This window comes from Papaver somniferum, chromosome 9 (genome assembly GCF_003573695.1).
Source record: "Papaver somniferum cultivar HN1 chromosome 9, ASM357369v1, whole genome shotgun sequence".
Lineage (NCBI taxonomy): Eukaryota > Viridiplantae > Streptophyta > Magnoliopsida > Ranunculales > Papaveraceae > Papaver > Papaver somniferum.
The window spans coordinates 144,556,119-144,628,207 of record NC_039366.1 but is presented as its reverse complement, the minus strand read 5'-3'; the positions used below and the strand labels follow the sequence as shown (position 1 = coordinate 144,628,207).

At 37.1% G+C, this 72,089-nt stretch overlaps 3 protein-coding genes and 1 long non-coding RNA gene across 8 annotated transcripts; 2 read left to right on the top strand and 2 right to left on the bottom strand.

The window, feature by feature from the left end:
* Positions 1-27,972: 27,972 nt before the first annotated feature.
* On the bottom strand, positions 27,973-40,684 carry LOC113309933. The gene is made up of 2 exons (XM_026558450.1): positions 40,293-40,684; positions 27,973-28,089 (listed from the first exon to the last, which is right to left on the bottom strand). Exons 1-2 carry the CDS (start codon positions 40,679-40,681, stop codon positions 28,086-28,088), a joined length of 393 nt encoding a protein of 130 aa, XP_026414235.1. The 5' UTR covers positions 40,682-40,684; the 3' UTR covers positions 27,973-28,085.
* On the top strand, positions 37,471-40,254 carry LOC113309932 (protein HESO1-like). Its single transcript, XM_026558449.1, has 8 exons — positions 37,471-37,738; positions 38,385-38,528; positions 38,673-38,851; positions 38,953-39,048; positions 39,149-39,218; positions 39,315-39,448; positions 39,729-39,830; positions 39,924-40,254. Exons 1-8 carry the CDS (start codon positions 37,564-37,566, stop codon positions 40,104-40,106), a joined length of 1,083 nt encoding a protein of 360 aa, XP_026414234.1. The 5' UTR covers positions 37,471-37,563; the 3' UTR covers positions 40,107-40,254.
* Positions 40,685-40,769: 85 nt separating the features above from the next.
* Positions 40,770-41,603, bottom strand: LOC113309934 (histone H2A). The gene is made up of 2 exons (XM_026558451.1): positions 41,383-41,603; positions 40,770-41,249 (listed from the first exon to the last, which is right to left on the bottom strand). The coding sequence occupies exons 1-2, from the start codon at positions 41,593-41,595 to the stop codon at positions 41,004-41,006; spliced, it is 459 nt and encodes a 152-aa protein (XP_026414236.1). The 5' UTR covers positions 41,596-41,603; the 3' UTR covers positions 40,770-41,003.
* Positions 41,604-62,639: 21,036 nt separating this feature from the next.
* On the top strand, positions 62,640-65,360 carry LOC113307938. Of its 5 annotated transcripts, none has more exons than XR_003339380.1 (6): positions 62,640-62,804; positions 63,438-63,603; positions 63,690-63,813; positions 64,223-64,462; positions 64,542-64,725; positions 64,822-65,360. It is a non-coding gene; the product is annotated as an uncharacterized LOC113307938 (long non-coding RNA). The 5 variants fall into 5 exon arrangements; XR_003339379.1 differs by having other exon boundaries at positions 63,937-64,462; XR_003339377.1 differs by having other exon boundaries at positions 63,690-64,462.
* Positions 65,361-72,089: the final 6,729 nt, after the last annotated feature.

Sequence of the window (72,089 nt, the reverse complement as noted above, 5' to 3'; positions counted from 1 at the left end):
GCTTCAATAAAAACTTAGACTTGAAGAAATTCTGGACATGATCAACAACCTGATCAGAAACAGTAGTCCAGTTATCAAGGAAAAACCCCGTCGGAAAACCATCCGGGGCCGGAGAATTCCAGGGCTCCATAATTTTGACAGTATTAAAAATTTCATCAATGGTAGGGATCGCCACCAGAGAAATATTCAAATCATCAGAGATTATAGGCTGAACATCTTTTAAAACATCTTGAATATCAACAAAATTTGGATTAGAAGAACAAAAAACCTTTTTAAAGTGACTTTCAAAGAGGGAGACAACTTGTTCTCTAGATTCCTGCCAGTTACCTTGATCATCTCTAATCGTATGAATGGTGTTATACATGTTTCTAAGCTTAACAGTGTTATGAAAAAATTGAGTGTTCTTGTCATAATGGATAAAGTAATTTATTCTAGCTTTTTGCTTATAGAATGAGTTCTCAATTTCATACCAATAGTCAAGCTGCTTAGAGTAGTTTAAAATAAAATTACCTAGAGCAGGGGAATATGGCATGGATTGCAGCTTTTCAATCTCAGAGTTCAGTCTAAGAATGATGGTTTTGATATGACCAAAGGAGTTAATATTCCAAAGACAAAGATCATTTTTAACATTTCTGAGTTTACCAGCAACAATAAAGCTTGGAGAACCCTTCACTTGCTTAGACCAAGAGTTAGCCAAAATATTCTTGAAATCAGGACTCAATTGCCAGCATTTGAAAAACTTATACGAAATGTGAAGCTTTTTTTCGAGATAAAAACAATTCAGAAGAATAGGACTGTGATCCGAATAAACTCTACCTAATTTTGTGACCCTAGTTTGAGGAAGAACATACACCCACTTGTCATTCATAAAACCTCTATCTAACTTTTCAAATATAAGTTCAACAGGATTCCTAAACCTCCTATTGCACCAAGTAAATGGGTTTCCAAAAGAAAAGACTTCATTCAGATTCAGATCAATCATTTTTGCTCTAATAAAATCTGGGACTAAGGAGTTCTCAACATTTCCACCTTATTTTTCAGACTCGTGTAAAATAAAGTTGAAATCTCCTAATAACATCCAAGGTCTGTTAGCATCTTCATTAATATTATTTAATATATTCCATTGGGATCTTCTACCAGAAATATTCAAGGATCCATACACAAAAGAGATTAAACAGTTTTTAATACGAGGATTGATGTCACACACAACATGTATCATATTGAATGAGGAACTGATAACTTCCAAATTAGATTTCTCAAAATATCCAAGAGCGAGACCTCCTGATTTTCTAATAGGAGGGACAACATACCAAGAATCAAATGGCAAATGATGACAATATTTTTTTAACCGATTCATTATCAACCATGGTTTCTATTAAGCATATTGCATCAAATTTGTATTTCCTAAAAAGATTTAAAATATGAAGCCACTTCCTATCAGAACAACAACCATTGATATTCTAGCATAAAAACATCATGATAACTCAGGTGAAAGCAACTCAAAACATTTTAAAAATGAAAGAAATATAGTAAAGTAACGAGAAGAGAAGAAACAGAACAACACAATAATGCTGAAGGAAAGAGACAAGTGAGTTAAGAAGACTTACTAGGTCATGAGCCTCGGAGGGTTCAACATCCATAGAAATGTGCGTAAGTCGTGCAAACGGTTGAAGGAGTTAGCAAAGTAGTGGGTGCACGATCAGTCAAGTCTCCACACGACATGGAACTGACTTTAACGCGATCTCCCACTTTCCCACTCTTTCACTCAAGAAACCGTCACACTTACTAGGATCAATGTATTTACTACTCTGACAATATAAATAATCTCTGAATCCATGATTGAAGGACAAGATTCGAACACTCGAACACTCATCTAACAAGAATTTTACAAGTAATCACACTCAAGAATTCATCAATGTTTCAGAACTTATTCAAAACTTCATAGTTTACCAATTATTGCAGAAATCTTCAACACATCCACAATCCTTGATCATCATTGATTTCACACAATTCTCAGCTTCCCTCCTACAGATCCACCCATCTCCCTCTTTGCGACCGAATTGACTCTGGAACGGCCATTAACTTGGTTTAGGCCGGAGTCCTACAGATTGATCTCTCGAATCTAAACACTCCCTTTGCAGTGCATCTGTGTGAGGTTCAACAGTTTGCTCGGTTGAGGAGTCTCGACCGCATGCTCGACTCTTCACTTCCCTAAAAAACCAGCGAATCGCTTTTCCCCATCCACAGATTGGCGACCACAGTGGGAGATTAATCTCTCGGTTGCAATCTCAACTTCCACAAAATGGTTGATCTTAGGTCAGGTTCAGTTACAAATCCTAACACAAACAACGCTAGCATTAGCAACAACGGTGGTACTCTAGAAACTGACTCCTTCTTCCAACATCGGTGCTGTTGATACTACTCCTCCTCACACTAACATCGAAAATCATCATCTCTTTGGCCGACATCCCGAGGAATTCAGAGAGAATCCGCCTACCATAGCTATCTCATGAAAGCGCAAGAGACTCTTGCCAAAAATCAAACTGACATGGCTGTAACACAGAAGGAGCTATGCAATTATCTCAAAACTCTCACTGACAAGATGTCAGAAAAAACTCAGGAGAAGGAAAAAGGCCAAGAAGAAGCTTCAACCGTCGATCCAGAAGTTGTCCCAGTCCATGTAGTCGACGATGATGAAGTCCACAAAGCTGTGAAGAAGCCGATATCAAAGGAGCTCGTCGGTTTCATCACTCGTGAAGATCTGGAACGCTTCTTGGAAGATCGTGGGAAAGGAACTACACCAATTGTCCACCATCATCAATCTACGTACCCTGCTGTTACACAAAAGATCCCTCTCCCAAATGGCTACACTTATCCAACATTCACGTTGTACAAGGGAACGGGGAACGCTCGAGAACATGTCTCTCGGTTCCTAGAAGCGCTAGGCGAACATGAGCACAACCATGTCGTCTGTTTGAAAGAATTTTCAAAATCTTTCACGGGCCTAGCATACACATGGTACAATAACATTGCACCAGGAAGCATTGCAAGTTGGGGAGAAATGGTCAATGTCTTCTACAGGAAATACTTCTTCGTCTCGGAGCAGATTACTCTTTCTGACTTAGTAAGGATGACTCAGAAGAACACTGAACACCCGAACGAATATATGAAGAGGTTCAGGGTTCAAGCCTTGGATTGCCATGATCCGAATGTCACCGAACAACAACTGGTGGACTTGTGCATCAATGGGATTATACTTGTTTACATAGCCTTACTGGAAAATCTCTGGTTCCCAGACTTTCTTAGAACTCCATGAAGCATCCAAGCGATCAGCAACTACCGCGCATGTTTTACTGAAAGAGAAAGACCTAGACTGAGAACCTCGTGATACTCAGCGTCTCTTGAACAGACAATACAACCTCCAACCTTCCATGAACGTTGTTGCTGAATGAAGCAAAAGGAAATCCGAAGCACCACATCAGAAGCATACTTCTCCAATCTCTCAGGATCCTTCGGAAGCGCAAAGAAAGGATAAACAATCCTGAAATGCACAAACCTCAACCCTACATCAACAAGGAAATGATCAGACAGATTCAAACTTCTCTCTTCTCATTGAAGAAGTGATCGAATTACTGGAAGTCTGGATTCAAGATGGTGCAACCAAATTGAAATTCATCAAAAGGTTTTGCATTCAGGAAAGTCTCGTTCCTCCCATATCCTCACATGTTATTCTAGCAAACGGACTCAATTCTGCTAGCATCTCTGTTATTGCAAGACGCTGTGAGTGGGTAATTTCACCTCCGCAATATTTTACCAAGTGGTTGAATATGACACCTCTTCTAATCGAGCATCTCACCGAGACATTTACTACTGAGAGATCACGGAAGCATGGCAAAGAACGCTTTGAGCATTTCTCCATAGACTTGCAGGAATGTCCACGAGTGCCACAAAATCATAAATATTTGATGTCTGCACAAGTGTTGAATCCCACTATCGCAGCGGAATGCTGAATCAACAGAAGATACACGGGCCAAGACGATCAAGCCTAAGACATTCGATGCTTCAACGCTCAAGCATCCAAGAATTCTTCAAATTGTACTCCCAATCAAAGGGTAGACCCTTTTCATTAGCGCCTATGGCTTCAGCACAAATATCTCGACGATGACACGCTAATTCAACACCAACACAAATATCTTGAGATAGCAAAGCATGCGAGTTCGACCGAGCAATGCTCTAACACCATCCCAGTTCTAAATTAATCTCATTTACTAACTGGCACTGGTTATTCTTATTGTTCTCATGTAAGATCTAATGGTAAGCTCTGATACCAAGTATGTAGCGCCCCATAAGCTAGCAGCTGACTAATCCAAGAGATTAACTATAAAATGAGGCACTAATGATCTAAAACATTTATTTAAACTTTAAGAAAGAAAATATAAACAAAGATTAACCTGAATCTAAACCCCTCTGAAATAAATACAAGAACTCCTCTCAAGTGATACATATTTAATCGTGAGTTGGTTTACAAACATAATATAAACACAGAATAAACATAGCAAAAGCTAACCAACTAACGAAAACAATTCCTCGAAGCTTTAATCACCACGTGCACAACTTGATATGTCTCTGAAACTGAAAGTGGGAATGGGTGAGCACATCATCCCTAAAAGGGGTGCCCAGTAGAAATAACAACTAAACTTCAAGTAATCACTAGAATGATTTAAAAACAATGCAGGTTTTACTGAAAACCATTAAAACGCTGAATACAAATAAAACATACTAGAATATAATAATTGTACTGAAATATAAAGTTTTACCAACCAATAAACCGGAACACATTCACAACATAAATAATAGTTGAGTGACGTCTTCCTTCGGAGTAGCAAGGCATGACTGTTGCGGAAGCTTCAATGATCATTAAAGTACCATGAGGTTTTTCGGCCTCGAAGTCATACACGATATGTACCTTACCAGTACCTCATTCTGCCGCACTCTACATATCAAGCATCCAAAGAAACTAATGGTAACAACTTTATATCCGATAGAAGTGCTTACACAGTGGAGAGCCCGTATCCGCCCGTGGGTAAATCCAACCATCATATATAAGATTCTCATCACCATTATCTCTAAACACCAAAACATAATGTAATAGCTTTTGAAAGTAAATTAAAATAACAGTAAACATTCATGTATGAGACGTGCGTTGCCCGTACAGAAATAGGGAAACTAATATTCGACTTGACCGCCTATTAGTTTATTAGTGGCATCAATTTTCACTCCTTTAACGCATAAATATGGATATAACTTTTGGGAAACCACATCACACACCAATCAAAAGGAAACCTTCTCCCTTTCATGCTAACAATAAATAAAGAATGTAACCACTTTACAGTCAATGGAAAGAATCACTTTTTGAAAATAAATAAGTATTCCCAACACACATATATTAGTTGTTTCTAAAGATCCAAGCCCATCCCAAAATGTAAAACAAAACTAGTTTGTATTACACACACATATACATGCGTATACATATCATATACTAGCAAAGATATGCATGTCTTTCGCAATATAAATAGATTTATAAAAACAAGAGAGTTCGTTATCGATTCCCACCTTTTTTGATGACAAGCCTCACATACCTTGAGATCCAAAATCCACTGGTTCGTATTTTAGATCGATCGTTGTTAATAACGACTAACTATTAATCACACAAGCACTCTAAATATTAGCCAAAAGGCTCATACAAGGATCATAATATAAACTCATACAATTCTCTAGTTATAGGCTAAGTGAACTATCTAATGGTTCTAAGACCATTTATGGTTCTACACCTTTTCATTATCTATCTTTAACACATCTAAAGGTTTACTAATTCAATTGGATTGGTTCTATAGTCCATTAAATAAGTGTTAAGAATATCTACAGCTTTGCAGAAGAAACCAAAGGCTAATTCGTACCATAAGAGTCGAAATCATGTTCAACAGGAAACTGACCATAAGCACAGGCCCAGTAAACAAGCCCATTACACAAGTCCTGGTCCAACTGGGTCAACTAACGGTCACTGACGGTCACAGGGTCAACTAACAGTCAACGTCCAATCAAGGTCAATTCCAGGTCAAAGGAGTCAAAGATTGGTCAACGGTCAAGGTAGTCAAGAGATTCAACTCAGTCAAAAGACTAATTCAAGCAGATAAACTGACTCAGGCGAGACAGACTAGACTATCAACTAGTCAGCTAAAACACAAATCCTGAGCCATTGGCTCATGCGACAAACTAATGCATTACAACACCCACACAAGATAGACTAATCCTACATCTCTTCCTTAAATCAGTTCAAACATTATAATCACCATTTCCAATTCTAATTCCAATACATAATCTTATAACTCAAAAACCATTACAATCCTGTAGTTTCAGTCAACTAACTATTTCTTCTTCATCTCAACAACCTTGTACTCGCAACCTATTCTCCACCAGTTCAACCAAATGCAATTGTAGTTCAATTCTAACCTCCATTGAGTCATTAACGGCTTAGTCGTCTCTTGATCATCTCTTGACTAGTCAAATAGCGTTGACGAGCTTGAGGGTCCTTACAACATATGGAATACAAAATAAATAAACTTTGTACTTCTCATCCAAATGCTTGATCTCCTTGGTTCTTCAACATTACTCGAAATCTTCGTCACTTCCAAGTACTCCAATGATTCCAAAGGTATTCAATTCAGCATCATCGTTGTTGAAGATCCGTAGCCATAACAATGAGAAAACAATAGCTCTCAATCATTGTTATACAATGTCATGTTATTATTACACAGCATCAAAGTTCAATTATATCACAACTTTGACAACAATACTATGGTGATATGTATCACTCCCCCTTAGTCAATACTTCATCTCACATGAAAACCACCACCATCACCACCACCACCACCCCCACACACACATAATGATTCGAAAACCATATGTATTTGTAGTGTGAACTATACATTAATTCGATCTCCCCCTTTTTTTCAATAAAATTGGCAAAGGTACGAAAATTAGTGGGATCCTAATGAAATTTCCATAGAGATACTTTATGACCAAAAGAAAAGCACATATCAACTTTTTAGATGCAATCATATAGCCGAAACTAAATGCATTCATCAACGAGTTTATAAAGATACAAGATAACCCCTATAATGTTCCACAACCGCACTCCCCACAAAGATTTGGCAATGAAGCACAAGTTCAATTAAGAACTCTCCCTCATAAAATTTTATTCCCGAAAGAACAACAAGAGCGACCTTACTTTCACAAGAAAGGAAGGATTTCTTTGGACATTAACAAATCACATAAGAATATGAATTTGTATCCAAAAATATCAATTAAATTAACCACGAGAGAACCCATGATTAATTTAATCAGAAATGCTCACATAAGAAAACTTACGACCCTCACAGTATATACATAAAAATATGGATCAGGGAAGATCAATAATGCGTAATAAACAAAAATTCATTCTATTCTTCATCACTATTTTCACAATGACATTTAATAGACTTTAATCTTTGTAAACAAAAGCTCATCCTATCTTCCATAAATATTTTCGTAATGACATGATAGGTTTATCTTTTGTTTGTCAAAAGTTCATTCAATCTTTTATCAATACTTGCATATCGACATATGAAAGACTTAAATTTTGACCAAGTCATCTGTACTTCTTATGGATCCCCATGTTTAACACTTTAATTGAAAGATAAAAGCATTCAAGGCTAAAGTATCATAAAAGTTATTACAACCATCAGAATAACAGTTTTAACAGGATCAACATAAGAAGTTTAACAGACAACATAAATAACTAAATCACTAGAGAAGAGATCAATCACTCCTCCCATAATGATCTGACACACACATTTAGTGTCTAATTTGTCCTCAATGTTTCGTATTGTTAGTACTCGATTTCGTACTTATTATGGTGTTTTGTGTGTTTGTAGGCATTTTTGGGAAATAAACATTTTTGGAAAATTCGGCTTTAAAAGTTGCCCAGGGCACCCTTGGAGGACACGTGTTATTCGGACTCTCACTGTTGGTTAAGGGGCACCTCAGTTTATAAGGGGCACCCTAACTGGACAACTGTTATTTACACTCCACAGCCAGATAAGGGGCACTTCTTCTTCTTCACGGGAGACAGAAAATTGGCGGGAATTCTTCAGTTCAAATATTTTGTTACGGAAAATTTCTGGCGGAAGATTTTGAGGCGATTAATTGAGACTCAATGCCCGGTTTCGATTGTTACAACCCTGTTTCGATTAAACAGGGGTGGTAATGTGTTTTATCTCGGCAAATTTGGGTTGCGTGGGAATGACGTGAAACATGATTGAGAGACTTACGGGATTCTGTTGGATTCGTTTTGGAAAGTTGGAGCGAGTATACAGCGTTGTCATCTCATTCTGGAATGTGTATCAATCAGTTTGGAGTGTGTAAACAACAGCAAGTTGCGTGAGAAGTTAAAACAGGGAAGAAATTCCCGTATCTTGCATGAAAATAATTTTTATTGATTACCGGGTAATGGAGGATATTTGGGGAGTAATGGCGAGATATTTTGATCATGTTGAGTATATATAAGGTGCTGGGAAATCAGAGAAAGAGGATGGAGAGTTAGGGGAAGAAAATAGAGGAGTTTGATCGAGTTGCAGAGTTGGTTCTGCTGCTGCATAAATCCTAGAAGATGAAGAACATTGACCCACACAAGCAGTTGTTTATGATACAGTGAATACGACAGTCGCAAGACAGTCTTATATGCTATAGTGATAACGACCCACAGCCGAGGGTCGTAGTTCTCTGGTTTGTAACAAATATAATTGTTACAAACCCGGTTTTGAATTATTTCTCCATTTTCATCATTTGTAAACACCCTTTGAGCAATAATAATGATTTTTGAGCGTTTTTCCAACAACATGATGAGCTAGACCCCATCACTGGGACAACGGAGGAAGCAACTTTTCATGATTGTGGTAAATGAATTAATTCTTTTATTAACTCTTTGCATAGATTTAATTGCTTTATGATTTATATTAATTATTTGTTATTTTGTTAGATGCCGCATGCTTAGTTCTAAATACTTTAGATGCGTCATGATTTTAACTTACAAATAATATTTTACGAAATCTATTTTTGGCAAAGAACTAGAGTCACAACTTCTTTTGTTTGAGCTATATTGTCTAGAGTTAATGACTGAACCATAACAATATGAAAAGTAGTGGAATCCCGCGTCTCAGCGTCTCTTCATCTTGTGACATAATTTGTATATTTTTAGTGTTTTTCCCTTATTAATCCTAAAAACAATTTCAACAAATCTGAGTGAACGAATCATCTTACTACAACTCAATTGAAAATCACATCAATTTTTGGCGCCGCCGACGCGGATTTGTTTATAGATTTGTTTTTAGGTTTTATTTTATTGTTCTTTTTTACGCGTTTTGGTACTTTTATTTGCTTTCAGATTTGGAGCTAAGCTAAAGAAAAAGAGAAGTGTTGAAAATAAAGGCGAAGCCCAAAAAGGAAAGAAAAGAGAAATTCAAAAGGAGTGAAGAAGAAGATTTTGTAAGTAATTTTTATTTTATTTTTTTAGAAACTGTAATTAATTTTTTTTATTTTTGTAAAGTTTTATTTTTGGACATTTTTATTTTTGGACATTGGATTTTTTTATTTTTCTATTTTTAAAACCCTACGGAAGGGTAGTTTTAAATATAAATTGTGTCCAAAGAAGGACGACGATTACGATATCGTCTCGGCCCCTCGGATTCTTACACTGACATTGGAGTCGGTGGCCCGAGTCGACTTCAACGGTTCATCCCCCGTCTGAAACGGGAGGTAAGAATTCTAAACACCCGCGAATCCCCTGTCAGCGGGTTTACTGGATGATTTTGTATGCCTATATGTTGAGGACCTGAAATCGAATTTAATTTTCTAGTAAAGGGCAAGGCCTGGCCAAATCAAGATAAGGACTCGGATTTCATCACCGTTTCCTTCTTGCCCTCCTTAGGAACACGTAACCTACGCGAACCTAAGCCTAAAATTTTGACTAGAACGAGACCGATAGGGTAACGAGCTTAATAGGAAAGTCATTCGAGAAATATTGGTTACTCTTTTAAGCATACTTCGACGTTCATGATGGTTTCTGTGAGTTGAATGCGTGACTGCGCCGCCTTGTAATGCGGTGAGGCCTTGGGTATCAAAGCTCCACGCAGCTTCCATCGCCTCTATTCAACTTACTTTGACTCGGATTGATTTCAGAGGGGTTTGCTCAAATTGTAACAAATTCCCTTTCGAAGGATTAGAAGCTGGTCTAGAAACAATCTAAGTGGAGCCATCGTGCTTTTTGTTTGCTAGATAAAATAGGCTTGTTGTGGTCGAGTCATCCTTCTTTGTGTTTGTTTAGAATTCCCTTGCAGTTAGGATGTCGAACTGGTATTATAATAGCCAATACAATGAGTATCCGACTGAGCAGCTTAGACATTATCCTTTTTATGACCATAGTGTGAATAGTGATTGGGAACGCGAAACCTTTGAAGGTTATGGTCCATATCATTTTGAGCCCAATTACTATCCACATACCCATAGGTCATACGAGCAAAACAATCCTTCTATTTCTCTAGAAGAGTCTCTCAGGAGTTTCAATGAGTCAGCGCGGAAGTTATTTATGAAAGATACTTATAATATTCTTCTCCCAGAAGAGTCTGTAGAGCGGTCAACTAAGATATCTCTAGAAGAGACCCTCAAGAAATTTACTGAGAATACAAATAGGATTGTGAAAAAACTTGCTCAGGATAGTCTTAATTTCCAGTGTAGTTTTCCCAATACCACCCTCGAAAATAAGGATAGTTTTTATTCACATAATCAAGATGACGAGGTTAGAATTGGTAACACTACTTGTTTTGATAAGGTTCGATCATTTTCATGTTATTATAGTGATGATTATGATGAGGATAGTATTGATGAAGAACATGAAATATGTAGGCATAGTGATCAGGAATTTGTTACTCCGCTTGAGCTTTATAATGATAGTGTTGTTTCTAGTACAAATCCAAATAATTTTAATAATTATTCACCTATTCAAAAGGATGTGGATTTGACTAGAGATACCACCGTTTTAGACGATGCAGTTCATGATCCTTTAGCCTGCAGTATGTTGGATAATCCATTATTTGATGTGCCTATCAGTGAATCGAAGGAGGTAACTATGATTAAAACCTTAGTTGATGAGCCTTTATATGAAACTTTCTCTGATAATCCTTTATATGATTGTGATGATGGTTTAGAGGAAAGAGTTTACCCTGAGAATACTGTTTTAGAATCTAGCGATTTAGAAACACTAGTCTTAGAAGATGATAAACTCATAGAAATGAGTGAGGATGAACCTAACTTAGAAGAATCTATTGACCATTTCCAGGAATCTGATGACCTAGAAATTAGGGAAGTTATGACTAGTCTTTCTAGAGACACAAAAAACTCTAAGTTTGGGGGTGATTATCATTCTCCTTGTGCTTTAACTCTTAGAAAGTACCCTCCTGTAGGACTTGACATTTGTGCCTCAACCATCTTACAAGATTATCTTCATACACGTTTTCCCGAACCTAATGATGTCCAGAAAGAAGCTCAGTTGTTAGAAACCCATCCTCTGGTTGATGTGGTTAACCCAGGTTATGATACCAAGATTGACTTTGTTTTCCCACCAAAAACTTTTCTTCCAATTGTGGGAACTTTTGATTTTAATATGTGTCAGTTATTAAGTTTTGAGACTAAACCTAATCACTTTAGGATATTAGGGTCGACACATTTTCTTAAGGAAGACCACCTCTTTTATTGTGGTCAGCTGTGTGAGTCAAATCTAATTGACTTAGAGGATCCCCAATTATTCAGGTTGTTGTTATGTGCTTCTAAGTTCTTAGTTGAGTTTTTCCAGACTCTAATACCTAAACCGGATCTTAGCTTTGAGGAAATCCAAACGATGAAAACCTGTTATCTAGACCCAGTTATAGAACTTGAACCTGAGCCACAACTAGATGTAGTTGTCTTAAACAAGGGTATGTTCGGTATCTTTTTGGTCTGTTGCAGTTTCCTCTTCTTGTGGGTAATACTTTTTGATCCAGATGACCCATAGTTATTTCGGCTACTTCTATATGATTCTATGAGGTGACTAATTCTTCCAATGTCTGGATGAACACTTTAAACTTAGCACTTCTTGGGAGGTAACCCAATATTCTTGCGACACGGTAATATGTTTCCTTATCTCTTTTGATTCAAGTGGTAACAGTTTCTCCTTGTTCATGCTTTTAATTTTATCTTTAGAACATTGAGGACAATGTTAGATTTAAGTTTGGGGGTATTTTAGTCGCATTTTTGAAACTTCTAGTGTCACATGGTATCCGGTTAGCTAAGTTTACATATTGTTTCTCACCGAAAAGATAAAAATTGGAATGCTAGAGATAACAATCTATTGAGACATTAGAGAAAAAGACATTGAGATCCTTGAAATTCAGGAGAGAACTTGTTCCTTTTAGAGGGCAACTGTGATGGACCTAACCATCCATGATGGAAAGGCAAGTAGGTCAGGAAATGCCAGAAAGACAAAGCAACCTCACAATGTAGTCTTAGTTACTGGATTACGAATCTCTCTCAGTAGAAACTTATCATCATCAACAAGCAGAGCGACATCAAAATTTATGAAGAAAGTTGAAGACGTTTAAGGTTTAGAAGCAACAATAGAAAAGAATAATTCAATAATAGAATAATTATAAGAGAAAATGATATAAGTTGTTGAAGTTCATGATACCAAGACATCACAAGTTGCGAAGATCCAAGTTCTAAAGTCCTTCTATCATGGCCATTTAAATTTTTGTCTTGTTATTTTTGTGTTGAAAAAAAAATCATCGTTACGTTTTGTTCAATAAGGCCAAGTAGAAATTTATAAATCAAGTAAGAAATCGAAGAGAAGAGTTAATTGTCAAGGTTCTATGAGGTTCGATAGTTTATCATCAACAGTTGAAGACCGAAGAAGACGTTGTTTCTACTGAGAACTATGAGAGAGTCGAAGAAAGATACATTTGGTTGCTTTGTTAGTCCGCTTTCAATATGGCACAAGATCTTTATAGCACTGGTTTAACTCATCACACATAATTAGTCCAGCTGCGTAGCAGATGTCCCTCTCATCTTTATCTCTCTCCTAATCTTATCCAGCTGTAAATCAGCGGACGCATCTTACAATGTTTATCTAGTTGTGTAGCGGATATCTCTTTATCTAGCAGTGTTGCGGATGTGTCTCCCCTTTTCTTTAGTCAGCTTTAGAGCTGGCACCTTTAATTTCTCTAGCATTCTAGTTACTTGGAGATAGGTTGATAATATGTATGTCCTCATAGCTCTTTGGATACTTGTGACCAAGTATAAGTCATGGTTTTGTGGGTACACCTCTGGTAAACCCTCCCGAGATTAACTCGGTTTTATTTTTTTTTTTATTTTGCTCGTGGACTAGCAAATAATAAGTTTGGGGGTATATGATAGACGCATTTATGTGTCTAATTTGTCCTCAATGTTTCGTATTGTTAGTACTCGATTTCGTACTTATTATGGTGTTTTGTGTGTTTGTAGGCATTTTTGGGAAATAAACATTTTTGGAAAATCCGGCTCGAAAAGTTGCCCGGGGCACCCTTGGAGGACACGTGTTATTCGGACTCTCACTGTTGGTTAAGGGGCACCTCAGTTTATAAGGGGCACCATAACTGGACAGCTGCTATTTACACTCCACAGCCGGATAAGGGGCACTTCTTCTTCTTCACGGGAGACAGAAAATTGGCGGGAATTCTTCAGTTCAAATATTTTGTTACGGCAAATTTCTAGCGGAAGATTTTGAGGCGATTAATTGAGACTCAATGCCCGGTTTCGATTGTTACAACCTTGTTTCGATTAAACAGGGGTGGTAATGTGTTTTATCTCGGCAAATTTGGGTTGTGTGCGTGGGAATGACGTGAAACATGATTGAGAGACTCACAGGATTCTGTTGGATTCGTTTTGGAAAGTTGGAGCGAGTATACAGCGTTGTCATCTCATTCTGGAACGTGTATCAATCACTTTGGAGTGTGTAAACAACAGCTAGCTGCGTGAGAAGTTAAAACAGGGAAGAAATTCTCGTATCTTGCATGAAAATAATTTTTATTGATTACCGGGTAATGGAGGATATTTGGGGAGTAATGGCGAGATATTTTGATCCTGTTGAATATATATAGGGTGTTGGGAACTCAAAGAAAGAGGATGGAGAGCTAGGGGAAGAAAAGAGAGGAGTTTGATCGAGTTGCAGAGTTGGTTCTGCTGCTGCAGAAACCCTAGAAGATGAAGAACATTGACCCACACAAGCAGTCGTTTATGATACAGTGAATATGACAGTCGCAAGACAGTCTTATATGCTACAGTGGTAACGACCCACAGCCGAGGGTCGTAGTTCTTTGGTTTGTAACAAATATAATTGTTAGAAACCCAGTTTTGAATTATTTGTCCCTTTTCATCATTTGTAAACACCCTTTGAGCAATAATAATGATTTTTGAGCGTGTTTCCAACAACATGATGAGCTAGAACCCATCACTATGACAACGGAGGAAGCAACTTTTCATGATTGTGGTAAATGAATTAATTTTTTTATTGACTTTTTGCATAGATTTAATTGCTTTATGATTTCTATTAATTATTTGTTATTTTGTTAGATGTCGCATGCTTAGTTCTAAATACTTTAGATGCGTCATGCTTTTAACTTACAAATAATATTTTACGAAATCTATTTTTGGCAAAGAACTAGAGTCACAACTTCTTTTGTTTGAGCTATATTGTCTAGAGTTAATGACTGAACCATAACAATATGAAAAGTAGTGGAATCCCGCGTCTCAGCGTCTCTTCATCTTGTGACATAATTTGTATATTTTTAGTGTTTTTCCTTTATTAATCCTAAAAACAATTTCAACAATTCTGAGTGAACGAATCATCTTATTACAACTCAATTGAAAATCACATCATGATCTCTAGCAATTTCATAAAACTTCTCGATTAGATCTGGATGTTCTGCTTCAGCATACTTGGTGGCTCTCTAAAAGAGTCACAAACTAATACCGCAAGTGCACGGCGTCGATGTAGCTTGTGCAAATACGGGTTGAATCCACAGGGACTAGGGTGTGTAAGTTGAAGTTTCCTAAACTAGTTAATCTAAATGCAATGAGTGACAATGACATAATGAAGCAAAGAGAGCAAAACAGGGCCTACACAAGGTGAGTTAAAGGTGACAGTGGCATATACAATGGTATTTACAGGGCAGTGATAGTTGCAAAATAAACAAAACAGATGCAAACCAAGGCTACAAACCAAGGCTACAAACCAAGGCTGCAAAATAAACAAAACAGATGCAAAGCAATATGGCAAAACAGTTAAGAACCAAGGCTGTAAGCCAAGGGCAGGGAGGAGTTTGTGCACTGATTTCAATGCACAACAGCTACAATTTGCAAGAAAAACTGAACAAGATGGCTAAGAAATTTAACTGAGCAGGGAATCAAAACAGGCTTGAAATTATAAGTGACTGTAAAAAGATTTGTGGCTAAGCCAAGGCTTAGAATCCACCTTGTGACCTAATCAAGCAATGCAATTCTAGGTTGAGTTGAAGACCTTGAGCATATATTAGAATGGGAGGAAAATCAGCTTGCTCACTGATATGCCCCTAGTATTGACTGTCTTTTGACAGCACAGTCAATCACAGGCATACCAGAGCACTGATTACTTCCCATTGCTCAAGCAAAACAGGCATCAAGATAACTATCCTAGCAATACATCATTCAACAGTGCACTAGAATGAGACTATCCTAAGAACAAATCATAAGAACATAACATAACATAAACATGAACAGGAGCTTGATATAAATTGTAACAATCACGCACTCAAATTCAATACATGTTGGAGTTCAGAACAGCTAAAATTAACAATGCATTTGAATTGAGAATCATGGAATTGAAAAGATTGATAACCCTCAAAGCTACAGTTCATGGAAATAACAAAACTAAACTATTCTACTGATGCTCTGGCTAATCCAGGCATAACTCTAACACATACCCACAACATCTATTTATACTCAATTACACTTTACAAGCAAAACCCCCAAAACAGTAAATTAGGGTTTCTGAAAATTGAAATTCAGTTTACCTAATCCTTGATAATGGCTTCTGTACGTCGACCCATTCTTCTTCTGACTCTCCTGCTCCTCTCCATGCCTTCCAATTGCGTATCTAACTCGACCTAATTCATTGATTTTCTCATCTAGGGTTTCAGAGAAAAAAGAGGGGAAATCGATGAATTAGGTGGGTAGAGTGGTAGGGAAATGATGGGAAAGGAGATGGGTTGTTGTATAGTGGTGATGGTGGCTATGGCAGGTGGAGAAGGTGGCTGTGGCAGTGGCAGGGCGTGGTGGTGATGGAGTTGCAGACGGAGGTGAGGGGAAAGAGAAGAAGAAGTCGGTGGGAAATTTGGGTAAAGTGTGTTTGGTTCGGGTATAGGGAATTTGGTGTTTGGGTGTTGATCGGGTACAACGAGTTTGATGATTTGAGAAGCTCAGCCGTTGGATGTGGAAATGATAGATCAATCTGACGGCGAGATAGAAGGGAGCTTGTAGCGACCGTTGGATGAATAATACATCAAAATTAACGGCGCAGATTAGAGTTAGGTGTTGTAGTGTGAAGCAGGATCTTCAGATTTTGATGAGCGACGATGAGGCGACCATAGGATGCTGAGATGATCCAATCTGACGGCTACAGGAGAAGTGGGCTATGGATATTGGAAATGGGTTTGGGTGAGGGTTTTGGGCCTTGGGTATGCCAAGCCCATATCTTCTTTAAGAACAATTCTTCCTCTTCAAGCCCAGTTCTAGCCATTTGGTCTTGTGCACAACATTCTTCGCGGCTTCCTTGCGTAATTCCTCCCGACTTTTCACTACTTTTCTGCTCTTTTTTCTCCGCTATTCATCCAAACTTTATTTATTACCTAAAAATGCTAAATTAGTTAATAAAAATATTTATTCTTGAAAACAAAGAAAATACAGAATATGGGATAAAATGTAGAATTAATGCACAAAAGATGAGTTAAATGCCAACAAAAAGATATAGAAATATGCACTTTTTAGCACTCATCAAATACCCCCAAACCTGAATTTTACTTGTCCTCAAGTAAAACAAAACTAAGGAAATCCTACATATACCACTGTCGCTGGTCTCTCAAATGCATTTAGCATATGCACTAAGCCTTTTAAACCACTAAGTGTCCCTAGTGGACGAGTGAAGTCTCGTGAAGGTTTGCTTAGAACGTACCTACAAAGTTCTAGGCCAAAATATAAGCTCAGATTCCATCAAATGTGACATGTGCAAGACAGTAGAAGCTCACAGCAAAATGGAGATGTCAATCTAGCTATCAAAGGCACAATCCTAGCACTGATAACAACTAAAGACACGTGATAAGAGTGTAAAGTGTATCTACACATGTTTCTAGAATGACCTGAAGTTATGAGTACTAGAATGTCCGGCTTTACGAGAATTGTGAATGTTCACCCAATGAGTTGGTGATATTTCAGTTTACCCGCGTTATACATCGATGGCTGCACCCTCCTTGCTTATTACAAAACTATTTACAACAAAAAGATGACTCTTTACATGACTCTTATTTACATTGATTACTCTCTTTTATTTTTGGAACAAGAGAGAACTATTGTCTTTAACATGACAAAACATGGAATAAATAAATACTTGATTTTTTTTTTTTTTTTTTGTAAGAAATAACTTTGATCTTTACAACATAGTGACACTTTTGATACATGAACAAAAAGAAAAACATAATTTCATGACTCTTAGCAGAAGGTGGCCCTTATCGAATGCATCCGGTCAAATTCTATGGTTGCTTTTCTTAACGTATCCTCCAACTTCTATCCCAGCCAACCAAATAACAAGCTAGTCAAGTCTCATTCAGTATTCTAAAGTGATTGGCAATCAAACTTCCTATCAAACACCTTGAAGATCGAGGCTATACATGTATTGGTAGATCGTGCGTGTGCAAGTTTCTTATCACTATGTGAATTGTGCTAGAATCAGGGTGCCTAAATATCTAGACTAAGAATCCTTATGTTTACATACATGCACAAGAGTCAACATTTCAAGGTAAATGAGCTCCATTTTTATGATTTTTTAATTTTTTAATTTTTTTTTTTTTTTTCAATTTTTAATTTTTTCAAAAAGAAGGAGTTCTTGTTTTCAATTATGGCATATTATCGTGGTATCTACTCTATACCCCCAAACCTAAACTAAACATTGTCCTCAATGTTTCAAAAGATGTAAAGAATTATAATACAACATATGGAGAGGATTATGCTGAGTAGAGAAAAAGGAAAGAGAATACCCGATTTCGGCGAAAGCAAGATTAGAACTCCGTTATTCAAGGCAAAAATCCAACATTTTTTAGCCGAGATCATTGGATTAGCACTATATATACAAAAGAAACAAAAGATTTAACTAAGAAACTATCTACTAGATTATACAGAAAATTTGGTTTTTAATGGGATTGGACTTTTTGGGAAAAATTTGGTTTTGTCGGGAGACATTTGGTTTTGATGGGAAAAAGAAAAATTTTGGTTTTTAGGGAAACATTTGGAAAACTTTGGTTTTCATGGGAGAAAAACATTTGGTTTTTAATGGGATATGGAGACCAAGCCCACTGTTGGGTTTTGCGAAGCCCAGCTACGTTTTTGAAAAATAGGCCCACTACTGGTGAGTAAAGCTCACTGTTGGTTTTTGGTGAAATTTTGGCCCAACTGAACTTTGGTTCAGGCCCACAGTTCAGAAACAAGCCCAGGTAAGAATTTGAAATTTGGGCTCTTAAATAGCCAAAGGTCGAGGCCCAACTGGGCTTTGAAAACGTTTTCTGTTTTTGGGTCAAGCCCACAGTGTAAATGTTTAGTTTTCAAATGGATGTTAAGCCCACAGTCCCAGAAATTTAGTTGGGCTTTGGCTAGCTACTAACTAAAATATGAGGCCCAACTGGGCTTTCAAAAGTTCAGTTTTCTTTAATTTAAACAACAGGCCCAAATCAATCTAAAACCACAAGCCCACAAGAAATTAAACAAACAAGCCCACAAGAAATTAATTACAAACCCAACAGAAAAATGGAAAAAATTATTACAAGCCCACAAATTAAAAATGGAAGCCCACAGGTTGGGTTCTCTTAATGGGTTTAGGCTTACCTGTGAAGCACAGCCCAGCTGTTCAGTTTGGTTGCAAAAGCCCAGTTGGGCTTTGGATCATCCTAAGCTTTGGCTTCAACACTCAAGGCCCAGTTGGGCTTTGGTCTTTCTTCTTTGGCTTGTGTAGCCCAGTTGTGTTTTGGTCTAGCTACAGCAGCAGCAGACAACAACACCAGATCAACTCAGCAACAGCAACAGGCTTGGCCTGGCAGGAAACAGCAGCAGCAGCAGCACCACAAGTTCAGCAGCACCACAAGCAGTAGCTGAACAGGGGCAATGTTGCAGGCTTGGCAGCAACAGCTCTACAGGTTCAGCACAGAAGCAAGCTGCACAGGCCAGCAGCACAGGGAAGAGGAAGAAAGTAGCAGCAAGTGGCAGGCCCAGCTGCAACTCAATCAGCAGCAACAGCAAGGGCTCAGCCAAGCAAACCAGAGTCACAACAGCACAGCAACAGGAGCACCTGGAAAGCTCAACAGAAGCTGTCAAGAACAGCAAGAACAGCAAGGGAAAATGATGCAAAGATGAAAAATTATGCAAAGATGAAAATGCAAGTTATGATGCACTAAATGCTTATACTAAGATGCAAAGACTTCACTACACGACACCAAGTCCCCGGCAACGGCGCCAAAAACTTGGTGGCTCTCTAAAAGAGTCACAAACTAATACCGCAAGTGCACGGCGTCGATGTAGCTTGTGCAAATATGGGTCGAATCCACAGGGACTAGGGTGTGTAAGTTGAAGTTTCCTAAACTAGTTAATCTAAATGCAATGAGTGACAATGACACAATGAAGCAAAGAGAGCAAAACAGGGCCTACACAAGGTGAGTTAAAGGTGACAGTGGCATATACAATGGTATTTACAGGGCAGTGATAGTTGCAAAATAAACAAAACAGATGCAAACCAAGGCTACAAACCAAGGCTACAAACCAAGGCTGCAAAATAAACAAAACAGATGCAAAGCAATATGGCAAAACAGTTAAGAACCAAGGCTGTAAGACAAGGGCAGGGAGGAGTTTGTGCACTGATTTCAATGCACAACAGCTACAATTTGCAAGAAAAACTGAACAAGATGGCTAAGAAATTTAACTGAGCAGGGAATCAAAACAGGCTTGAAATTATAAGTGACTGTAAAAAGATTTGTGGCTAAGCCAAGGCTTAGAATCCACCTTGTGACCTAATCAAGCAATGCAATTCTAGGTTGAGTTGAAGACCTTGAGCATATATTAGAATGGGAGGAAAATCATCTTGCTCACTGATATTCCCCTAGTATTGACTATCTTTTGACAGCACAGTCAATCACAGGCATACCAGAGCACTGATTACTTCCCATTGCTCAAGCAAAACAGGCATCAAGATAACTATCCTAGCAATACATCATTCAACAGTGCACTAGAATGAGACTATCCTAAGAACAAATCATAAGAACATAACATAACATGAACATGAACAGGAGCTTGATATAAATTGTAACAATCACACTCAAATCAATACATGTTGGAGTTCAGAACGCTAAAATTAACAATGCATTTGAATGAGAATCATGGAATTGAAAAGATTGATAACCCTCAAGCTACAGTTCATGGAACTAAACCTATTCTACTGATGCTCTGGCTAATCAGGCATAACTCTAACACATACCCACAACATATTTATACTCAATTACACTTTACAAGCAAACCCCCAAAACAGTAAATTAGGGTTTCTGAAAATTGAAATTCAGTTTACCTAATCCTTGATAATGGCTTCTGTACGTCGACCCATTCTTCTTGACTCTCCTGCTCCTCTCCATGCCTTCCAATTGCGTCTAACTCGACCTAATTCATTGATTTTCTCATCTAGGGTTGCAGAGAAAAAAGAGGGGAAATCGATGAATTAGGTGGGTAGAGTGGTAGGGAAATGATGGGAAAGGAGATGGGTTGTTGTATAGTGGTGATGGTGGCTATGGCAGGTGGAGAAGGGGCTGGCTGTGGCAGGGGCGTGGTGGTGATGGAGTTGCAGACGGAGGTGAGGGGAAAGAGAAGAAAGAAATGGGAATTTGGGTAAAGTGTGTTTGGTTCGGGTATGGTATAGGGTTTGGTGTTTGGGTGTTGTCGGTACAACGAGTTTGATGATTGAGAAGCAGCCGTTGGATGTGGAATTGATAGATCAATCTGACGGCGAGATAGAGGGAGCTTGTAGCGACCGTTTGGATGAATAATACATCAAAATTAACGGCGCAAATTAGAGTTAGGTGTTGTAGTGTGAAGCAGGATCTTCAAATTTTGATGAGCGACGATGAGGCGACCATAGGATGCTGAGATGATCCAATCTGACGGCTACAGGAGAGAGAAGTGGGCTATGGATTTGGAAATGGGTTTGGGTGGGGTTTTGGGCCTTGGGTATGCCAAGCCCATATCTTCTTTAAGACACAATTCTTCCTCTTCAAGCCAGTTCTAGCCATTTGGTCTTGTGCACAACATTCTTCGCGGCTTCCTTGCGTAATTCCTCCCGACTTTTCACTACTTTTCTGCTCTTTTTGCTCCGCTATTCATCCAAACTTTATTTATTACCTAAAAATGCAAAATTAGTTAATAAAAATATTTATTCTTGAAAACAAAGAAAATACAGAATATGGGATAAAATGTAGAATTAATGCACAAAAGATGAGTTAAATGCCAACAAAAAGATATAGAAATATGCACTTTTTAGCACTCATCAATACTCCAACTGCTCTTTCATGCAATCAACTTCATCTTGAAGGCGAACAAGTTCAGAGTTTGCAGCTGCAGAAGTACTTGTTGGGGCACTGGTTGAAGATTACTTCATCTTTTTGATGCTTGCCTTACTCAGAACCTTTGGTCCACCAATATCAGATCCAAAAGGAGCGATGTTAAAGTGACTGCAAATCCTCGAGATAAGGCAAGGAAAGCCTGGAGTTTTCTTTGAAGTCTGTTTCACACTTATCATCTGGTTATCAATAAGTCCACATAAATCAATATCTCTCCCTTCAACAATATAACAGACCAATTCAGCAAGAGACCTGGTCCACATATTGTTGTCAATAGTGCTTGGCATCATGTTGGACACAATAAGTTTTGCAGCGACTTTGAGAAACAAGCCAGCGCCACAAACATTTATCTTTCCATCTCTCCGAGAGACATCTCTATCAAAGAGACGATTAGACATCACTTGTGGAGTCAATCTTTCATTCTCAGGAGGAGGAAATCGAGCATTACCAATATGAGATAAATTCAACAGGTAAGCAATAATATGACGAGCCACATCAAAAGTAGTACCTCCTACCATAGTTTGAACATGCAATTTGCAGGGTCTGGATCATGAATATTAACATAAAACTGTGCAGTCATTTCAATATGAGCAGTACCTAATGGTTGTGAATGATGCCCCATGTGTGATTTTTTAAAAAAATCAGTTAAACCCTGTACCACAATTTCTGATTCATCATAGTATCTTTCAAAAGTTGGTTGTTTGTTCATATACTCTAAGTATAGAACACGGGCATCTGGGTTAATAAACCTGGCATAGATGCTGGGTCGTAGAAGGAATTATCCCCAGCTTGACCACTTGAGCTTCCGAGATGACCAGTTCTCCTATGTGCCATTGTGGAAAAATAATTCTCAAAGAAGAGTTGAGAAACTTACTTGGTTCGTGAACATTTGTTAATGGTGGAATTTCAAAATGTTGACAAACGCGAAACAGTTCTTGACCCAACGTACATGAGCTTCTCATGAGTTCAATGGATAAAACTAAACACAAAAAGGTGATGAAATGAGTTAGAGGAGAAGGATTGCTCGTGAACTGGTGATTTTCTTATTCGTACACGAACAGAAGAGATGAAGGAGGGGGATAAGAAAACGAAGAGGTTCTTCCCTCTTTTATTGTGTCAAACGGTGGACCAGAGCCGGTTCAGGTATGTTCTAGAACAAGATTCAAACCATATGGAACCGGTTTCAAAGTGTGTGAAACGTACGTGTGCGAATTAGGACCCGTTTGGTAAGGTACTAAATAAGGAGTTTGGAGTAGTAACTCAACAAAAGTTTCCTTGAGAAATTTTTGTTTGGTCAACATGACCAACCAAAATTACGAACACCATGACACCAAGAAAGAGTTTCTTTCCAACAACTCTTACAACTTCCAGTATCGAGAGACACCCAAGGAACTGTCTTTACGCGATTTACAAAGATTTTAAGATCACAAAAGGATTTGCAATACTGATTTCTATGTTTCCATATTTTAAAAGATAGTTTCTGCAGATAGTTTATAGTACTGCAACGGGAAACTCTTTTGATAAAAAGAGACGTCCTATATTTTCCATAAAAGAAGACAATATTATTATCTTGGCAGGAGGTATCAGGGATAGATCAATGAATCGATTCATGCTTTGAGGTGATATACTCAGACGAATGAGATTTAAACTCCTCTTGTAATTCGTTTGTTAGTTACAATTAATTGAATTACGCAGAGGAGGAGCATTGCTCTCACTGATTAGTAAATAAATGTCGACTTCAACATGAATATTGTTCCTCATAACTTGATTTAGCTTGTCAAGAGATTCTTGTTCTTTCTGGATGTATAACTCAACATCAAGAGATAAGCTTTCAAGTTTCTTTTCAAGCCCAGAAAGCACTTCAAGGTATTTGAAACCTGGTGGAGGTTTAGATAGAATTTCTTATACGGATTTTATTAAATCAATCATGGGAGAGAATTTTGTAATCCCTGGATCTAGTGGTGCATTTATTGAGATAGCACTTCTGTGCATATTCAGATCGCTACATACACATGAGGTCTTGAACGTGTTTGCCTGCTCTGATACCAATTGAAAAAGCAGGGGTCTAACAACCTCACCCAATATTTCCCTTAGCAAAATGTATGGACTAAATCCAATATACTTTTAAGATAATCAACTATACAGTCAAACTCAATCTTAATAAAAAGTATATCAAAGAGTTATATCTCAATTTCTCGATTCAATCCGCAATCAAGCAAATAGGAATTTGCGAGCCTGATTGAATACAAGAGAAATAACTTGAACGGTACCAAAGACCAATGTTCAAGGATCAATCAATTTCAATCAACAACCAAAGGTTGGATTTACCAATTGATCGATTCAACGCACAACCTGTGATATTTCAATTATATAACAAAATATAATGCGGAAAAGAAATAACACAGACACCAGAAGTTTTGTTAACGAGGAAACCACAAATGCAGAAAAACCTCGGGACCTAGTCCATATTGAACACCACATTGTATTAAGCCGCTATAGACACTAGCCTACTACAAACTAACTTCGGTCTGGACTACAGTTGAACCCTAATCAATCTCACACCGATTAAAGGTACAGTTGCGTTCTTTACGTCTCTGATCCTAGAAGGATACTGCGCACTTGATTCCCTTAGATGATCTCACCCACAACTAAGAGTTTCTATGACCCAAAGTCGAAGACTTGATAAACAAATTTGTCTCACACAGAAAAGTCTACAGGAATAGACAAATCTGTCTCCCATAGAAATACCTTCGGGTTTCGTTCCATCTTTTGATAAATCAAGGTGAATAGGAACCAATTGATATACCATACTTATATTCCCGACGAACAGCCTAGAAATATCAATCACCTCACAATAATTTTAATCGACTAGCGAAACAAGATATTATGGAATCACAAATGATGATACGAAGGTGTTTGTGACTACTTTTCTATCTTGCCTATCAGAGATATAAATCTCAAGCCAATCTTACGATTGCACTCAATCACGATAGAAAAAGCAAGATCAGATCACACAACTACAGAGAAAATAGTTGGATCTGGCTTCACAATCCCAATGAAGTCTTCAAGTCGTTAACCTACAGGGTTTCGTGAAAAACCTAAGGTTAAAGGAGAATCGACTCTAGCTTATACAATTAGTATCACACATGAGGTGTGGGTATTAGGCTTCCCAGTTACTAGAGTTCTCCTTTATATAGTCTCCAAATCAGGGTTTGCAATCTAAGTTACCTTGGTAACAAAGAATTCAATATTCACCATTAGATGAAAGCCTGATTAGATTCAAGCTAATATCTTTCAACCGTTAGATCGAACTTAGCTTGTTATACACAAATGAAATGTAACTTCATTTAGTTTTGAGTAACCGTACCTAAACGTGTACAGTTAGTTGGTTCAACAATAGTTAACCAATGGTTAGCCATATGAGCACTTTCATATCAACCTTATTCATCTTCACCATAACTAGTTCAAATGACTCAAATGAACTAGTTAGAGAGTTGTTCAATTGCTTATATCTCATATAAGTATACAAGACACAATTGTAGCAAAATCGGTTTTGATTCACTCGAATCGATTCACGAACATTATAGCCACGATTTGCAAAGATTGCATTCCTTATTATATAAATGTTTTAGTTCATGAACAAACCGATTTTAGAAAGTAACCTACCTAAGTATGCAAACGGGTACGCGTACTTAAGTAACCGGATTGAGTTTGTTTTTACTTTCAAACTCCAGCAGAAATTCACGGACGTGAACTTTCCGCCAGTATGCGTACGGGTACGCATACTTACTCGGATTTCCAACAACCGCCAGTACGTGTACGGGTACGCATACGTTGGGTTCCCGTTTTTGGACTTTTACACAAATGTGAGAACACACTATGTTTATATCCAAAGATGGTTACATATTCTAAACTCTCATTTCAATCATTGAAACTTTCTTAGAGGATGTTATATATTTGTTATTCACAAACTATTTTTCATCAAAGCGGTTTTCAAGTTATTGAAATAATCAACATGACTTTCATCACGAGTAAAGATGAACTTGGCCAAAGCGAAAGGTTACCAACACATATTTCGAGAAATAGATAAGCGAGATAAACTCGACTCGAAATAACCAATGTGTATAATCGAAGTCTATATAGCAATACGACTTTTGTCTCAAGATAGGAGATACAATAGATATACTTTTGAGTGATAAATAAGTTCAAGTCTCCACATACCTTTTTGTCGATGAAGTTCCACAAGTTCCTTGAGTAGTTCTTCGTCTTCACATGATGAACGTCGTGGAGTCTAGAGCTCAACTACACTTACTATCCTAGTCCGAGACTTAGCTATAAGTAGACTAGAAATCAAGACTTATATATATTTTTGGCAACTAAACTTGACAAACAAGCTTGAGATAGCAACGCTTGTGAGTTCGACCGAGCAGTGCTCTAACAAATTTATTTATGAAAGTATCATATTTATTAAACTGAAACTAGATATTTAAATAGTATTTCATATCTGCCAAACTATGCATTGGATTTTTATGAATTTTATAAATTAGGAAAGTCCTTTAAATTATCTACACAATTAGCATATATTAGAATAAACTTTATTTTTTGACGTATATTTATATCTCTCTCAAAAGGTAAATATATTTTGAAGGAAAATTAAAAAAGGTACACTTATATGTTACTCATATGTTATTCAAACATTGTTCAGACTCTTTAACACATGTTTTGTCAATAAAGAAAAGACTCTTTAATTCATAAGTTCGCAATAAAGGAGTCGACAGGGTTTTATGATCAAAATGTATAATAAATGTTGTGCAACACTCTCTCATACTACTTAGAGTAAATAAGAAGACGAAAAAAACGGCCTTGTCAATGTGCAACACAGGTGCACATTACATGTTGGCAAATTTACCAATATGTTATTTTTGAATGTATAATTGGGAAATCTCTCTGGATCTCAAGTTTACCTCTTTCCAACATATGTAGGGATGCGTGTTTCATATTTAGGGATTATATTGGAATATGTACCTACATAAAGTTACTCTTTGATCATTTAGTTGATTATATTACTTTACTTGCTCAATCTTTACGTCTTTCTTTGTTGATCACCTAAATAGGGTTTACCAATTATCTTCTAAGTCAGTACCAAATCATAGTTCAGGGGAATAGAGAAACAAAGAAGAGAGATAACACAAAAAGTTTAATTTTTTATTGATCCAGATTATTCTGAATACAATTTCTTAGTTACAAGATAAGCTTCCATGGATGTATATATAGGCATGCTATCACACTAAAGATGTGTCTAATAAGGGACCACTCGTATCTACATTGATGTGACGTCATGATCAACTCATACTTTACTTTCCCGCGAAAAGACTTCTGCAACCTAAACAAAATATTATCAAACTGCAATTCATTAATGAAGATACGTCAAAGCGGTCGTCGAACATACCTTCGAAATGTATGACCGTAATCCTTAATCTCGGAGTACAATCTTGATTATCACTTTGTTGTCTGATCTCCGATCAGATCTCCGGTGACATGAAGTTAGCGTTTTCTGATTATCTTTTAAGTCGCCTAAGGTTAATGGTGGTTTGAAGAGAATCAGATAGAAAGGAGAATGAATTTTCTGAAGTCTATTTCTATTATAAAAATGAATTTGTTTACGTCATCATCCTTTCTGGATATTTATACATGATATCAACATGATAATTACATGTATGTGAGTAATCACATGACATATTTGACTTAATAATCTCCCGCCTTGAGCTTGTACCGACCTGGGACATCTCGTCATTATAACTTCTCAGCTTTCTAGGCCTTCACTCAGATGACAATATCGAGAATCTCCTTAGCTTCGCATATGGAATCAGGTATTCCGTGTTTATCTTCGTGCATTTGTTGTGTTTGGTCTCCCGTGGCTCGATCGTTGAACATCTGGCCCGGGTCTTCGATATCTGACCTTGAATCTTATTTCACGTCTCAGCTGTATTACTCTTCAGCTGTCAATTCTCGGGTAGATGCTTTATTTTGTCATCTACAATTAAGAACAACATCAGTCTCACTTGGATCATTACAATAACCAAATAAAGGCTTATAAAAATCAACACATTCAACACCAACCTCCTTATCATCCTCCAACTTGTTATTCTTTATATAATATGAAACAAGAATATTATACATTGACCTTCTTTCTCTTACAGAATTATAGAAGAACCTAGTATTTGAATGCCTTGTCTCCATCCAACACGGCCTTACACTTTTCCTTTACAATGGCTTCCTCATATTTTGCTAGTTTATCAAAAGTTTTAACTGCCTCCCTCTCTTTAATAGGCAAATCACTTCTAAAGGGTGAACTTGCAATTGTTGTTGCACATCTTTTATAGCCTCCTTAGCTTCGATAACTTGAACATAAAATCTTCTAAAGATAGAACTTTTTCAATCAATTAAGACCGTATTCAATCTTATTATCTTATTAACAAACACCAACATAGGATTTCCCCTCATAGGCTTCATCCGAGACTGTCTCAGAATACTCAGAAAAGCTGGCTCCTCCACCTAAAAACTGCAAAATCTATAAGGTGGAGGACCATGATATCTCTCTTTAAATATATTCACAATACCAAGGCTATGGTCAGAAATCCTAGGGAGGAGAAACTCAGAACTAGAGTCAGAAAACAAATTGACCAATATAAAAATAGTCAGTGTAACTAATGAAAACGCAGTGGTACCAAGTACACCACCAACTTTTTCGTTCGGAAACCTGTATGGACAAAACCTAATATATTTTCAAGTAGACCAACTGAATGACCCTTGACTATATGTATAGAGAGAGTTTATGTCTCTAACCTCTTCTCAATCAGTATGTATATAGACAAGAGTTTGTGAACCTGATTGTTAAGAAGAGTACTTGGGTGATCTCAAAAATCAAACCAACTTCAATCTAGTAGTATCTACTAATACAATCTTAATTCCCCAAGTAATTAAACTTGTTATCTATTATTCGATATACTAATTATATAAGAAACGAGTCTCTTAATCGATCACAATTATATGGACGTATCTACTAAGATTGAATATTTTCGAAAAAGGAAAAACACAAGACACCAGAAGTTTTGCTAACGAGGAAACTGCAATAGCAGAAAAACCCCAGGACCTCATCAGATTTAAAAACCAAATTGTATTAAGCCGCTACAGACACTAGCCTACTATCAGACTTAGGACTGGAATGTAGTTGAGACCGAATCCACCCTCCAAGCGATTCAGTTATAGTCGCGCTCCTTACGTCTCTTGAACCTCGCAAGTCTCTACGCAATTGATTCCTTAGATGACGTCCTTTAGAGCCTATGAGTTGTTTCAGCCTAAGTGAATACTTCCGATACTAATCTGCCTCTAACAGGTAAGCCTATTTGATTTCCGTTTAGATCAAATATCAAGGTGAGGAAACTGTTTGCAATAGACAAACCTAGCAAACCTCACGAATCTGGAACTTACGACTCCCGATAAGCATCCTAGATTCTTAACCACCTATCACTAACAATCTTCAAAAGATTAATTAAGATCAGTTTTCATATATCTATCTTGGGGAATCACAAAGTCAGAGACTTTGAGATTATTATATATCTTGCCTGAAAGAGATTATGAAAACCTCGATAACAGAAAAACAAGATTAGAATAAACGAACTATCAAGGTAAAGATAATCGGACATGGCTTCATGAATCCCCAAAGCAAAGTCTTTTAGTCATAGATCTAATTGATTTTCTCAGAGTAAACCTACGTCTATAGAGCACGACTCTATAATCAACTATGACACAAAATGTCGGGGATTGATTTTCCCAGTTGAAAGAGCATCTATATTTATAAATTTGAAGGACCATGGGTTGCTTCGAATTCAGGCTAAGATAACTTGAGAGTCAAGCAAATTGAAAAGGCGGGGGTCTAACAACCACACCCAATATTTCGTTCGACAATCTGAATAGACAAACTCCAATATACTTTCAAGAGAATCAACTAGACAGTCAGACTCAATCTAGAGAAAGTATATGAAAGAGTTTATATCTCAATTTCTCAATTCAATCCGCAATCAGAAAATAGGAATTTGCGTGCCCGATTGAATAAGAGAAATAAATTGAACGGTACTAAAGACCAATGTTCAAGTGTCAATCAATTTATATCAACATCCAAAGGTTGGATTATATAATTGATTGATCTTAACGCACAACCTGTGATATTTTTATTATATAAGAAAATATGATGCAGAAAAGAAATAACACAGACACCAGAATTTTGTTAACGAGGAAAACCGCAAATGTAGAAAAACCCCGGGACCTAGTCCAGCTTTGAACACCACACTGTATTAAGCCGCTACAGACACTAGCCTACTACCAATTAACTTCAGACTGGAATGTAGTTGAGCCCTAATCGATTTCACACTAATCAAGGTACAGTTGCACTCCTTACGTCTCTGAACCCCAGCAGGATTCTACGCAATTGGTTCCCTTAGCTGATCTCACCCACAACCAAGAGTTTTTACGACCCAAAGTCGCAGACTCGATAAACAAATCTGTCTCACACAGAAAAATCTATTAGAATAGATAAATCTGTCTCCCACAGAAATACCTACGATTTTTGTTCCGGCTTTTGATAAATCAAGGTGCACATGAACCAATTGATAAACCGGACTTATATTCCCGAAGAACAGCCTTGTATTATCAATCAACTCACAGTAATCTTAATCATATGGTAGCGAAACAAGATATTGCGGAATCACAAACGATGAGACGAAGATGTTTGTGACTACTTTTAATCTTACCTATTGGAGATAAATCTCAAGAAAATCTTAGCAAAGATAATACTCAATCACGATATTAGAAGTAAGATCAGAACAAGCAACTACAAAGAAAATAGTTGGGGTCTGGCTTCACAATCCCAATGAAATCTTCAAGTCGTTAACCTACAGGGTTTTGTGAAAAATCTAAGGTTAAAGGAGAATTGAATCTAGTCGCAACTAGTATCACACATGAGGTGTGGGGATTAGGTTTTCCAGTTGCTAGAGTTCTCCTTTATATAGTTTTCAAATCAAGGTTTGCAATCTAGGTTACCTTGGTAACAAAGCATTCAATATTCACCGTTAGATGAAAACCTGATTAGATTCAAGCTAATATCTTTCAACTGTTAGATCGAACTTAGCTTCTTATACACAAATCAAATGTACCTTGATTTAGGTTTAAGTAACTGTACCTGAACGTGTACACTAGGTTGGCTCAACCGTAATTAACCGAGGTTAGCTATATGAACACTCTCATATCAACCTTATTCATCTTAACCATAACTAGTTCAAATGACTCAAATGAAACTAGTTAAATAGTTTTTCAATTGCTATATTCTCATAGAAGTATACAAGAACACAATTGAAGCAAAATCGGTTTGATTCACTCGAATCAATTCATGAACATTATAGCCACGGTTTGCAAAGAATACGTTCCTTATTATATAAATGTATTAGTTCATGTCACGACCGATTTTAGAACTTTAACCACTCAAGTATGCAAACGGGTACGCATACTTAAGTAACTGAACCAAGTTTGGTTTTCGCCAGTATGCGAACGGGTACGCATACCTCAAAACCCAGCAGAATTTTCCGGACCTGAACCTTACGCCAGTACGCGTACGGGTACGTGTACTTAGGTTTCAAGACTTCTCAAGCCAACAGGTAAGCATAATGGTATGCATACTATGGTTCACGTACATCGATTACATATATGCAAGAGATCATAACATGTTTAAGATCCAATGTTGGTTAAGTGTTCTAAACTCTATTTCAATCATTGAAACTTTCTTAGAGGATGACAATAGCCGTTTTCATACACTATTAGCATCAAAGCAATTTTCAAGTTATTGAAATAATCATAACGAAACTTTCCAAGTCTACACCAAATGATTGTGTCACACAAACCATGTAAGATCTTACTCGGCGATTTTCACATGATCATCTTTTGACTTTCGTCAAGAATATAAGATGAACTTGGTTGAAGCGAAATCTTACCAACACATATTTCGAGAAATATGTAAGCGAGTTAAACTCAACTCGAAATCTCAAATGTGTATAATCGAAAACTATACAGTTATACGACTTTTGTCTCAATATAAGAGATAAAGTAGAAATAGACTTTCCAAGTGATAGATGAGTTTTAGTCTCCACATACCTTTTGTTGATGAAGTTTCACAAGCTCTCCTTAGTAGTTCTTCATCTTCAATTGATGAACACCATGAAGTCTAATGCTCAACTATACAATCTATCCTAGTCCGAGACATCACTATAAGTAGACTAGAAATCAAGACTTATAGTTTTGATCACTAACATTGACAAACAATCTTGAGATAGCAACGCTTGCGAGTTCGACCGAGCAGTGCTCTAACACAAACACTTTTAGGTCTTGAAAATACAATAGAAAAATATACACTGGGAACCAATTCTGGAACCGTGTATAGTGATTGCTCGGTTTGGCAAGTACGCCAAAGAACTAAAGCAATTTGATGTTCATTTAAACACCTAAGAATTTAATCATGATACTCACGCGTAAGTGTTTGAGTGATGAATGAAGTCTTAGATGTGTTTGAGAGAGTTCTAGCAATGCTAAACATATTTAAAAAAAAGGTTTTTAAGCATTTGCTAAAATTTTAAACTGAGACGGTTGATATAACGGTTCGTGAACCGTTAGGCTTGTTCACGATTCATGGTGCAACGGTTCGTGAACCGGGTTCGGCAACTGCTAGCCTAAAATACCAACTTCAAGAATTCAGTTCACAACGGTTCGTGAACTGTTCCCAACTGAACTCACGATTTGCAACTGGTTCGCCAACCTTCCTCTATTTCTGAAACTCAGATATTTATAGCTTGCGAACTGGTTCGCCAACCTAACCTGAGCAGAATTATATCTTTTCAGATGTTTGAAACATTCCCGTGTGATAAAATCATTTGTGTAATTTGCACAATAAATTGTTTAGAACTAATATTATTAAGATTTGTTGAACATATTTGCTTAGATTCATATTTTCGAGATTTTTAACAAGACAAGCTTGACCCGAAACTTCTTTTTTGTGTATATACTAGAAGTCATATGGCATCGCCTCAAAAAGATAGAATGGTAAGATATTAGGTAAGATAGAATGGTTCAGTCTTCACAAACCTGATACGGAAGTTCTCTAAATGTCTTCGTCAATATTCAGTCTTCGAGGGGATGTCTGATACTTAACTATCAAATTCTAACTTAATCTGAGATTTGACTTAGTAAACTATATATCAAGATATGGTTTTGATCATCTAACATTGACAACAATCTTGAGATATCAAAACTTGCGGGTTCAACCGAGCATTGCTCTAATACCTAAGATCAAATAGTTGAGCCTCTTTAGTACACTACCAAAGTTCTTGATAGTGAGAAGAGATCACTTCAGCACCATCAACTCTATCTCCAACAGCTAACAGAGAGTTAAAATCCCTTAGTAACACCCAAGGTCTAACATTATAACTAGTAGAAGCTTTTACTTCATTCCAGAGATGCCTTCTCTGTACTAAATCATTATTTTCATAAACAAAAGTAGCAGCGAAAGATTATTATAACAAGAAAGATTATCTTTAAAAAAAAAGTAGCTTGAGAAGAGCAATGAAGAACCTGAACATTCACAATCTCAGGGTCCCAGCCCACCCAAATCCTTTAATAATTATTCATAGGATAGTTGTCCACAATGCCATATGTTGAATGCTACTTTTATTAACCTCTTGAATATGACTTTTAACAATTTCCACCATGCCAACTTAACGCTTCTAATCAAATTAGTAATCTCTACTGGTTCATAAGGGTCATTCAAACCCCTTGTGTTCCAACAACTAATCTTTATCATATTAAATCTTTGAAGAGGCCTTCCTCCCATTAGCAACCTTCTTATCACCTCCCTTAACTACCAAATTAATTTTTCCTTGGATAAAAGACTTATGAAGAAAACGAACTCTAGCTCCCACCATCTCATTACTCTTTTGCCCCTCATCCAACTTTTTAACCTGAGATTGCAAAAAATCACTGACCTTTGTACTAGCACCAGAATCAGAACACGCATTATAACTTCTTTGATCACCACATCTCGTTGATGAAGTTTCCATATCCACTATCATCTCTTCCACCAGTCTATCACCCCCTGCTCAACTAACCGCTAGAACATATTATTCATAGGAACATGAGATTCGAGTATTTTATCCATTTCAAAACTAGAAGACCCATATAGATTCCCTTCACCATCAGTCTTTTGGGAGTTCCTCCCTTTACCTCTCTTTAGATTCTTCACAACCCAACCTTCGGAGTTGCCAGGATTCTTCCCCTTTTCCATAACAGATTCTATTATAAGCTTTTCAGATGCAGCAATAGAATCAACATAAGATGCATCATGTTTGTATTGAGCATGACCAAACACTTCATAATATATACACCTAGGAGGTCTCCAACTATACTCCACGGGTACCTTGATTCTCACTTTCCTCACAAGAGTATCAATGTGACTAGGAAAGTTGGACTTCACATCCATCCCCACACAAATTCTTGCATAGCCCATTCTAGACCTAGAAGTTGTCTAGCATAATAGGGACATAAACAAAGCTAGCCAACTTACCCAATTTTTTAGCACTCCACAACTGAAGAGGAACATCTCTCAATTTCAACCAAACACGGATAGTCTTAATTCAGCAAACTCCTGCTTAATCAAAAGTGGCCAAGGCCTTACCACAAGCAGGCAACCTGCAATGAAAAACATCCAATCCAAAGCATACAAACGAGCAAACTCAAACACAAAGATCCTATAATCATGATTAGTGATCCTCATCTCACCCTATAACTTCTAATTCGTTGTACACTATTCTTCACTAGCTGAAAAGCCAAGCGATTACCCAAAAAACACCCAACAAGAAAATCCTCGTCGTCTTCAATTTCTTCATCAGAAAACACCATAACTTCACACCTTCAACCATATATGAAACTTCATAAACTAAAGGTTCATGCTAGACTTCCTCCTTATCTGAAACCAATAGGACTGACCACTTAAGATCGGATCCCTTATAACCACCACTAGACGAACTAGAAAAAACTATTCCCTTTTCCAAAGAATAATTAAATCCTAACTAAAAATCCATTAAAAAAATCACAGAAAAGAAACCAGAAGCTTATATAACACCAATCATCGACCTCAAGACAAATCTGAGAATGAAATCCTAAATCGAAACCAAAAGGTAAAAACCTTGGTCAGGGTCAACGTCGCTATAAATCGCCTCTCTCCGCTAGTGAATTTTTTGATGTGAATGGAAATATTCTTACAAGTTGGTCACAAAGCGCTTAAAAAAATAAAAATAGGGACAACCCCAGACGGGGCTTTAGCTTGGTATGACGGAAACTCAGTTTCTGTAAATTAGATTTTTGAATCCACGACCCATAAAAATTAACCCTAAATAGTGGCCTCATATTGTTACTTTTTTACGGAAACTCAATTTTCATCGGTTATTTCTTGGTTAGAGAGCGATCCAAATCTGGAAAACTCAGTAACCAAGGCTTGTTGATTCCCATATTCTAGCCAAACACTACAAGAAACTTAACATATTGTAGCAGCCAATGGTTATGGCATAAACCCTTACTAGTGTCGCGATAACCTATGTAACAAAAAGTCTATTGTCACACCCGCTCTCTATTACCACATCAAGAGGTTATATTTTTTTGCCACACTTTTTTCATATTGTTGCTACAGTTTTATGGCAAAAGCTTCATATTGCGACAGTAAATTATAGCTTTTAGCTGCACTTAAGAACTATTGCGACTAAATTTTTTCTTTTGCAACATATATATTAAAGATGTGACAATATATAGTGCAACAATAGATAGATTTTCTTGTAGTAAAATAACTTACGACGATTGGGTTTGGCTAGATTTTGGGGATAGCCCGGGGAATTTAGCTCCACTAGTGCTTGACCTTAATGACTATGTGACCTGCTCTTTTTTCTAAAGTTATTATTGCTCTAGGTTTTACCGTGAAAAAAGCAGTGTTTTAAGACCTGGACCGGCCGGTTGGACCAGAGAACCGGTGAACCAGTAAGAAAAACGGTCTGATTCAACACCCACCCAGTAACATGTTTAAAAAACCAGTGACCCGTCCGGTTTAACTAGTGAACCACTGACCCAGATGGTTTTCTGATGGTTCAACCGTTTACTTTTTCATCAAAGAAATTTTCTCTTCTGAAGCATCCATCAAATTTTTTAAAACATATCTTCCATAGGTTCACTAAATCCATATATTCTAATTTGTTTTAGCAATTGAAAGATGGGTTTTTCTTCAAAGAATCAGATCTATAATCATCCATCATAAGATCCATTCATGAAGAAAGAAAAAAAAAATCTCTTAAAAAAAGATGAATCCATGAAATAAAACTTATACCTAAGATAATAGGAAGTCTTTGGACAAATTTAGAAAAGAAAAGAAAGAACTTCAAACTTCTCCTTCGGTGATAACACAGAGAAAGAGAGAATCAAGGCAAAAAAAAAAACAGAGATAGAAAGAACGAGGAAGAGTTAGTGTTAGAGAAAAGGAAACAGAACCTGTTTTTGGTTTTGTTTCCCTGTAAAATTGAGTCTTTCCTTATTTCACTTGTTGTTTATGTCAATACTTATAACCCAAGAATTGTATAACTGTATAAATATATGCTTCTCTGTTTTGGTATTCTCAAATTGAGAAACCATACCTAAACCTTATTCTAATTTGGTATCAGAGCATAACCGTTAGGTTGTAGGAGAAAGAAAAACATACGAGGGGTGATTTGGATTTTGAATATGTTAACAATTATTTCACCCCTTGCCTTATCCAGGAACCACCGGCCCACTCCACTACCACCACATTCTAATGTTAATACTACGTTAGATTAGAAATAGATCAAAAATACAATAGATGAGATTAGGGCAACTTTTGAAGTTATTATATATTTGATGACCCACTGGTTGAACCACTGGTTAACCAAATAAACCTTGACCCAGTAGCTTTATTGGTTCGATTTCCGGTCTGGTTATTAAAACATTGGAAAAAAGATTAATCAAAAAGAAATCAACTAGCAACATATTAACGGGCGTGATATTGATGATTTGTTTCCGGCATCTAAATCCAAAGCTGGCCCTGTAAACAGTCTTTCCTAAAAAGGGCAACAGTCGTCGACCAAAAAAAAAGAAAGAAGGGCAGCAGTCTTATCCTCCTCGTCAACATAAATTTCAAGGTGAAGTATATATAAAAAAAGTTACTTCCAAGTCTAGTGCGTGGGGACGAGTCGAAGACCTGAAAAGACTAGAGCCTTATTTGATTTGCTGATAGAAAAGCTCGTCTGTTATATAATATATACTGATCCTTTGGGAGACTGCTTATTCCCTGTTGTCTTTCATCTCTCTCTTTCTCTTGTCTTCTTTACTTTTGAGAATAATTCTTGTGATAACAATGAGTTTCTACAACAGTTTATCATCAACATCAAATAGTGGTGTATTACTTGAAATTTCTCTTAGTGAAATACTCCTTGCGATCAAACCATCAGAAGACGATGTAACAGCACGAACGCAAATCATTAATGAGCTCAAAGCTACTGTGGGAGGTATGCGAAGTAAAAATCTAAGAGGTAATTTATTTATTTTTCCTTTTTTCTAATCGATCTTAACTTGTTTATGGATTTTTGAAATTAAAAAGTTGCATAATTATTTTGATCAGACGTAGATATCGCGTATATTATGTGGATCAGACATAAATTTTCTAAGTGAATCTTACCAATTACCATCTTCATTCTTCATGCTTAGTTGCTTACTTTTAAGGCCGGCAATTTTTTTTTCTATTCTTTATATATGTTGGAGGCTAGTAGGTAGTCAGTGAGCCCCCACCCTCTGTGCTGTTGCATATACTATCTTGGCTACCAGTCTTGCGGATACTGCAGCAATGCAGTCCCTTGAAATTTCGTACTACTTTTATCTTTGTAAAAGAAAATTACTCAACAATGTCACTGTGCCTTTTTTTCTTCATACGGTGCGATATACAAGTATAATTGCCTTGTCATTTCCATTTGGTTTTATCTGCGCATTAGAGGTGAATGAACTAGTCTTAGTCTGAGAGTGTGCAGATTGCAGAGCATCTTAATTGTCACAAAATTTAATTCGGGAGCTCTATCGATATGGTTTACAACCAACTGTATTCAGATAATGGTTTAGACTTCTATAAAAATATGTTGATCTTTCGCAATTTATATGTTCTGTATCCAATGAATTCATTAACAGATGCAAGTGTCGAACTATTCGGGTCATTCGTTTCTAATCTCTATACGAGATGGGGAGATTTGGATATTTCTGTCCAATTACCTGACGATCAAGTTTATCTTTCAACTGCACTTAGAGACATCAAGGGGGCCTTGCAGAGAAGAGGTATAATATTAATCTTTTTAGCTTTTCTCCTTCATGTGTATTTCCTGCATATAAAAATTTTCACATTCGTATCTACCAACTAGTGTGTCATTAGAAAATACGGTGTATTCAGTTAATGTCTCTAAAAGGCGAACCATGTTTCAGGTATTTTTCACATTGTTGACTTTATTCCGGGAGCAAGAGTTCCTATTCTTGCAGTTGCAAGTAACCGCAACAATATTCATTGTGACATATCAATCAACAACTGGAAGGGCCTAATTAACTCAAAATTCCTCTCATGGATTACTCAAATAGACGGACGTTTCCGGGATATGGTTCTACTGGTCAGCTTCAGTCTCTCTCTCTAATGATGATTAAAACTTCATATTGGTTTGTTAAAGTAGCAGTTTTTGTACTTTAAGTTTGTGTCTACTTATATGTGCAGATCAAGGAATGGGCTAAGTCACGTAATATCAATAGCCCCAAAGATGGAACCTTGAATTCGTACTCCCTTTCTTTGCTGGTTATTTTCCATTTTCAGGTAAGTTTCCATATCTGTGAAATATGCATCAAATTTATGAAGTCTGCTTTAATTAGATGGATATACTATCTTTCGTGCCTTGATGTACACTTGTGCGTAGACATGTGAACCTGCAATCTTTCCTCCACTTAAGGAAATCTATGCCGGGAATATTGTGAAGGATTTTAGAGGTATATCAATCTTAAGCTGCATTCACTTATGACTTATGGTTGGAAGTATCTTTATAAAATGGAAGTTTATGACGGAATTAAGCTTTGTTTATGAAGGTGGGAGATTAACTGTTACTGAGGAAAGAAACATCCATGAAACATGCAATTCAAACATTGAAAGATTCAGACGGAACTTAACAAATGTGAACAAGAGCTCCGTGTCTGAGCTCTTTGTTTCATTTTTTCAGAAGGTAATCTTGGTTAACTTGTTTTAGAGATTAAAAATACCCTTGTGATGCATACCGTGTCGTTCTACCTTTAGGTTCAGGGTTCGGTATGATATGAAATAGCTTTCTTTGAACTTTTAGATGTTAAATTCTAGGGGAGGGATTCGACATTTTTGTAAAATCTAGCTTCCCTTGTGCATATGACTAGCATAGTAACATATATCCTTATAATTTTATTTTCTGACTATCATGGTGTGAATATGATATCACTATCACCTCGTAATGCAATCAGTGACTTTTGCAGTTCTCCACAATCAAGACGATGGCATCAGACAGGGTTATTTGCACTTATTCGGGGCAGTGGGAACCAAAGCGAAACTATTTTCGAAGATCAACTCCTATACTTGTAAGCTCTTCAGAAAGGGTATATTTAGCTGGTTAACTTTGAAGTAGTTGTCACTGCATACTTTTAAATTGTTGCTTGTTCATTGTTTTTTAGATTGAAGATCCGATCGATAGACCCGAAAACGCTGCACGGGCTGTTATGTACACGAGTCATCTAGACAAGATATCTGAAGCATGTGAGGGAACCTACCAAAAGCTTCTTTCAGTTGGCTGTGATAAAACTTCTCTAATTTCTAGTCTAGTGAGCCGTGAAGTCAGCTCGAAAATCTTAATATGACCGATTATTACTTTTACCTAGCTAGAGAACTGTTAAGAAGCGTTTATGATATGTATTTTTCCAAGAATGACGTGATACATGTGTATCTGCGCACGCATTGGTTTAGCATGGAAATGACAGGAAAATAATGAGAGAGTTTCACAAAGTAGAATCATGCAGAGAAACAATAATGCAAGCTGCCCTTACCTCTGCCTCACCCACTGCTCAGGCCCTGCTGTTGCAAAGGAGACTCTTTGATGTTTCCGCTGGGAGTTCTGGGAGTCCACTTTGATGGCAAAGAAATATGCTCTCTTTTGCAGATTTTCACAGGACAGTCCAATAGATGGATATTTTTTCCTAAAACAAACAAATGATCTTTTACCAAATTTATAAGACTCGTCGTCATCCACACAAACAGAACTTGAAAGTTCAACCACATTTTCTTTTCTAATATGGGAATTTGAGAATGTGAAATATGTGATGCACAGCACAAGTAAACAGTCGTCAATTCTGCTAGGCAGAAACAACAAGAAGAGGGTTTTGAAAGTGTGCACGACTATCTGTGATATCATTTTTCTTCTTCTGGGATCGTACATCAATTCAGCTCCATAAATCCAAAAGAACCTGGATACTAATCGATGTTATAAACTTCAAAAGTTTCAATGAGAAAAACATGGATCATATAAAAGAGTAGGCAAATTCATTGAAATAAACATTCATTTCAACATTTATCGGAAGATAAACATTCATTTCAACAATATGATTAAAAAGAGTACTAAAACATCCAACGATTTACTTAACATGTACCACTTACAGATTAAACAACAAGACCTAACAACAGACCCAAGAAAATAAAAAAGGAAACACAGAAATTAATACAAAAAAGGGCAACATAAACATTAACTAGGGTTTCTACAATTATGCCTTTTTAGGTGATTTTCCAGCTTTTGGAGACTTTGGCTCTTTAGCAGTAGATGCTTTTTCAGCAGTTTTCTTTGGCAATAAAATTGGGTTAATATTTGGTAGAACTCCTCCATGAGCAATGGTAACACCTGATAAAAGCTTCCCAAGTTCTTCATCATTTCTTACAGCTAATAACACATGCCTTGGTATAATTCTTGTCTTCTTGTTATCCCTAGCTGCATTTCCAGCCAATTCCAACACCTGAACGAAACAAAAATTCACATATAAAATCAGATCTAAACAAAATTCTGTTATGAAACCCTAAAAATTGAATGAATTCAAATTACCTCAGCTGCGAGGAAAAGAATTATGAAACCCTAGAAATTGAAATTACCTCAGCTGCGAGGTATTCAAGAACTGCGGCGAGATAAACAGGGGCACCACTACCAACACGTTGAGCATATCGACCTTTCTTAAGATATCTTCCGATTCTACCAACTGGGAATTGCAAACCAGCTTTGACTGATCTTGTGACTGCTTTCTTTTTAGGACCACCACCTCTTCTTCCTGCAAATCCTTTCTTTGCTTTTCCTCCTGGTGTCTCCATGACTTCAATTTACCTTTTGCCCTAAAAGAAAGTCTAGCTGAGAGAAACAATTTGGAGATGAGATCCGATAAATAATTCTTGTGTTCGGAAATGAATTGAGTTTGGGATGCATTTATACTTGTTTGTTTTTTTTTGTAATCGGTTATTAGTTGCGGATCGAGTCTCTAAACCGTTGATTATATTTTTTTATCGAGGGTTCTTCTCCTTTTCCTTGTCGATCCGTGTATTTGTTGAATGAACCAATGATGTTTAAGATTAAGGATGCATTAAATGAAAGAAAAAGGTTTTTAAGTACTAAGACCGGGTCTAATGGGCATTCCCAGCCACTTCCCAAACATCTTTACACCTCAGCCTGGAAAGGGCCTGGCTCTTGCGGTTTTTTCCAGAGAAATCCAGGGACGGCTAATGGTTAGCCGTTCTAAGCAACAAAAAAAAAAAGAAAAAACGGTCAGTAATCTACCGTTCTTTATATAATGGTTAGTGATCACCCGTTTCCTTGAAAACGGTTAATGATTCACCAGTCTTCTTATCTTGACCAGTCAAACACGATTGAACCGCCTAACCATTAATCGTTCTATTATTACACCTAAAACATCCAGAGAACTCGACAGGAACTTTGGTTCTTCTTCTTCTTCTTTTTTTCCCTTCACAGTTCATTTTCTTCCCCTCTGTAAAAAATCAAAAACCATCGTTTTATCCCCTTTTTTTGTTTGGGTTTGTGGAAGAAAGGGTGACTTCGAAGTTGGAATTGATTTGAAGGCGTTTTAACAACTCAATCTTTAAAGGTAAACCATTTTAACCTTAAACCCTAGTTTCCATTTTCCTTTTCAATTAAGATTAATTTTGTAAGATTGATAGGTTATTAACACTAATTGAATGCCACAACTATTAATTACTGCTTTGTATTTGTTTAAAATTTATTTAACATGATAAAAAATTTATAGTTATTGATGAACATGGTTGGTTGGTTAGTTATTGATGAATATGGTTGATTTGTAGTGACATTTGATTTTAAATAATCCTAATGATGTTGCATGTCTTGTAATTTGGATAATACACAATTCATAGAAATGTGGGAATCCAAATTTGTTAGTAGGGTATGGTTTTGAGTATGAAATTAATTTTTTTTCTCCAAGAGGTTTACATTTGTTTGATGATTTTCAAACAATGATTTTCATATGTTTACACTTGTTTGTTTGGTGCATTTAGATAATAATACGGAGTACCAGACGAACCAAAAATTGTCAGTAAAGGGAAGAGATGGCCATATATCCGGTATTGATGCACTGAAGATGAAAATGAGGACTAGTTGGGGAAAAATTAAGGATTATTATGATATCGTTGTACGGAATAATCCACTCGCACTTCAGGTACTTTATAATTGTGGGTTTTCCAAGATATTTTCCTTTAATTTTAAGAATTCAGATGTGCAACTCACAAATGCTCTAGTAGCTAGATGGTGGCATACAACCAAGACTTTCCATTTCCCAGTGTAAAGGTGAGCCTATAACTTTCTCGGGGAGGTTATCCAGAGAATATTATGAAAGTTTAGATGATTTGTACTTTAGTGGTGTGATTGCCAACCTAAATAGTTCATTTGCAAACAATGGAGATGATTCCCAACGCCCCCCCCCCTCCCCTCGGAGAAGCCGGTACTTCTAAAAAACCCTGGGATGATAAATCCTCAGTTGCATGTCTCTCTCACATTTCATATTATATACATAGTAGTAAAAACTTGGACAACTCTGAGAACTGGGAGGAATTGACTAGGATTTTTCTTCTTTGGGTTATTGGTCAAGTATTCACCGGAACGACTTCATCTAATGTTTTAAAAGCGTGGTTGGTTGTTTTGGGCGATTCAGAAATCTTACAAAATCTTGGTAGGTATGATTGGGGTTCATTTATTTATGGTAGACTATTAAACAACTTGGACAAGGTTTGTAGTGGTGTTGATAATAACATGGCAGCAATGTGGATGATATCAAAGTATTGGTACTATATTTACTTTCGTAATTGTCAACCATTACTGAAATTGGGATCATTCGTACCGGAACAAATGTACCCTGCGATTAATATGTTTAAATCAACCCATAAAGAGGGTGTGCAACAATCAGACGTCGTGAAACATTCTGTGAACAACGCTAAAAGACAGATGGATCTGATAGTGTCACCTGGAGCAGTTGTTTGGAAACCATGGGTACTCAATGCCCACTATGAAGACGAGGAAGTAGTTTTAGCAAGAGAGGTTAGTCGAAAGAGAATATATTTCAGGGGAGTAGTCGATACGAAAGATGAGGTCCTTTATCTTGGGGAGAGATGTTTGAGGCAGGTGTTAGGTCTGATTACAATTTCTTGTCCGCCTCCTGATTTTGCAACCACTAAAACGGAGGATATAAGAGAAAGAGTTCATTACTTGATAGCCAATGATACTGAATATGCTTGTTGGTGGAAAGGTGTCAGCATGGGACCTTTGTTGCCAGATTTGAGTCGTGTTCAGAACCACGAAGAGGTTGGTATTGGTAACATTGGAAGCTCTCGTTTCGTTCCTAATGTACCTGTTCCAAGTCAGTTTGCAGAAACATTTGTCTATACCCAACCAGAGACGCCATCAACATTTCCTAGGATAGAGTGGTCATTTTCGTATGTCAACTCGGATGGACTACGTGAAATACATCATCTTCCAAATATTACCCATCGACGTGATTGGAGTAACATCCATGGCACCGAGGTTAGTTAATACATCTTTCTTTTGTAAATTTATTATTGTATTTTTTATTTACCAATCATTAATGTTATAGGATCAGTGGAAATGGTTGGCACAGCTATGTGTTGAAAATAATGATGCACTCGAGAAGATATTGTATGACCGTTTTACATATGGCCCTTCCGATACTAGTGTTACATCTCCTAGTGCTTTTAGCACTGACCAATCCCAATAAGAAGCTTCTCTGCACGGGACATTTCGTATGTTGGGCTTTGGTGGTTCTGGTGAGTGTAGCCGTACGCGTCAAGCTACTTCTAGTTTGGATGATCATAGTACAGGGTATCACCCAGTAGTGAGGGACACCGATATTAGTCCTCAGTATTCAATCCCTGGTTTGATTCAAGAAGAAAATCTTTACTTGAACAGTAACGTGGATTTAAATACAAATATGGAGTTTGTTGTTGAAACCCAGGATGAGAACCAACAAAAAAAGTCGTTTGATTTCTTCCAGAAACATAGTTTTATGACTTTGCTGTTTTAATATGTATGAAACTCTTTTTTAATATGTATGAAACTTTGTTTTAATATGTATGAAACCTTTATATTTCTTTGTTAAAATAGATTTTAAATTTTCATGTGCAGTGATATTTCTTTTCAAATCTATAGTATCCATGAATAATGACTTATGACATTGTTTGTCTGTAGCATTAACAGTGATTTTATTTTGCTTTAAAAAAGGATGGCTCATACTTATCTTTAGCGACCTTTTTATGTAGAATCCTTTAAAAGACTTGGCAGCCTCTAAATAATTCACACCCAAAAAACTATTTTTTTGTTCTATCTTCCTTCAACATATCCCTCCCTTGAAAAATATTTTTTGAAAATGGTTGTGTTTGATTCATCTGAAGATTTAGTGATCCTGAAATGTTGGGCAACTCCCATCGTGAAGTTGTGCTTGGTTTCTTACCAACTGATACCTGGGAGAATTATAAGCTAGAGTTTGGAAATTCCCGCAAAAGAACCATGGATAACATAAAGCACAGATATGGAGTAATTCAGGACGAAATGCAATTATATTATTCCTACCAAGCCGAAGCTATCATGAGTTGCCGCAATCCCTAATCCATAACAACTCAACACTACACCAAATTTAACGTTTAGCAACAACTTAGATCTGTTGTTGACCGGGCTTGCAACAGACTTTAGCCGTTGCTAAACACCCTGTCGTAGTTTTTAGCGACAGCTCTAGCTCTGTTGCTAATTTTGGTCAGCAACGGCAGTAGCAACAGAAACAAGTTGTTGCGAAATTAAAATATAGAAACAGAAATAAACTGTTGCTACTCAGTTGCTAATTTTAGAGTTATTTCTGGATATATTTTAGTAGAACAGGATATAGTTGTTCTGGTCAGATTTAGCAACACATCTTTGTCGTTGCTAATTTTTTTGCAACATAAAAAAAAGGTCAAGTCTTCGTTGGCATGTTGCTTTACCCTTTTCTTGTACTCCACAGGCTCCTGAGTACATCAAGATGTCAAGTTACTATGTTACAATAAAAGCTAGCCTGAAAGCTTGAATGAGTCAGATACCTGGATGAAAAGATGGTATCCATCTGTTTGAGTAGGATCATCAGCATTAGGTTGGTCCAGCAAATATTGTATGCCGACAAGAATTTGCTTCACTGTAATGGCTGGTCTCCAACCCTGACAAGAATTTGCTTCACAAGCATGGGCTCAACGACAACAACAATCACAACCATAACTTCAGCAAATTCCCTTGAACAATTTCTGCACCTCCCATCTTTTAGGTGTCTTCTTCAACTAACAATGAAAAGATTTCAAGTAAATCTGACCAATTTGGTAAACAATGAAACAAAGCCAATGTTTTGGTTACTGTTTGAATAAAATGTTTTAAACTTAAAGAAAAGAATCGTCCAACAACTTCAGATGATTCATAGTCCAAACACTAATATAAGGATTCAAATTGCAGAAGAATACATACCCGATGAATGAGAAATGATGATATCTTGTTCCCAAACGATTCCACAAAGTCTTCTTGTGAACTGAATCTGAAGAGGATAGCATAATATCATAATCTGATAAGAAGTTATAACTCTTGGAAACTAAAAGTATTTACTGAAGATTAATACCTCAAGTTGTCACCAACGACATGCATAATCCCGTAGCAATAGCATCATCACCTCAAAAAAAATATTAACTGAAGGTTAATATCCATAAATTTCAAAGTAATAATGTAAGCATCGCCAATTGAAATACTTACCAGGGATTGATGTTCCCGGCTGGCTACTAGAAATTGACTCTAAGTATAGTCACCTGCGCCATCAAATATAACAGAAGACAAAGCACAAAATATTTACATAAACAAAAACCACACACATAGCAAAAAAGTTGATTCATAGAATTCCGGTTTTTTGTTCACATAGTTACATCAGGTAAAGCTAAATATTTCTTATGCACAACTGCATAAAAGTATTTCAAAGCACAACCATAAAAAAGACATTCTTATGCACAACTGCAAAAGAATCTACATGTTAAGCACATGTACAAAAAGTGTGAACATAAGCAAAAAAAAGGTAAAAGCCGTAAGGTAAAAGCCATATATGTTTGTTGTTTATATACGCGATAGATGATGGATGAGATAACATATGTCCAAAAAATTAGAGCGACCAACTAATCAAATTTGATGGACATCCTTGGATGCACCACATATCCTCCAACTCCAACATCTCTGAAGGTTTCAACAAGCCTGTTAGATTTTATGGTCTTCTCAAATAGCATGACAATGTCATCCAACAACACTTTCCCAAGATGAGGTGGTACAGGTGAGCCGTGAGCCATTTCCCCTAATTCACCTGTGCAAAGTTTACCAACAGCAACGATTTCACCATCCATGTTGAACAATGAACACTTTGGCATGTCAGGACCTGTTGCTGATCGAGCTGGTGATATGGGCTGAGCAGGTGAAGGTGGTTGGCCAGGTGAACTTGTATTAGCAACAGAAGCAGCTCTAGCAGGTGAACTTTCCATGATGTTCGAGCCAACAAATGATGGTGGCATTGTAGATTGGATGTCCTGCATAACGTTCCAAAGCTTTGGAGCAGAACCCCTATTTTGCCACTTAGATATTCCACCTGATGCTTAATACCTCCATCCTTAGACTTCATTTCTTGAACTTTAGCACATGCAGGATCAGAATATATAAATTGTGTACGAGAAACATGACCAACAACACGAACCCGTCCCCTAGAATCCTTTCCAAAAGCTTTAGTCAATGCATCTAGTTCTCCTACAGAAATACTCGCAACTTCGTTCTCCTTGATCTCTTCTTGCGCCTTCTGAAGACCCTCCTGCAATGTCGAGCATAACGCTGAGTAAAATATAAAGATGACTGGTACATATTTCAGAAAGACATGATATATATGAAATGCAATCTGACTCACAAAGTAAGGTTGTGCACTAGGTATAATTTTCCCACCCTCTTAAGTATGAACTTTAATCCACACATCAGAGGTAGTGACTTACACTCCAGGATTCTCGCGCTCCTATGTTTTCAATTACCACGAGTCGTTTAACGTTAATCAATCGACAGAATTATGAGAGTAGTCATATTGTCCATAAATATTGATATTCAGAATTGAGAGAAAATATGAAATAATTACTTACCAGTTCAGCTCTAACCAAAGAATGAGGTTTACGACCAGAGGTATGAGAGTAATCATACTGTGACCTTTTCCTCTTGTTTTCAGTTCTACGTTCTTTTGATTTTACTTCATCTTCATTCTTGTAGAATGTAGTTGTTGATGGTGGTTTTTACCTTAGGGTTAAAATTGTAAAAACCTTGCATCTGATGTGACGTCACTCTGTAAGGAAACGGAGCCATGAGTCTTAACCTCTCCGCTGGCATACTTATTGAACCATTCAATATATTTACATGAAATTTATCCGGACTGACGCATGTAGCAACCATCCCATGTTCTGTAAATTTCAGCGCCTTGCCTATATTCACTTAATATAAGTTTCTTTGAATGCTTTTTATGCTATGTTCCCCGGCTGAACCCTTAATGTTGATATGGCATGACAATTCGTGTTCACTCGCAGCAGAGTAGCACGAATTTCCAAATATCAAGGATAAGGTCTTTGCATAAGGTATTCAATCAGAAAGCATGCTGCTCTCTGGCTATGAACTTAAAGAACTCTATGTCAACACATAAAATTCAATCAATTACTTTTGCGCCTTGTGCAGTATACCAGACCTTGCTTGTCGAAAGTAAGCCTAGGAAAACTAGGTAATTAATCTGTCATGGATTAGAAGGTGCAAAACCCTGCCCAGAATCAGAAAACAGGGAGCCATAGTTGGTCATATAATAAGAAAGAGAGACCCGCTACACAGCTGGTCATACCAACTTTTTTTAGACCCGCTACACAGCTGGTCATAATATAAATATATATATATTTTTTTTTTTGTAGACCCACTACACAGCTGGTCATAACACGCAAGAAAAGAGAAAAGACCCGCTACACAGCTGGTCATATAATAAGATAGAGAGAGAGACCCGCTACACAACTGGTCATATAAATATAAATATAAATATAAATATATATATAAATATAAATATATATATATATATATATTATTTTATTTTATGATGAGAGAACAAAAGAAAAGACCCGCTCCACAGCTGGTCATATTATTTTTTTTTCGAGACCGAGACCCGCTACACAGCTGGTCATAATATGCAACAAAATTCCTGAAACAGTAGAGTAAAAAGTTAAACACTCCCCCACACTTAAACATTACATTGTCCTCAATGTAATTGAGTCATCCAACGCAAAACTTAAGATGGGAAATTCATAAAATGCAAAAAGTAAACGAAAATAAAATTATACCTACTGGAATATACAAAAAGGATCCCCATATACTAATAACCTGAAAATTTGGGGATCGACCCAAAATAAAACAAATGAAAGCTTCACACTTATGTTATAAAGATGCAGAGACGCTGAAACTATCAAAAACCAAAATTTACCCCTAAACCAAGTTTTTACTGCACAAGGAAGTGCGTAAAGAACAAAATATGGGGATTCTATTGAGACTGGGGAAATATCAATTGATTCATGCACAATATCAGGAATAGGCAAGTCCTCTGGGTACTTATATGCAAAGTAATCCAACAATACTTTAGAAGCACACAATTCTAACCCTAAATTAGGCAACTTTTGGAAGTCTAGGGGTTTAGAAACAACCTCTAAGTCGGGTGAATGATCTTGTGAGGTAGATTCATCTATGGAATTAGGCAAATCATCCACACAATCATCCACAGGGTCATCTATATGTTCAGTTTGGAACAGAGAGTCACTACCAGATTCATCATCATCAGCAAATAATCTTTTACATTCAAGAACTCTCAATCTTTGTTCCAAACTAGGTGGTGTGTGTTTGTAATACTTCTCGTATATCTCTAGAGGAGATTCTTCACTTACCTCATGTGGAGTAGAAAATCCATACCATTGTCTACGCATGTATTCAGCAAGCGTCATCTCAGATGAGGTTTCCTGATAATTTGACTTTCTACGTATATATTCCGCCAGCGTCATCGTAGGTGACGTCTCCTCAGAAGAAGTCATCATCCTCAAAATGTCCCTGAAAAGAAATACAAAAAGAAACGCATAAAAAGGAAAAAGAAAATACTATACAAAATGAAAAATAAACCTAAAAAAATTAATCTAAAAACAAAATCCGCGTCGGCGGCGCCAAAATGATTAAGATTTTTGATTGTGGTTGTAGCAAATAGGATTCGAACTCTAAGACTTGTTAAGATTAATTTTAAAGGAATAAAATAGAGAGTTACTGGGTCTAGGATTCGGCCAAACTCATATCAATAGGTTCAATTATTCATTCTCAAACAATTACCGCTCGATAAATAAAACAACATCGACTCTTATTCTTGCCAAGGTAGATTCTCCAAACATTAATTATAAATCGTAAGCATGCGACATCAAACATCTTAGCAAGCATGACATATCTAATAAAATAATAACTAATCTTTTCAAATCAGAATTCTATTTTAATTAAGTGTAAAAGTCAAATAGAAAATAAAAAAAATTCACCCAAGTATGAAGTCCGGCTTCCTCCGTCGACCCAGTGTTGGGGTTTAGCTCCAATGGTGAAAACACTCTCAAAATAATATTTCATTGCTCAAAAAAGTGCTTACAAGGAGAAAAGGTATAAAACAGGGCTTTTGTAACAGTTATAATTGTTACAGATACAACAATAAACTGTTACTGACGTTGTAGCTTCTACGACTGTCACTATGTGTAGCAACCACTGTAGATATACGACCCACGGCTAAGTGTCGTTGTCACTGTTGGAAAACGACTGTCTTTGACAGTCTGTTCTTCGTTCTTCACTGTTTTTATGCTGCTGCTGCAGATTTCTCTGCAGCAATTCTCTCGACTCTGTAGCTTCCCCAATCACTCGATAGCCCTCACTGACATCCCATCAGCCTTTATATATACCACAACAACAACAAATCTCGCTCATTAACTCCCAATAATCCTCCTTTACTCGGTAATAAAGAAAATATTTTCTTTCTCAAATGCAGCTGTGAATGACGTGCAAAATATCCTTGTTCATCTTATTCACGCTTATTCAGCAAGCCAACTCTATCCAAACACGTGAGTACACGTCAAAATTCGCTGTAATGCCATGATTATCTCTCTCCGAGAATAAACTCCCCTGTTTTGTCGTGTGTCCAAATACATTTTGATTCTGTCAATCCCAAAGCTTACGCGTCCCCTGTCTAGTCATCAAGGATCGATGCTAATCCATTTCAAGCCAAAACTCTCGCCAAAAATCTCCAAAAATCTTCACAGCTCAATTGCAGAAAAAACCCGAGTTTTTCCTTACTCCCTGTTTTGCTTCTAAGTGATTATCCAGCCCAAATGGATCAACAATAACGACCCTACCACGCCTGTTTAGATCAAAACAGGATATTCCAAGTCAACCCCAGTGATTTAATCTCGCCAAAACTCCCTGTAATTCTTCACATAATCTCTCGAATTTTAAAAAGAAACCCGTAACTCCCTGTGTGATTCAAATTGAAGTTCCAGCCAATTCTAATCCAAAATAATGATCATACCATTCATGTAAAGCTTAATCAAGACGTCCCATGAAATTTCAGGGATTGAGTCTCAGTACAGCAGCTTCAAAACATCAACCCTAATTCTGTTCCATTAAAACCCATTTTCCCGCCAAAACTATGATGCTTCAGATCCATGATTCTAGCCAATTTAAATCGAAACAGAGACCCATACCAGCTCTGTTTGGGTACTAGGAACAAACCCATTTGATTTCAGCTCTTTAGTCTCTTCGTAACGCCTTCAAATCTTCAACCCTAATTCTGCAACCATTTTCCTGCCAAAATTCAAAATTCAAAAGGTTGAAGATGACCTTCCCTTATCCAGTTCCGGTGTCCCTTTAAAAATAGGTGCTGAATAGTAAAGAAGGTGCCCCTTAGTAATTGAGGTGCCCCTTAACCAATAGTGAAAGTTCGAATAACACGTGTCCTCTAGGGTGTAAAAACCACTTTTCGAGCAACTTTCTCCATAAGAGCTTATTTCCTTGAAAAGACTTAAAACAAGTTTATTAGAGAAATAATGAGTCCTAGCCAATGTATTTATGGGTTAAAATGCGACGCACTTTCGTGCTTATCACTTTGTAACTAAGGCAAAACCCTGATTTGAAGGCTATATAAAGGAGATATCTAGCATTGTGCAAAACTAATCCCCACACGTCTGTGTGCTACTAGTGCGCCCGCTAGAGTCGATCTCCATTAACCTTTGATTTTCTTCTATAAAATCAGGTTAACGACTTAAAGACTTCATTGGGATTGTGAAGCCAGACCGATACTACTTTATCGTAGTTGTGTGATTTGATCTTGCATCTTCTATCGTACGAGTACAATCGATTGATTGGCTTGAGATCGTGAGAGTTCTCCGATAGGTAAGAGAAAGAAGTCACAAACATCTTCGTCTCACTGTTTGTGATTCCTCGACAATCCGGTTGTGTAGTCAGGAAGGATTGTAGAGAGGTGATTGATTAATCTAGGTTGTTCTTCGGGAATATAAGACCAGATTATCAATTGGTTTCTGTTCACCTTGATTTCATATCAAAATACGGAAAAAAACCTTGGGTTTATCTGTGGGAGACAGATTTATCCTTTTATAGACTTTTCTGTGTGAGACAGATCTGTTTATTATCAAGTCTGTGATTATGGGTTACAACAACTCTTGGCTGTGGGTGAGATCACCTAAGGGAATCAAGTGCGCAGTATCCTGCTGGGATCAGAGGCGTAGGAGTACAACTGTACCTTGGATCGGTGGGAAACTGATTGGGGTTCAATTATAGTCCAGTCCTAAGTTAGTTTGCAGTAGGCTAGTGTCTGTAGCGGCTTAATATAGTGTGTATTCAAAATGGACTAGGTCCCGGGGTTAATTGCATTTGCGGTTTCCTCGTTAACAAAATTTATGGTGTCTGTGTTATTTCTTTTCCACATTATATTTTATATAATTGAAATAATACAGGTTGTGTGTTAAGATCATAAACTTCTCTAATCCAACCTTTGGTTGTTGATTATAGTTGATTGATCCTTGGACATTGGTCTTTGGTACCGTCCAAGTTATCTCTCTTTGATAAAGACTCGCAGATTTCTATTTACTTGAGTAAAGATCAAATCGAGATATTGAGATAATAACTCCTTGAGATACATTTTTATCTAGATTGAGTCGGACTGTCTAGTTGATTCTCTAGCAAAGTATTTCGGAGTTAGTCCATACAGATTGCTAAGCGAAATATTGGGTGGCGTTGTTAGACCCCTGCTTTTCCATCTACTTCAAGTCTACCCATACAAACATTTTGTCAAGTTACAAACTAAATCTGCAGTTTAATTTGATTTTTAGTTAAGTTATAAATTAATAAGTTTTCACAAAACTAAAACTCACATTAAACTGCTAACAATTTATAATTTTGACAGAACTAACCAAGCAAATCAAACTTGATGCAGAGAATCCGAGTTTTTAGGTTTAAATTCTATGTTACACCCAAATCAAAATCAAATTTGACCCAAATACCATTCAAAATCAAAAATAAGAAACACCCAACTCATAAAAAATCAAAATAAATTAACAACAAAATCTCAGATACAAGCTATTGACCTAAAATTAAACTCAAAACATAAAACTAGAATAGAAAGATAAACCATACCTAGGTTAATTATGCTTAGCAAGTTCCTTCACAACAATGCTTCCTTCTGCAACAATTTAAGTGAAAGTCATTAAAAAAATACCCAAACCTAGCTGTCGAACTAACATAATAAACCCTAACTATTGAAAGATAAACCCTAATTATTGAAACCCTGCAGTAATTAAATTACCTAACTTGCAGCTATACTTGGTCGAGTTTAACAACAGAAGAGATTAATGGCAGTAGAGTTTTCTTCAGATCCAGAAGAAGATGATGGAGAGAGACGGTTGAAAATAGAAGATAAAGGAGAGAGTAAAGAAAAATATGTAAATAGAAAGAAAGCAGCTGTCCTGTACCCGATTTTTGGAGGGATAAATCGCGCCCTTCTGCAGTCAAGAAGTCAACTAGTCAATGGGTTAAAAGTGTTCCATGCTAAGCATGTGACTCGCATGCCTACACTCCAAGTAGTTGCTAATCGCAACTGCTCTTTTGTTGTTGCGAATTTCGAAACCGAACTAAGTTGTTGCTAAACTTTGGCAACTGTTTTTTTGTGTTGCGAATTCGCAACCATCATAGAGCTGCTGCTAATCTAGGTTGTTATTCCCTGAATTTGGTGTAGTGCAAATTATGGTAAATATAAACATTTATTAATGTTTTGTTCTAATAGATAAACAATGATATTAATGTTTTGTTTGTTTTTTTACAGGAAAGACTGGCCGATTTGAAGTACCGATAAGTTAAAGGCGTTTATTTTCTCCGCCGGGAAGTTTTTATATTTTTAAAGACCAAGTTTCCAGATTTCCTAACAGAGATTAAGAGAACTTTGGGTGATGCATGAATTCATATGTATAGGTTTTGTGGGCACACCTCTCTGTAAACCCTCACGAGATAGCAATCGTCCTTTAGGGTCACCTAAAGGTTTAAAGGCTTGGTACTTATGCAATAATTGTAGCCGCGATGACTGAGAAATTGATCCACGGTTTGATAAAACTATATAATGGGTTATGTTATATTGTTTGTGCTACAGTTATTGTATTGTCATTCCATAAGTTTGGATCATCTCTAGCGAAGACAAGACGATTCCATCACTTATTTTATTTTCTTTTAAAATAAATTCTTTTTTCAGTGACTTACAAGTCACTTTATCTCTGTTAGGTCATTCAGTCAATTGAAAGACATGACGATCATTTAAACCTTATAAATTCAGTTGTCCATATGGCAATCAACACACACCAAACAATATATTTTCTTCTCCTACAAATTGCATCTCCTCAACAAATATCTTCATCATCTTGTATTAGCGTTTCTGTAAATATTTCAAAAGAATCCATAATGCCTTTGTATACCACAAAAGAAGATATTGCCATAATAAATGCTTGGATAGATGTTGTTACTCTCCTGGAGGTTCGTCGTCATTTGATGCCGGTTACTAGAGTTTGGAGACAGGTTTTCGATAACTATAGAGATGTATTTATAAACGTTCATCGAAGAACAGAAGCAAATATAAAGAGTAGGGTTGGTGTAATAAAAAAAGGAGTGAGCCAATATATATGCATCCAAAAAAATATTTATGAGCAACATAATAGATCTCCTTTATTGACCGTTGAAAGACTTGTAAGTGTATCTTGTCCATCTATCCACTTCATATCCTTTTTGGTTTCTTTACTTACCTAAATTATTTTTGATTATAGGAAAATCTTGCGACTACTATGTACCCTATAAATACCGGGATAGAGTTCAATTATTATGAATGTTACGTCTTCTTGAAAAATACATTTCCGGAATTATGCGTGGTACGACCACCACAGAATCCCCCTCAAAATGGTGATGAAGATTAGACGTTCTACAAGTGCATTATAGGTTTTGTGGATACATATCTGGCAAACCCTCCCGAGACTAAACTCGGTCGCTAGGGATGCCGACCGGTTTAAAGACTTGATGCACCGGCTAAGTGCAGTCGCATTTCCTGCGACAGTGAGTTAGGTTTTGTTTTATGTAATTATGATGTATTCCACTACGTCATAAAGGTATTTTAATAAAATGATTTTATTTATGCATAGTTGTCACTTATCGACAAAACCTTTATACCACCGATTTTATGTGGCCTCACAACATAAAAAAAAACACTCAACACAGTATTGAGAAAGTACAGTGTGTAACAGGAGTCTCTGGCATATGCACTTATCAATAAACATAAATGACCGATGACAGTGAGTTTTCAGTATCGTCCCAGTGAGTTGTCCACCAATAGCAATGATACTTCAAATCACTTCTTGAATAGTCTATAGATGCTTTTGCTTTATAATCAGTCACGTGGAGTGAAATAAAAAACTTAGTTTTTAATTAATTTAAAAATGTGGATGCTTGGCTATAAATAAGCATAAAATTGGAACACTTCTACAACCAATCTCCTTCTTCTTTTTTTTATTATCTTTGCTACTTTTTTTTTGTTCAAACATGGTTAGGTTCTCTGCGGAGGAAGATGAGGCTCTTATTAGGGCCTCATGTTCAAATCGTCCAATTCAACAAAGAAACCAGCATACTGGCTTGTTTTGGGAGCTGGTGCTGCGAGAGTTTACCGACATAATAGGAAATATTAATGGACAGTCTAATAAAACAATATCTTTTCGTGTGTCCATAATAAAAAAGTGAGGTTAAGAAATTCATAGCACTACAAATACCGCTATATCGTAATGTTGCTGCTGAGTGGAATGAAGCGAGAATTGTAAGTTAAACCGCTGTAAAAGTATATATCATATTTAAAAGAGTTACTTCTGTTAAAAAAAATATGTTGATATGTGTGTATTTATTGCAGGAGAGTCATGAGAGGGAGTTATACATGCAACAAAAAGGAACAAAATTTAAGTTTTATAATTGCTACCTTAGTTTGAGGCAACAATTTACTCATCTGAACCCACAGCTGTTAGCACTTGAGAACCATGATGTCGGTGAAGTCGATGAAGACTAATTTCGACAATTATTTGGTTTTGTGGGCACACCTCTCTGAAAAACCCCCACGAGACTATAACTAGTCCGTCCACTTAACGGTTTAAAGGCTTGCTAGACATGTTAAGTGCAGTCGCGTTGCCTGCGACAGTGAGTTAGATTTAAGTTTTTGTACTACGAATTTGTAATAAGTGTACTACATTGTTAAGGGAATCTAAAAAACAACATTTATGATGATGCCTCTTTATGCAGACCCCCCTGACCCATTTTGAGTTTTCAAAATATCGTGTTGTCAAGTCTTGTCTCGTCTATCAATGTCTAGAACAAATGGATGGTAGTATCTTACCACACGCAAGTGGATGGCAGTACCTCACTTTTATTTGCTTATAAAAACCAAAACTCGTCGACAATGAGATTAACAATTGCTTCAGACAACCAATATCCAAAAAAAAAAAATATTATTTCCAGACATATTAATCATCCACAAATGGCCGATGCTGACCTCTGGGAAGGTTTTGATGAATACGAGCTTGCAGCGGTGTTAGACAGTTACTCGGAGGTCACCCAACAAAGTTCAGTCGAGTTCTCAACTAACACACCCGTTGTGGCTAACGCATCAAACTCATATGATAACCGCAATAAATCGGTTGTCGTTGACCTCACCCCATGTTCAATAGTAAAACAATCAGAGCGTTTAATACCTAACCCCCGTGGTGCCTCAAGCAGCCGGAAAAAAATATATTCCTGGACCGGCCGGAGAGCATAAAGAGTTAGAAGATCTCAAACATAGAAGCAGAGTAATGGGAGAGGAAGATGTATCTGCACAAGTCCTCCAACGATTAGCGAGGGATGAAACTAAAGGTGTTAACGATATTCATTCCAAAGTAACCCTTGGTTCTTTGCACAACAATTTTACGCAGAGGGGAAAACCGCATTGGGATCTATAAAACTGATACACCAAATAATAGAAAGGTTGGTTGTACTGGTCGAGGAGCAAAGACAGTATCTTGATGATTATGTTTTGAAAGTAAAGGTGATTTACTTATGTTGATTTATCACTTAAATCATTTAAATTTCGTGATCAATTATTGAAACCCATTACTCATTGTTGGATTTTTTATATTATTGCAGGATCCTAGTGGTAAAATGCCAGCAAACGTCCATCGCAAAGTGGTAGAACATTCTGACTATGGAAAGCATATAAGGGTGGGAACGTTATTAGTTTTGAAGAAAGTGGTAATATTTTCTCCTGGCAGGAGAAACTTTTACATAAACATAACGTTCCCCAATATCGAAAAGGTTTGTTTCAAATATATGATCAAATGTGATTTCATAAACATATCGGAAATAAAATTATTAACTTTATTTTTGTTCTACAGGTGATCCCTTCGGATTCTAGTGTTGTTGCGATGGGTCGTCGACAACTTTAGCAACGTTGTTAGATACCAAATCCGTTTTTTGGCCTCACCGTAGTTAAAGGCGTTATAATTGTACTATGTTGTTTAAGTATCTGAATAAAATGAACTTATTTAAGCATCATTGTTACTTATATTTACTGCTAATTGATATTAATGTGACATATCAACTGAAACATACAATCTATCCAAACATTACCTTCGTTCGAACTAAAACATACAACCACACTAAACATCATAATCATCCGTACATTATTAGCCCGTATAACAATAATTTGAACCATGTGAGGGTTTTCAGTTAGGTGTACCCACAAAACCAAAAACGAATATCTAATTTTCATCTCAAAACCTAATAACTTAATTCATAATCTCTGGATCGTATTATGTTTGATGCGCCTTAAGAATATGAAAAACCGCATCGTGTGTCCATCTTTTTCCACCGATTTGTTTGTCTTCGCACTTAAGATGACCTTTGCGGTAGTGCAGACAATTTCATAAAGGGGTTTTTAATAAAATTCCCATGTGAGGAAATGCATTTAATAAAATGCCCATTTTTTTTCAATATTAATTTAATGCCCACGGTTTGACCTTTTCCATCCCGTTTTATTGAAAAAACGGCTAACAGACATTACTGCGTATGTGGCAATAAATCAGGCTTGGGAAAAGACATTCAAGCCCTTGAATCATGTAACTAGGACCTTGTTAAACCGTGTGAACACCCGACTCACTACCTAGTTAAACCATATGGTTTTAAATCGATTCAAATAATGAACGATAAAGGTTTCCCACCTTTTGAAGGGTTTCCATGGTTATACGCCGCACTCTATTTCTTCTCCGACGCCAGTACCTTTTCCGGCTTCGAAAATCTCTCCATACTCAGACAAATAAAATTAGGCTTTCAGCCATAAAAGATGCACCAGCTAATTTGAATAACACACCACCGAGATACAAAACATTATTGCACCTACGAATTTGCAACCAAATAATGAAACGAAACAAAGATCAAGCCATTATCAAACAAAACCCGAGAGTCAAGATACTAATGGGATTACTGTACAGGCATACAACACACAACCTCGCCTACTACTTGATTTATATCAAGCAATTTATTACCATACATCAATTTAAACCCATAAATTTACTCTCAAAATGAAATTAACGAATTTATACCAGACCCCCAAATTTTCATCTTGTGTTGCCGTGATTTCAAAGTGAATGTGAACCCATCCATGAAAATCCATGAAAGCAAGAATAACTCTTAATTAAATTTACCCCAGATTTAACTCGATTATTCCCAAGAACTACCGTTGTTGGTGACTCCATTTGATAACTCTAATCACCACTTGCATCTCTTCCATTATCAACCCTAGGTATCAGCAGTAACACCTGCTATTTTCTTTCTCTCCTTGGGTGTTTTTCCAGCCGTTTTGCCATTCAAAACAACCCAAAATCACCACGATCTTGCGCCATCAGCTCATAGATTATAATTTTGAGACTGGTACAACATCTAATTGGGGTTTGGAAATGAGGGATTGGAAGATATTGGTTGGATCTATTTATTGATTAAGGAAGTGAGATGGGTTTGAGGGGAGCTTACATTATTTGTTGATGAGCAGAGAACCTGGTTGTGGGGATGACGGAGGGGATGAAGTTAAGAATTAATGAAACAGAGAACCTGGTTATGGAGATGAGTTGGATACATTAAGAAGATCTTTTTCCTCATTGATAATTTAGCCGTAGATTAATCAAATGAACGATGAAAGATGATTTATAAAAACGGGTAAATTTGTAATTGCGCCCACTATTTTCTCATCTCGTTTGATGATAAATTGACTAAGTAAACGAGTTTTTACTAAAATGGTGCGTCCGTACGGAATTCCTAACGGCGCGGGCATTAAATTAATATTGAAAAAAATGTGGGCATTTTCTTAAATGCTTTTCCCCACATGGGCACTTTTTTAAAATTCTCTTTCATGAAAAGAGTAAATAAAGTAAAGGAAAAAAAAACTTTTGAAATTTATAAAATATCAGAAATAATTATTATAATAAACTCACTACATCTTCCGGGTTCCATCCGGCCGGCATGTTTATGAAGTATGGTCTTATGCAGCCAACATATCTCAAAACTTCTTGTTTTAAGTAGGAGACTCTAAGTTGTACCGTAACAAATCTATTAGTCTCCCTCCCACCCCCCAATTTGGTTCTGTATTCAGTTTGAACATGAGACCAAAATTCAGTACTGTTAAAATTTGTTCCTCTGGGATCGCTGCAAACCAAACAGTAAGCACCAATAAGAGCCACATCCTCTTCACGCGAAAATTTAGAAATTTTATGTAACAACAGGGTAGCCACAGAAATGAGAAATTTAGATTACCCACACAGGAAACTAATACTTTAAACCAAACGGGTGTGTGTTTGAGTTATGTTGTGTATGCTTTTCGATTTCACAAGTTGGTTTTATATACTTTCTAAAAATCAAACCCTCCCACACATAGCAAAGTAGTTCTGATCAAGATAAGATAAATAATGCTAGTGTCGGTCCTTACAAACTTTATTTTTTTGGTTGATGTGTGACAAGGAAATGACGCACACACATCACTCTAAAAAATATCTAGAATTAAAGTTTTCTCATTATTGCTTTAAGGGAAAACTCTTTTACCGAAAGCCTGCAATTTTTTTTAAAAAAGATTTGGAATCTCGAAAAAGAATAGGATGAAACAAATTTCAAATAGACGTCCTTACTTTTTTACGAAATTGGTTTCATGTTCACAAACGTCCTTATATTTTTAGGAAAGCCACTAACCGTTTAATGAGACACCTACTATTTGGATCACATCAATGACATTGAATTATCAAGAGTACATAGACATCATAAACGGTACATAGACATAAAACATAAACATTACATCATAAACTAGAATTGACCAAACTAAAACACAGGATTAAACATTACATCATAAACACAAAATAACTACCCAGAGAAAATATTGAGCAACATAATTAAGACTTATTCATCCCATTCCACCAACTGACACCCAGGACATTTCCATAAATGTTAACCGTAGGTGTTCTTATCTTTAGAACAATGCAGTTTCACAACAAAATTACAATCATGGATTGGGCATGCCGCCACCTTTTCGTGTTCAACCTTAATTATCCCTTTTTCTTTGAAGTTTTTGCAGAGTTCATTTACCTTTATATCATCTTTGGCCTTGATTGCATCTTCCAACCACTGTGCTTTTTCACGACAATTATCGAATTGGAAACACAAGTACCTACTCTGTCTTGGTTCCGTTTCGAGTAACATTTTGATGCCCGTACAACCTCTCTGTGGGCACTTGGAATAAATCCAAGGGCACTGCATTGCGGAATGGTAATCAAGAAAACATAGTGGACAAATTTGGTTTGCTTCAACGCATACTATCTGTTTCCTTTGCGTCTAGAATTCATTTGTGACTGGGTATATTTCAAGTATGGTTTTATGCTTCAAGGTAGGTGTTTCTTTGAATGGTTAATGGATTGTATTCGTAGAAAATTTTATTTGTATTTATAAGGGAATTCCCCGTTGTTGATAAGGATAAAGAGATATCTATCTGAATGAGATATGAATAACAGTGCGTTGATGACGATAAGAATCCGAGGCTAACAGTGCGTCTGAGTGTAAACAAGTTGTAGGTTTACATTTTTTAAAATCAATGTGATTCATCTGTTAGTAAATGCACCTTTATACATGTACATCCAACACAATAAAAAAAATTACTCCAACAAATCTCGAAACAATTTATCCCTTGAATGTAAATAGAGTGTAACCATTAATCGTAAAATAACACTAAAACTGTAAATGAGTGTACATGGAGTGTGAACGAAAAAAGGTCAAGGAACGGGTATCCACTAACCGTTATAAGAAAGGAAAAACATTCAATAATTAGCCGTTCCAATGGTTGTCCGTTATTGTGAAGAAGAACGGTTAATGATTGACCGTTTTCGGATTTTTCAAAACAGCTAATGGTTAGCCATATCCGAAGTCTTCCCGCGGGGGTTCCCGCACACTAGGAAAGGGGTTGGGCATGCCCATAAGACCCATAAGACCCAGTCTAAAATTTCACTTTGATGTGGAAACGTAACAATGGGTTTTCTTTTTTCATAATATTTATGTTTTCGGATTGTAAAGTTTATCGAAGAAGACGGAATGCATAAAAAAATTATTATGAATGAGTTGCGATGTTCAAAACATGAACATGGGTTTATTGTGTTATTTTTGTCTTCCCTACTTTGAGGCCTATGACTTTTGTTTGAGGGTATCAATTTCTTCCCATCTAGATGAGAGGATAAGGGGTGTCTAAAAATGGTGAAAGTATTAAGCTACCTTCGCTATTAAAATTTTAAAACTTAAATTAAATTTATTAAATTCCGCTCTCCTATGTACCTTTATATCAACCCATTACCCTGAATTAGATTTTTGATGAATTCATACACTACACCAAATTCAGGGATTAGTAACTAGATTCGCAACAACTTAGTGGCTATTGCAAATTTTCAGTTGCTAATTGCAGTTGCAAAAACTTTGCAACAGTTTGAAATAGTTACAAAACTTGCAACTGTTTGAACAGTAGCGATTCGCAACTAAATCCAGTTGTACGCATGCGGAAAAAATCAGTGTGGTTGCCTACACTTTCAACTGACTCATTATTCAGCATATTCATATACTTTGGAAAGCTGAATTGGGGCTCTTATCTCTTTAATCATCAAACAACCTCACTTTCTCAATCTCATTTTCTTCTCCTCTTTCGTTCTCCGTCTCCCCTGTGAGTTTTCCCTCTTTATCCTACCACCGCCATCATTATCATCAAGATCAACCAAACCCTTATTGTCGTCGAGGAAGAAAGGTATCGTCACTACCAGCACATGAACTATTTCTTCTCCTTTTTTGTTTTACTTCTACGAAGTAAACCCTAGATTCAAATTTTTTTCCTTCTCTTTTAGGCTTTTTCCACTCAAAATCTTTAATCTGATTTCTGATCTTAGTTCAAGTTCATGCTCACCATGTCATTACTTAGATTAATCTGATTATAAATCATTTACAAATTACAATATTTTGACCTAACGAGGGAAATCAGAGATAATCTAATTGCAAGTGTGTTTCTCTGTTCTATGAGTGTTTTTTGGCATGAGATTTCCCCCCAAATTCCTTCTCCCTTTTCATAAGATTTCTTTATAAACCCATTTGGAGAATCGTTAACTCTTTTCTCAAACTTAAGTAATTTGGGTTTTTTTCATCAAATGTCAGATGTATTAACAAAGGTATAAACCAAACCCTAGTTTTGATATATTGTTTTTCCTTTTCAATTAGATATAACTGCAAGCTTTGATTTGTTTGATTTTACTGCAATAATGTCAAATTGATGATAAAGATGTATTAACTTTGTTTTAGTTGATAAAATTTTCTATTGCAGTATATTGATTTTTTTTGTAAATGAATATGACTGGAAGATATTTTGTTTTGGTTGGTTCAAAACCAGGAAGAGATGATCATGTAAGCTAGGCAGGCTCTCTAACCCTACAAGGGAATCGGAGAGCGTTTTGGACGAATAATTAAGGAAGAAGGATTTGGGGTCATTATGGAGAGAAAACACAAGCAATGTCATGCATTACTTCCCCACTCAAGTTGGATCGTATATCGACTTGGTTGTTACTTAATTTAACCTAAATTTGTTCTCATATTCTAGATTATCGTAGCTTGATCACTAACTTGTTTTAAAATTTGTGACCAGACCTTGAACTTTGCATTCAAGGATAACTTCAAGAGGATCTTTAGTTTCAAGAATGATAGATATGGTTAATGGAAATGATTTGCTGGTAACTTGGCATCTGGAGGTGTTGTTGGTGCTTCTTCAGGTGATTTACATCCTGATACGCACTTTAGAACACTTGGCTTAATTTCACTTGGCCAAATCCTGAATGTGATACATATATATTAGTACTTTGAGTTCATCTTTTATTTTTCCTTGGAATGTTTAGGAGCTTCTTCCCCTGGCGTGTACCTACACAGCTTATACAAAGTATCCTAATGAAATGATCCAGATGCATAATGGAAGATTTATTAATAAGGACTCTATGAGCTATTTTAATTGCTGGTGCACATTTGGAGTTTTTATGGCAGTCTTGTTTGTGATTAATGCATGAAATACTATAGAACAATGAGCAGGGGATATTAATATAGTGGCATACATTTTTGCAATTTGTATCATTTTTTGTAATGTACTTTGTTTTGTCTTCACGGTATTTCTGTCTTGTTTTGGAGAAGGCTTTCAGAACAATGAAGAAGAAGAAGGAGAAGGAGAAGGTTCTCTTGATGGCGACTCCCCAATGTGGGTTTTCTTTTACTATATGATGCTCATCTACTTCTACATAATTGGATGTGGGTCTTTCTTGATGGTGATTATATGTTTGGCTGCATGTGAGAGTTAACTGGGAAGCTACAAGATGGAACAATATTTTTAAATAGGTCCGTGGGGAAGAGCTTTCCGAGTTCAAACAAATAATGGTACTGATGAGAGTCATTTTATCTTCTTGTTATACTGTGCTTGTATAGAGATGGCTAACAAATTTGTTTTATTGATCAGATGAAGTAATTGGCGGACTTGATAAAGCTGTAATAAACAAGAAAAAGGGTGAGATGGCACTTGTGAGTATGTGGCCATAGAACCCAAATACGCTTTTGGCTTTCCATAGTATCATTAAGAACTCGATGTTGTTCCTCCTGGTTCAATCATCTCTTACTGAAGTTGGCTTGTATCTTTCGTTAAGGTCGGTGGGAAACAACGTCTTTTTGTACTTTCTAGCACTCGAGGGTTTATTTTAGTTTCGCTTATTCAAGTTGTATGCTGAAGTTATGTACGACAGGGGATGGAATCCTGGGACATGGACAATGGTGAGAACATTGTGGATGCTGGCAAACAGAAGAAAGAAGGTAGTGCAAGATATATGGGACCAACTATTCAAAATTATCGTAGTACATCTTTTCTTGTACAATAATGATCCAGGTGTTTTGGGGTAAAAACTGATTCTGCTGGAAATGGTAAATTTGGGTGTGCCATCGAGAAACAAATCTAAACCCTAAACAAATGCACTACACAGGAGTACTTTAGATTCGAGAGATCAATCTATAAAATTCTGGTCTAAACCAAGAAATTGTCGTTCTAGTCTTGCTTCAGCCATAAAATGAAGGAGAAGGGTTGATCTTAAGGAGGGAAGTGAAGAAGGTATTGAGATCAGAATGGTTAACTCTGAAGGTGTGGTTGTTTATGACTCGTATCAGAATATAAAACTTGCTTACGGAATATAAGCTATAAGTACTTGGTGTTTTCTGGATACTTGTGTTGATAACGCTTGTTGGTTGAAAAAGGTTGAAAACCTATTTATACAAGTCATAGTTGAACGCATCCTGATCTCATAGGAAATGGAAGTAGTTGAGTGATGGAGAAGTGGGGATCGTGTAAAATGTTGAAACCCACGTCCCTACTATGAGGGGGAGACTGGTCGGTTTACACCCACTACTTCTCTGTTGCCACTAACTGTCCGCCTTTCCGGACACTTTCTCATAATGGGCGTGTTGCACGCCGCACGCTGTAAACCGTCAGATCAATACCCTGATGAACATCCCCAATTTGTGATATGTTTGATGTCTCGACTATTTTGTAGAAAAATATGCAGCAAGCTGCTGAGTGGGTCTTGCCTGTAAGATCTAATTATTCTGACCAATCACGCGCAAGTTAGGCGGCGGGAAGTCAATATGTGACAAGTCAAGTTGTGAGACTTGCCGTAAAAAATAGCATATGATGCTTTTAGGTCAAATAATTAAATTATTTGTGAAATCAATATTTACAAAACATCGTTTGTAATCGATGCATATAAAGCATCGTTTTTAAGCAAGCAGCTCAAAATAATCGATGCTCATGAAGCATCGTTGTATAAGCTTGTTTAAATTAGTCGCGGAGCTTAATGTCTTAAAAGGATCATGATCGGCCATCTTTAGGAAGCTGCCAGGAGCTATTCATGTATGCCAAAGGTGAGCTGGTCAGATCCTTATAGGAGAGTGATGGCTGGTAGCCATTTTGACATCCTATTGGTCGGCCCAAGTTAGATCTTGACCGGTTAAATTGGCTAGCCAAATTGAGTGGCTGAGATGATTTGCGACAGTTATTGGTTGTCGTTGAATTGATTTAAGATACCTTTGTAGGCAGCGCGACTAGCCACCTTTGAGAAGCCGTTCAGGAGCCGTACGGGTAGGCCGCGGCTTGGCCGATCAGTCCTCATGGAAGAGGGACTGCCGGTGATCACGGCGACATCTTATTGGTTGCCTAAAATTAGATCTAAGCCGATCGATTCGTCTAGCGAAGTTGGACGGCTGAGATCGTTTTACGACAGTAATGTGTTGCCACTGGCCGTAATGAGGCTGTTATGGCCGTGTGGCCAGCCTATTTTGACCTAACGGTTTTAGGTGTTAGCTGCGGGCTGGGAGTGATGAGTGCCAAATATTGCGTATTTCTACATCTTTTTATTGGCATTTAACTCATCTTATGTGCTCTAATTATCTATTTTATCCCAAATTCTGTATTTTTTATTGTTTTCAAGAATAATTACTTTTACTAATTAATTTTTTGTTTTTAGGTACTAAATAAAGCTTGGACGAATTAAAAAGCCAAAAGAGTAGGAAATTGGTGGCAAGGGGCATAAAGACAATGAGAAATTCCGAAGAAATGTTGCCCAAAGAGCAGCTGCAATCCGCTTGCACTCATTCCGCAAGCCGCTTGCAAGAGATACACTAACAGTGGGCTTGAAGTATTAGCTTTGAAGAAGACATGGGTTTGGTAGAGAACCCAAAACCCAAATCTGTTTTCCAAACCCGGTTCATCAAATATGATACACCTGTTCAACACCCAACATATGTTCAAGATCCAACAACATCTCCGCTCACTGCATCAAAATTTGATGTCTATAGTCCACACCGTAACACCACCTATTTCTTCCCCTATTCGAACAGAAATCAAAACCATCTCCATTTCTTCTCTTCATTCATCTCCCCGACCATATCTGTTCACTGCCCTCTTCCATTAAATTCATCTTCCCGACCATCTCTGCCTACAACCATCAACACAATTAAACTCTTAGTCTCTATTTCTCTCTCTCAATCTTATCCTTTTCTTTATCAAGAACAACAACCCTAGAAGCTAGGATTGAGAGAAATAAGACTAGGGTTTTGTTTAACAGCTCTAAAATCAGGTGTGCAGAGTTGAATTGAAGAATGGAACTGTCAGAAAACGCGTTTTGGTGAGTTGGGACCCTCTTAATTGTCGAATTGAAAAAGAATATGGAGAATTTTGTGTATAAATAGGGGTTGATGCTTTGTAATTCAAGATCCGAATTTAGTTGGATCAACGAGTTTTCATAATACAATTGTGTTTTAATCATCTTCATCATGTTCTAATTTCATCTGTTAGGGTTTAGATGAAACCCTTAATCATATGTTGAGATAATTCATGTTCTTGTTATTAATCTTGTTGTGCTTCATTGATTTAGGAAGGATAGTTAGCTAATGGATCAAATTATCCTGTGATTAGTTGTACTGTAAGAAGACGGCTAATATTAGGGGTGAGTTAATGATATTAGTTGATAAATCATCCATTGTGGGAAGGAACAAGAATATAACTTGAATGAGTATTGCCTTAGCATAGGATTAAGTTGTGGATTCAACTTCCCCAGTACTCTTTAACCCTTGTTTACAAACTTTCCCTTTGCATCTTTGCTTACAATCTGTTTTACTAATTGATCACTGCCAAATCTAGCCGTATCGGCAAAGATAAACCCCCCTTTGGTACTCTTGTTTGAATCAGTATAGGAAGACTTATAATCAACTCTACACCCACCTTGTCCCTGAGGATCAACTCGTACTTACCATGTTTACAGACTCGACGATGTATACTTGCAGTTAGTACAATTGTTGGTACTGTTTAAGGCCTACCAAGTTTTTGGCGTCGCTGTCGTGGACTGGGTAGCGACGTAGTGATCTAAAGTTTCTCTGTACTAATTATTTGTTCGAATTCTACTTGTTTTCCAGTCACTGTTAGTATAATTAAGTTGTGTAGTCTTTGTTTCTGTTTGCTGTAGCTTTGTAGCTCTCATTGATGTAATCCTCTCAACCCTCTCATACCCTGTTAGTGTTATCCATATGTTACATCTTTTTCTCTAAGTCAGTTATTTACTTGCATTTTCATATCATTTCTGAAAAAGCGGGGGGTCTAACAATCACACCCAACAATTCGTTTGGCAATCTAAATAGACAAACTCCAATATACTTTCAAAAGAATAACCTAGACAGTCAGACTCAATCTAGAGAAAATTATATCAAAGAGTTTTGTATCCCTCTTTCTCAATTCAATCTGCAATCAACAAATAGGAATTTGCGAGCCCGATTGGATATAAGAGAATTAACTTGAACGGTACCAAAGACCAATATTCAAGCATCAATCAATTTCAATCAACAACCAAAGGTTGGGTTTCCCAATTGATCGATTCAATGCACAACCTGTGATATTTCAATTATATAACAAAATATAATGCGGAAAAGAAATAACACAGACACCAGAAGTTTTGTTAACGAGGAAACCGCAAATGCAGAAAAACCCCGGGACCTAGTCCAGATTTGAACACCACACTGTATTAAGCCGCTACAGACACTAGCCTACTACCACTGAACTTCGGACTGGACTATAGTTGAACCCTAATAAATCTCACACTGATTCAAGGTACAGTTGCGCTCCTTATGTCTCTGATCCCATCAAGATACTACACACTTGATTCCCTTAGCTGATCTCACCCACAACCAAGAGTTGCTACGACCCAAAGTCGAAGACTTGATAAACAAATCTGTTTCACACATGAAAGTCTATAGTAATAGATAAATCTGTCTCCCACAGAAATACGTATGAGTTTTGTTCCGTCTTTTAATAAATCAAGGTGAATATGAACCAACTGATATACCGGACTTATATTCCCAAAGAACAGCCTAGAAATATCAATTACCTCACAATAATCTTAATCGTATGGTAGCGAAACAAGATATTGTGGAATCACAAACGATGAGACGAAGATGTTTTTGATTACTTTTTATCTTGCCTATCGAAGATTAAATCTCGAGCCAATCTTAAAGAAGATGGTACTCAAACATGACAGAAAGAGAAAGATCAGATCATGCAACTACAAAGAAAATAGTTGGGTCTGGCTTCACAATCCCAATGAAGTCTTCAAGTCGTTAACCTACAGGGTGTTGATGGTGGTTTTTAGTTCAGGGTTAAAATTGTAAACCTTGCATTTAATATGCCGTCACTCTGCAAAGAAACGGAGCCATATAAAAGTGATGAGTGATTCAACTTCTTCACTGGCGCATTTATTGAGCAATTCAATATTTTCATATGAAATTTATCCAGAATGGTGCATGTAGCAACAATCCCAAAGATTCTGTAAATTTCGGTACCTTGCCTTGCCTTTATTATAAGTTTCTTTGAATGCTTTTTGTGCTATGTTCCCCGACCGAACCCTTAATATTGATATGGCATGACAATTTGTGTTCACTCTCAGCAGAGTAACACGAATTTCCAAGTATCAAGGTTAAGGTCCTTGCATAAAGTACTCAATCAGAAAGCATACTGCTCTCTAGCAATAAAATTAAAGAACTCTGCGTCAACACATATAATTCAATCAATTTTGTGATAATTCACAAGATTCGAATATTACCCTGACTAATTTGCAAAAATTAGGGTTTTACGCCTTGCGCAATATATTAGACCCCGTTGGTCGAAATTAAGCTTAGGCGAACTAAGCAATTAATCCGCCATGGATTAGTAGGTGCAAAATCCTACCCAAAATCAGAAAGGAGCCGTGAAATAGGAGCAGCAGCAAAGGGAGGTGTGTCCATGCTTTAGGCACGCCCCATGTTTCCCAACCGACCTTATTTTCCTTCGACCAATCAGGTCGCCTAAAACCCGCCACACGCTGGCTGGGCCCATACTTGCCGACCCTATTTCCCATCGACTAATCAGGTCGCTTTAAATCCGCCACACACATACCATAAGTGTGGCCATGCCCATGCTTGGCCGCGGACTCTCTTATATTAACCAATCAGGTTGCTCCAAACTTGCCACAATGTTAAAAAGAGGCAAACTACGCCAAATGGTCACAAAGCCATTGGTTTTCCAAAAACCGCACCAATATGCCAAACGTGCCATGTTACGCCAATAGGCTGATGGCATGCCAACATGCCACTCCGCCACGCCAAACGTGCAGCATGCCAACGTGCTGTAAATAGCGCCATACGTGCTAACCTACCTCCTGTTCGTGGCCAACGCCATGATGTGCTTAAATTAGGGTTTTCTAGTCAGAAGCACGGTCTGCTTCAGGCGCATTAACAAAAATCCTAATTTCCAGTTGTGGCTCAAGTTACGCCACTTTGGGCCACACAACATGCCACGAGCCATGCAAGACCCAGGAAACCCTAGGAATGGCGCCATATCATAGTCACTTATAGCAATTCTTGCTCCTGTGGCCGCTTCCACATTATGTCCTTACTATAGTTCCTTTGGCATGACTATGGCGCCGTTTACACACAAAGCATTACCATGCCGTGGCCGCATGCCACACGCACTAATTAGGGTTTCCGCATGCCAAACCCTAATTTAGGCAAAGTTGTTACGCCAACCAAGCCAAATCATGCTACCCAGAGCATTGGGATTGATGTGGCAACTAGAACTAATATTGCCAAACCATATTTGGGTCTAACACCAATATGTCAAAATCTAGCGGCCATGGCTACGCCAGGCGTTACTTGCACCACTGTGCCACTGGCATGCACAAACTATGCCAACCACGCCATTATGTCATTATCAGGCGCCAACAGAATGTGGCCATAATTAATGGCCATCCTTTCTCATGGGTCACAATCTTAACCGTCCAAATTCGCCACAGAATTGACATGCCTGTGGCAAGTCTTAGGCGACCAGCCAAGACAAGCCTAATAGCATCACATGCTATTCTCCTGCGGAAAATCTCCTGAATTTGACTTGCCACACATAGCAACCTGCTACATGTTTTCCACGAAAACACTCGAGACATCAAACATGTCATAAACTGGGGGATACTCATCATGGTATTGGTCTGGCGGTTTACAGCGTGCGGCGTGCAACACACCCATTATAAGAAAGTGTCAGAAAGCAGGGAAGTTGGTGGCGGCAAGAAGTAGTGGGTGTAAACTAACTCGTATCCTTCATAATGGGAACGTGGTTTTCTGGCATTTACACACGACCCCACTTCTTTATCACTCAATCATTCCCACTTTCTACGAGATCAGGGTGCGTTCAATATGACTTGTATAAATAGGTTCTACCTATTTCAACCAAACGACAACAGTTTGGTTAACAACAACACAGTATCCAGAAAACACCAAAGAACTGATAGCTTACATTCCACAAGCCAGTTCCACATTCTGATACAAGTCATAAAATAGCCACACCTTCAGAATTAACCATTCTGGTCTCAACACTTTCTTCGCTTCCCTCACTAATACCAACCCTTCTCCTTCACTTTGTGACCGAAGCAAGCCTGGAACGACCATTTCTTGGTTTAGGCCAGGATTGTACAGATTGATCTCACGAATCTAAAGTACTCCCGTGCAGTGCATTTGTTTAAGGTTTAGGCTTGTTTCTCACCCACACACCCAAATTGACCAAAACCAGCTGAAATAGTTTTTACCCATAAACAATTGGCGACCACAGTGGGAGATTAATCTCTCGGTTGCAATATCAAATTCAATTCTCAATTTCATTTCCATCCCAATTGGTCTTAGGCTTAATCCAATCATTAACTAAAACTCATTTCAGTCAAAGATTCTTTCCAGAGGTATTCGGGTCATTCGAACCTTGTAGAAGCAATGAATAGATGGAAGCCAACTACCATGGAAGACTTGACAAAAATGCTAGAGGATATGGTTGCCAGCTAAGTCGATATTATCATGCGGCAAAACGAGACGCTTCGTATACTGAAGAGTATAATAACCCGATTGTGGGAAGAATCAGCAAAGGCTTATCCGAAGGATCCCTCCAATTTCAAGAGTAATACGA

Excerpts from the sequence above, each read along its gene's own strand:
- LOC113309934 (XM_026558451.1), bottom strand. The coding sequence starts at position 41,595 with ATGGAGACACCAGGAGGAAAAGCAAAGAAAGGATTTGCAGGAAGAAGA. Across the intron at positions 41,250-41,382 it reads TTGAATACCTCGCAGCTGAG|GTGTTGGAATTGGCTGGAAA; the intron begins GTAATTTCAATT and ends TGTTTCGTTCAG.
- LOC113309933 (XM_026558450.1), bottom strand. The coding sequence starts at position 40,681 with ATGTACGATCCCAGAAGAAGAAAAATGATATCACAGATAGTCGTGCAC.
- LOC113309932 (XM_026558449.1), top strand. The coding sequence starts at position 37,564 with ATGAGTTTCTACAACAGTTTATCATCAACATCAAATAGTGGTGTATTA. Across the intron at positions 38,529-38,672 it reads GGGGGCCTTGCAGAGAAGAG|GTATTTTTCACATTGTTGAC; the intron begins GTATAATATTAA and ends ACCATGTTTCAG. Across the intron at positions 39,219-39,314 it reads TATTGTGAAGGATTTTAGAG|GTGGGAGATTAACTGTTACT; the intron begins GTATATCAATCT and ends TTGTTTATGAAG.